The 72,089-nt window shown below is 36.0% G+C and overlaps 1 protein-coding gene across 1 annotated transcript; it reads left to right on the top strand.

Annotated features, from left to right (window-relative positions):
- The first annotated feature begins 40,680 nt into the window (after positions 1–40,680).
- TDRD15 (tudor domain containing 15) lies at positions 40,681–46,947 on the top strand. The gene has a single exon (XM_031467376.2). The coding sequence runs from the start codon at positions 40,681–40,683 to the stop codon at positions 46,945–46,947; it is 6,267 nt and encodes a 2,088-aa protein (XP_031323236.2).
- The last annotated feature ends 25,142 nt before the right edge of the window (positions 46,948–72,089 follow it).

Raw genomic sequence — 72,089 nt, 5'->3', positions numbered from 1 at the left:
ACTTGTGCCTGGGAGGGACGTTACGATCAAGAGTGCAGCTATGGGAGCCAGACCGCCTGGATCTGAAATTGGTTCTGCCACCAGCTATGTAAGTTACACGACCTTTCTATGCCTCATATATGAACGTGAAATGAAACCGTTTTATTTCATAGGAATAAATAAGTTAATACAAGTGGTGCACTTAAGACAGCATAGCAGGCGTTCAGTAAGTCTTCAGTAAGTTCAGTAAGTCAGTAAGTAGGTGTTAATGGGACACAAAAAAAGAAATATCCATTTGCTAAAGTCATGGTGTGTTTTGGTAGGTTTTTCCCCTCATTTTAATAAGGACCAGTGGTTTTAAGAATCTTGGAATGACATTCTAAGTGAAGTAAGCCAGAAAGAGAAACAAAAAATGCCATATTAAATTGCTTGTATGTGGAATCTAAAAAAAAAGGACACAAATGAGCTTTTCTACAAAACAGAAACAGACTCACAAACAGACTCACAGACACAGAGAACAAACTTATGGTTACCAGGGGGCAAAGAGGGTGGGAAGGCATAAATTGGGAACTTGACAATTGCACCGCTTGGGGAGTGATGGAATCAGCTATCTTGATTGCGGTGGTGGCTTCACGGGTGTATACGTCAATTAAAATTCATCAGATTGTACCTGTGAAATGTGTGTAGTTTACCATACAGGAACTGTCCCACAATAAAGGTGCTGAGAAAGAGAATCTTGGAATGACATATCTGAAAGGGACATTTTTTACACAAGTGTAAAAAGCTCAGATCATTGAGCTCTTCAAGGCTGCACAGTTAACCTAGTGGTACATTCAGGACTAGAAACCAGACTTCTTGACTCTAGACCATTATCCACATGACACACTTTTTCCCTGGAGGAGGATGCCCAGGACCAAGAAAGTTCTATCAGAGCAATAATAACAACCAGAATTGCAGTACCTCCCCCCAAGAGCTCCCTTGTCACTCCAAGACAGTATTAAACGGGTTCATTCATTCATTCATTCACTCATGCACCCATCACTGTTAGGCACCGAAGGTACTGAAAAGTAAGACACAGTCTCTGTCCCTAAAGGACTTCAACTGAAATTGGAGCACTAAGATAGGCAGAAATAAAATGATACAATAATACAAACACTTATATAATATGAAAAGTATTAGAGAGGTTAGTCATCTTTTGCTAAATAACCAATCAGAAGTCCAGTAAAAGAGTTTATGATAAGCTTAGTACATTTATGAATGACTAAAATAAATGAAGCCAAGCTTGTCTATGTGAGTTGGGCTGTGTTTAATGTTTGCTATAACTGTAGGTGCCAGAGGCTTCAAATTTCTCTAGTCGCCTTTATTTTTTGTCTCCCCTGCCATCCAGGGGATGCTCTGAGAAGTCCTCCTTAGAGTCTACATTTTGCAGCCCTTTCATAATCCACTGTTATATTAGAGCCCTGTTGGAGAGGTGGTAAGGTGTCTGGGAGGGAAAGCACTCTATACTTTCACGGTTAAATCTCAATGCTCTAGTCTCCTTGGCTCCCTGGTATGTGATCTTCGCAGTGTTTCCCAGATCTGTCCCAGTTAGGTAAAATAGCAAAGGCAATGGGGGGGTGGTGGCTGGAGGCAGGGCAGTGTACTTCTCTCAAGTGGGATAAGACTCTGGTAATATCTTTGCTCTGGAGAGCAGGTTTGGTTATGGAGGACACTCTGGATTTATTTCAAAGTAGGAACATTTCTCCACAACCTGTCAGAGCAATGAGGTTAACTTTCCTGGTTCTTCACTGTGAGAACCTGGTGGGTTTCCTGGAGATAAAGTCTACGGAAGTATGGGTGACCCCTAAGATCACAGACTCCAGGAGTCTCTCACTCTCATACTCATCCACACTCAGCTCCAGCAATTTATCAAAATTACTGCATTAAGTGTTCCTGTCAATGTCTGGCTCCAGTGACTTCCGCTCCAGGTAAGCAGATCTCTCTGGATTCTCCTATCAGTCCAGATTTTGGGGTGGCTGTTTGCCCTGCAGCCTCAGTTTCATGAGTCCAAGAAAAGTCATTGATTTTCAGTTTCTTTGTTTTTTTGTTTTTTTTTTTTTTCTTGTTAGAGTGAGTGCTTTACATGAAGGGCCAAAACCTAAAGATCCAACTTCATTTTATACATTTGGATATGCAGTTATGCCAGCACCATTTGCTGAAAAGACTGTTCTTTCCTCATTGAATCCTTTGGCATCCTCATCAAAAAACCACCTGACCATAAATGTGGGAGTTCATTTCTGGACTTTCAATTCCATTCTCAATTGATCCATACGTCTACTTTTATGCCAATATGGCACTCTCTTGTTTACAGTAGCTTTGTAGTAAGTTTTGAAATTGGGAAGTGTGAGTCCCCCAAATCCATTATTCTTTTTCAAGACTGTTTTGGTTATTCTGGTTCCCCTGCATTTCCATATGAATTTTAGGATCACCTTGTCATGATGTGCAAAGCAGCCAGCTGGGATTTTGAAAGGGATTGTATTGAATCTTTAGATTAATTTGAAAAGTTTTTCTATCTTAACAATATTAAGTCTTCCAATTCTTTTTTTTTTTTAATTGAAGTATAGTCAGTTACATACATGTGTCGATTTCTGGTGTCCAGCACAATGTCCCAGGCATGCATATACAGACATATATTTGTTTTCATATTCTTTTCCATTAAAGGTTATTACAAGATACTGAATATAATTCCCTGTGCTATAAAGAAGAAAAGTTTAAAAATCTATTTTTATCTATAGTGGCTAACATTTGCAAATCTCAAACTCCCAAACTTCCAATTCTTAAATATGGTATGTCTTTCCATTTATGCAGGTCTTCTTTAATTTCTTTCAATAATGTTTTGTAATTTTACGTGTACAAATATTACACATCGTTAAGTTTATTCCTGAATATTCTGCTCTTTTAATACTATTATAATTGGAATTTTTTTTCTAAAATTTTTTTGAGTGTTTATTGCTAGGACAAATATAAAGTATTTAATTTTTGTATGCTGACTTCATATCCTGCACCCTTGCTGACCTTGTTTATTAGTTATTATGATTTTGGAACGCTTCTTTTAGGATGGTCAGTTAAAACTTTTCTATGGTCTAGTGAAACTGGAATTAAAAAATGTCTACAAGATTTATCAATTAGAACCATTGTTATACTAAGAAAGCACACTCTTAGTAAGATGGTGATGATAAACAGGATCTAGAATGAGTCATGGGGTCAGACATGAGCATGTTTACAGGCTAAAGAGAAGGAACAATTAGGAAGAGTTTATTTGAAAAAAGAAGGAGATAAAGTGTCACAGCGGTCAGAAGCGGGTGGGTTAAGTGTAGGCCCAGGGTTTGAGATACCTCGAGGTTGACCTCGTTTTCTTAGACTTTGGGAAAGGAGTCAAAGGTACAGATATGAATGAGAATGTGGGCTGGAACATACATTAAAACTGCAGAATAAAAGCAAGACACTGATACAGAGAGTGCTTGATGATTTCAGTTTCTCTGTGACATAAGATCCCAGGTGATCTCCTGAGAGGAGGGATTTCGGGGAGGACAGTGAAGGTTCAGAAGATCGTTCAGGAGATTGAAAGCAACCTGACCAAGGGCAGATAAAACGGTTAACAGATATGGTTAAGCGACCAACTGAGGGCTGAATTACAGAAGTGGGTTGTCAGGTCTATTTGTAAGGTTTCTCTAGCTGCATTTAGTCACGTGTGCACAAGAATATGAACAGTCATCAGTAATGTTGTATTGTCTTGGGCCGGAGAGTTACGGTCCAGGTGCTGCTGTGGTATAGGTATGTTGACAATAAAGTGTCAAAGATACTGGTAAAACATAATTAAGACAACCAATCACGTTGTAACAGTCTAGGGTTGCAAGGCTTAGAGGTTCCTCACAGACTGGAAAAAATTATGGGGTAAAGAACTGGAGGTCCTTCAGAAGTTGAAAGTAGGCCCAGGGGGAGTGAAGGCACAAGAGACTGGGAAGGCTAAGATGCCGAGACTCGGTGGGATAACGGAGTTCAGCATTTCTGGTGTGATCTGTTTCTAGGTGATGACAGGATTCTAGGTGTGACTTGCCTAAGGTAGAGCAGAAGTGAAAGCCACTGCAATTATGAAAGTCTTAGTTTATGTTTTTGGATGGTCCATCCGCATGCCCTTGATATCACTCAGAATTACGACAGTAACTGGGGTAGAAAGAGGACCCAGGGCCTACAGTGTCAGTTACTGAGAAGGAGTCCCTGGGAAGCTGGTAGATGACAGTAATAAAGTGAGGCAGAGGCTGGTAAACCTGAATGATCCAATCTCCTGGAATCAAGAGCTTTTACCCACCGTTCCTGAGGGTTACAACACTCTCTTTAATCACAGTGGCTCCTCCTGGAATGGTTTTTAAGGTGGGGAGGCATCATAAGGGAATCTTTGGGTGAAGCAGGGAGCTAGGCCTTATCAGTATTAGAAAAAACTCAGCCTGGCTGTTCTGATATGACCATCAGGAGGTGTTCTTCCCCACCATTCTCATCCCAGTGAGAACTACTCTTTTAAGGATGGCTATAGAAATCCAGGCGAATTCCTAAGGGGAATATGGCTTCTATCCCGTCCATACACCTGCTTGCTACTGACAGTTATATACAGACACGAATCTAGATTTCTGACAGATCTTTCCAAGGAAAAACACATATATTTTCATAATTACGTATAATGTGATATGAAATAGTATAAATGCATATATTTATTTTTAAAACAGGTGCCATTTACAGTGAAATGAACACATCTTAAAGGCACAGTTTGCTGAGCTTTGACAAATGCATAAGCCCTCACCCTTATTAGGCTATAGATTACTTCCATTACTCCAGAAACTTCCCTGGTGGCCCTGCCCAGTCAATTTCCACCCTACCTGAGGCAACCAGAGTGCTGATTTCTATCACTGTAGACTAGTTTTGTCTATTTTAGAACCTCATAATAATGGGGACACAGTAGGGGCTCTTTTGCTTAGCACAGTAAGGTTCAAAGTTAGAATCTGGAGAGGAAAGCAAGTCATTCTCACAGAAAATTCTCATTACTACCAAGGTGACTGCATTCAGACCAGAATGAAGGCAGATGTGTAAGAGAATCGTGGTGTGTTTCCACCTCCTGGACAGTTTGCCAAGAAAGCCTAAGGCATATTTTAGTTACACGTTGCAGGAACTATCCTGCAGCCAAAGCTCACTTGGCTTTGTGCCCCCGTCCCCCCTCCCACTTCTTGAACTCTTTATTGTCTCTGATCTGAATCAGTGAGGAAAGGGTTCCTTTCCATACCTCTGACAGAAAACCTGCTATGTGCTTGGTAGGATAATCCTGTCCCTGCCTCAGGGCTTAAAAAGAAAACTCTGAAACAAATTCTCCAAGTTAAAAATGAAATTCCAGCTGAAAATGAAATCCTGGAATAGATTTCTTCGCATCTGTTTCAATAGAAACCAAAGTCTAGGTGTTTTCCCCTCTCTCTAAAGTATGCCTATACATGTGGAGGGTCTATGGACTGAAAGCTTGTGTCTCCAAATTTGTAAGTGAGAGCTCTAACACCCCCATTCAGTGGTATTTGGAGATGAGGACTTTTGGAGGTCACTAGGGTTAGATGAGATCATGAGGGTGGGGCCCCCATGATGGGGTTAGTGATCTAGAGACATCAGAGGACCCCTTCCCCCTCCCTCCCTGGACACACAAAGAAGAGGTCACATGAACACAAAGTAGGATGTTGGCTGCCTATAAGCTAGGAAAAGAGGCTTATAATGAAGTTATCTTGGTAGCACCTTGATCTGGGACTTCCAGGATCCAGAACTGTGAGAGAGAAGTTTGCTTAAGTTAAGGTATTTTGTCATGGCAGCCCAAGATGACTAAAACAGGAGGTGATATTTAAGTACTAACTAAATCCTAGGCACTGTGTTACACTTAATGTTTGAAACAAAACTAGGAGGAGGGTATTAGCATCCCCATTTTGCCAAGGAGGGGAACAAAGCTCAGCTTCACACAGCTACAAAGTGATGGCAGATATTATCAAATTGCCCCCTATACTCCTGCATCAATTTATTCTCTCACTAACAATCCTCATACACCTACCCACCTTGATAAATGACCACCAACCCTTTTCAAAACCCTTGATAGGTCTGTCTCACTATAAGGTCTTGGTCACATTACTTTCTTTTTTGAGCTAATGGTTGAAAATGGGGACAGCTTCTAAAACTGGTCAAACATGGGCTTTGCTGCTTCCTTATCAACATACACACATCTCCCCGAGGTCCTTGGGGAAATAGCAGGGTGCTGGGTACAGGCAGGCAATGGTGCCTTGGAATGTGAAGATGTCGAAAACAACGTTTAGGAGAGAGCTGAAGAGAGGAAGATTCTAGTTTTTCCCTCTTTGACTGCCCATATTATTCTAAGGGGGCTCTAAGCTAGAGGTGAGATCGGGGAGCTGAAATTTCTTTGGAATTGAGTTAAGTGTCCCTAACACAGTGTAAATTTTGACTGAAGTCTGCCTCCTGGGTGAGGAACTCAGTGTACTGAGAGCCCCACAAAATAGAGGCTTCAAAATACAAAACACATAAAAATACAACTGAAGGAAGGATGAAGCTAGGACCCGCTGCATCATCCTTTCCCAATTGCTTTCCCAGGGAGGACAGTAGCATCAGCCTGAGGCAGTCGGGTGACATCATAATGCTGAAGGCTGTCTTGGTTGGGCAGCCTGCAACTAAGAGGCTACACAGCTGGGAAGTGGCCAAGCCAGTTATTTGAATCTGGTCTTTTTTTTTTCCTCCTCCACTTTCTTGAGTTCTAATTGACAAACAGAATTGTAAGATAGTCAAAGTATACAACGTATACATTGTAAAACGATTCTTCCCATCTAGCTAATTAACACAACCATCACCTCACATATTTTTATGTTAAAAATAAATATATGGTGAGAATATTTAAATTCTACTCTCTTAGCAAATTTTAATTATACAAGACAGTGTTTTCAGCTACAGTCATCACATTGTACATTCGATTCTTCTTCATTTTATAGCTAAAAGTTTGCACCCTTGTATTAATATCTCCTTATCCCCCACCCACCTCCCCACGCCAAGTCCCTGGTAATCACTTCTTTTCTTTCTGTTTCTATTAATTTGACTTTTTAAAAATAAAGATTCTACTTGTGAATTATACCATGCAGTTTATCTTTCTCTCTCTAACTTATTCCACTTAGCATTATGTCCTCAAGTTCCATTCGTGTTGCTGCAAAAGGCAGGATTTCTTTCTTTTTCATGGCAGAATAATATTCCGACACACACACACACCCCACACACACCACATCACACCTTCTTTATCCATTCATCTGTTGATGAACCTTAGGTTGTTATATGTGCTATTGTGAACAATGCTGCAAAGAACATGGAGGTGCAGATATCTCTTTGATATCCTATTTTCATTTCCTTTGGCTATACACCCAATAGCAGGATTGCTGGATCATACGGCAGTTCTATTTTTAATTTTTTGAAGAACCTCCACACTGTTTTCCACAGCGGCTGCACCAATTTACATTCCCACCAACAGTGCGCAAGGGATTCCCTTTCTCCACATCCTTACCAACACTTAACCCTTACCTTTATGAGGACAGCCACTCTAACAAGTGTGAGATGATTTACCGTGGCTCTGATTTGCATTCCACTGATGGCTACAGATGTTGAGCAACTTTTCGTGTATCTGTTTGTCATTTGTAAACCTTCTTTGAAGAAATGCCTATTCAGATCCTCTGTCCATTTTAAAATCAGATTGTTTGTTTTTGCTTTTGAGTTGTGTGAGTTCTTTACATACTCTGGATATTAATCCTTTATCAGATATATGATTTGGAAATATTTTATGCTATTCCATAGGTTGCGTTTTCATTTCATTGACTGTTTCCTTTGCTGTGCAGAAGCTTTTTAGTTTGACGTAGTCCCACTTTCTAATTTTTTGCCTCTGTTGCTTGACTTTATCACTATTCAGGATAAATGTGCTTTGCTGACAAGTGACTCAAAAGTTTCATAACCTAATTATAAACTTTCTGGTGTCTGTGTGTGTGTGTGTGTGTGTGTGTTTGTGTGTGTGTGTGTGTGTCAGATAGTGGGCAACATTCCTCTGATGGAGCACACTCCTCAAAGACAACCAGAAAATTTCTCCTGTCTAGCCTACTAAGCATTGTTTAGTTAAAATCTTTGTTCGAAAGCATAAGCAATCAAGTTATGCTAGTTTAAGTTACAAAGAAAAACTTTCTGGAAGAATACAGGGCATTTCCAGGGCAAATTTAAACAATCCTTAGAAACTTTGGGATCTCAATGGCAAGAATGCACAGACATTCTGTTTAACCTTCCACCATTAACACAACTCAGCTACAAACTCCCAATCCCTGTGATTCTCAGGAGAGAACAGGACTGCACTAGCTTCGACGGGGCATATGGTCCGCACTGTGTCTCTAGTCCTGACCTTCCACTTACAGATGTTCATTTCAGTCACAGATGCCAGAGCCATCAGTGATCATCCAGTCCAACTCCATTTTTCAGGTGATGAAACATGAAGGAAGCAAAGCCACCGTCAGCAGCAGAGGCAAGGCTACTGTGGTATTTATACATCAAGAGACTCCAAGCCATGAGTCCCACTTCTGTTCCTTTCTCCCTCATTTCCTTGGACAGCACCCTTGTCCTGACCTCTATCATCTCAGATCCGACACATTACAAGAGACTCCTAAGTCTCTCTTAAGACTGGCCTTAAGCATCTTTAGCCTGATTGATACTGTATCACCACAAAAGATCTCCCCAAAACAATCATAATTGTGCTACTCTTCAAATTCAGCTCAAAATCTCCAGTGGTTAACCACTGTCTATAGGTCAGATTCCTCATTATGAAGGAATAGGAGGGGTTCCTAAGGAACTGGAGGGATTCTTGATACCTAACTCCTCTGAAAATAAGATTAACAAGTTAAATAAACACCAGATGATCTCTGAGGTTCCACCCAAGCTAAACTTCTTAAGACCCTGTACCACTTGGCTTCACATTATCTTCCAAGTCTCATCTTCTCTAACTCCTTGATATAATCTTATCTTTATTCTTTCATATGTTTATATAGTTCTACCATTAGAAATATATTTTTATATCACTTCAGAAAACATAAAGTTCAATATTTAAGAACTCTGGAGCAATGAAACATTTTTCCTCTCTTCAAACGAATTTATTAATTCATCTCTTCATGTTCCATAAAGTGTCACTGATCTGATAATTTGATGAAAACATTTATATACAAATATTCCAGTAAACGATAAAATCTACAGACACTAAGAAGTTTACTCAGCCACCTATGTAATCTTAGAATAAAATACTCTGAATACACACAAACGACTAAGACCTAAGCTAAAAAAGCACTTTTTTTAGCTTAGGAGGAGTTAGATTGTATATGCCCCTAGAGATAAAATTTCATTACAATCAACTTCTCTCTGTTGTCTCTTATTTCAAAGATCTTTTGTACAGCACATTGTTTTTATGTTTAAAAATTCAACTTTTTTAGATTCTTACTTTATTATTTTCTTTTTTCAAAAACGTATGAAATACTGTAATAAAACCAATCATTGCCAATCTTAAAAATAGATATCAAATTCTAAACTTCCCTAGACTTCTCTGAATGGTTTTACCCTAGAGCTGCTTTCTCTATAGTTATTCTTTTTTAACACCAACATTTTTATTCACTTTGTCATTTTAAAGAAAATTTTTGTATAACAAGGACATCCTCCTCAGTGAATAATGAACAGAACTCAGTATTTTCCTTATGATTAAGGGTTATCCTTAAACTTTTCCTTTACTTTCAGAATCATTTATTGATCAGACATTGAACAAACTGCTGGAGATGCTACCCAATGACTCTGAGCAGGACCTAAGTATGAGGAGACATGCTCAGGGCATATGTGGGATGGCGGGACACAAGTGGTTGCTGGCCTGGAGATGAAGAAGTGTTGTAAATGCATCATAACTGATGTGTCTTCATATTTTTTCATTTTTGTTCCACACATACCCTTCAAACTAATGCTAAATCTCCCACTTATGTCCCTCTTTATTCATTACCAGATGTTCATTCTCTTTTAATCCTCAAAAACAAATCTACACGATAAATGGGCTAATGGTATCCTTCCCATCTGGTGGGTGAGAAAAAAATCTAGGCCATAAGTCTAAGTGATTTCATGGACCTTGCAATATGTAGCTGGTTGAAGTGAGGATATATTTGTCTTCTAACTCCTAGCCTAACTCCTCAGCTTTTTTCATTATTTTGCCCAATCTTCCCACAAAATAGGAGAGGACTTGGTAGTTCTGAATAGGGATGGAAATATGGTGAAACAGAATACATCTACAATGAATCTTTGTGTTAGCTCAGTTTTGGCTTTTTCTAGTAAGCTGCACATAGCTGGATTCTTAAAAACCCATATTTTATGGAAAAAAAACTATCCAGTTAATATTTATTGTTATTTTTGGTATTTTTAGACCTATGCCTGCCATCTTTTTTGTGTTTTCAATTTACCACTCTCTCCCATGCTTGCATTTCTTTTTTCCAATCTTTTCATGGATTAGTGAAATTTTCTCTGTTCTTTACATTTACTGATTTGAAAATCACACATATTCTATTTTTATTCTTCTACAAAGTAGCTATATTTAACTTTTTTTGAAATTGTTGAATTTCCCCCATTGTTGGATTTTAGGTTGTTTTATTCTTTTTTAAAAAAAAAAAATTTGTTGCTGTTTTTGGTGGGGAGGTAATTAAGTTCATTTGTTTGTTTTATTTATTTCACTGGGGATTGAACCCAGGACTTTGTGTATGCTAAGCACACGCTCTACTACTGAGCTATACCCTCCCCCAATATTTAAGTTTTTATCATAAGTGGTTAAATTTAAATTTCTCTAACAGTGTCTGAAGTTAGTCACTATCCACTGATTCCTTCTGGTGAATCTTAAGATGCTTTTATTCTAAATTCTTCATCAGCACCCCTGCCTCCATCTTCCACATCCCATGTTGACATAATCTAAAATCTTGGCACACTATTTTAAAAAATAATTTTATAATCATATCTCATAGAAAAAATAGTTTTTATTATTTTTTGGCTGGCTACTGCAGTTCATTGTTAAGTTCTGGATTCACTTTTTTTTGCATATTCTCTAGTAGTTCTTTCAGCTTTCAGAGAGGATCTATTGGGTTATTAAAACTCTAAATTCCTGGATACTTAAAAAAATCATATTTCATCCTTACATTTCAGTGATATTATGGCTGAATATAGAAATTTAGATTTGAACTTCTTTTTATTCAGCAAACTAAAGATACTGTCCAATGTCTTTCTTCATCCAGTATTGTCAGGACACATCTAATGCCAAGCCTGACCAGACTGACTCTGAGCAGTCTTTTTCTTACCCTCTCTGGAGGCTTCAGCAGTTAGCCTTTATCCTTGTAGCTTTCAGCATATGACTGTATAATTAATGTTTTGAGCTTTTATTACGTTTGTAAACTGCCTTTTTAAAATTGTGTATTTATTTCTTTTTAATGATGCTCTATAGTTGGCAGACCATTTCAACCTGAGGATTTATATGTTTCTTCAACTATAAGAAATTCCATTCTACCATTTATTCAGATTTTACCTCCCTTCTGTTCTCATTTTTCTCTTTTAGGTAGATGCGGTGTCTTGCAGAACTCTCTTCCATGTCTCAAGTTTTCATCTCTCTCTTACCCTGTACTTCACTTCTAGGCTATCTTCTAGGTATGTAATTTCCATTTCAGCTGTGCCCATTCTTCTGTTTATATCAACTGAATTTTTGGTATCAATAATTACTTTTTTCTTATCCCCAAGGTTTATCTTTTTTTTAAATTTTATTTTATAAAAGACAGTTTCTGATACATTATTGTGACGTCATCCTATATCTGAAGACATAATTAAACTTGTTTTAAAGTCCTTTCTTTATCACTCTTAACTTTCGCATAGCTGTAATTCTGCTGTGTTGTTATCTAATTTTTACAGTAGCTGCATACCAGATGTTAGTGGTTTCTGACTGTGGGCTTGTTTTTGTAGTTTGGATTCCTTCCTGGACCCTTTATACTTCTAGTCCCACTGCAGGCCTTTGGGGAGGTGGAGAAGTAGATATTGAAATTTGAGCTCTGCACTATTTTCAATGAGAACGGGGAGAAGGTGGGATGCATGCTGGATGGGATACCTTAGAGGCTGGTGTTCTGGGCTTAGTCATTCTATCTGGGCTTTGCCAGGCCCTGCCTCTCCTACAGCATGGCTCCCGACAGATCTGAATGGGTGGAGAGGAGAGTGGGATGCACACAGCAAAGCCAGTGTAGGTACCACAACTCATTTCCCTGTCATATTCATTAAATTCCTCATCTCTACTCCTGGATTCTTCCACCTGGAGGCAGGAGGAACTCCTGGTGAAGGTCTCATGTTCTGTGGTAGTACTTTCCAAAGATCAGTCTCCCAAGGCAAAAAAAAAAAAAGCAAAAATAAACAAATGGGACCTAATCAAACTTACAAGCTTTTGCACAGCAAAGGAAACTATCAACAAAACAAAAAGACAACTCATGGAATGGGAGAAAATATTTACAAATGATGAGACCAGAAGGACTTAATTTCCAAAATATAAAAAGACCTCCTACAACTCAATAACAAAAAAAAACCCCAAACAGCCCAATGAAAAAATGGCCAGCCGACCTAAATAGACATTTCTCCAAAGAAGACATCCGATAGCCAATTGGCACATGAAAAGAAGCTCAACACAACACTAATTATTAGAGAAATGCAAATCAAAACTACAATAGGGTATCACCTGATACAGGTTAGAATAACCATCAACATATAATCTTTGTTCTTTTGTGTCTGGATTATTTCTCTTATAATGTCTTCACGTTTCTTTTATGTTGTAGTATGTGACAGAACTTAATTACTTTACAAGCCTGAATGACATTCCATTATATGCACATGCTGCATTTTGCTTGTCCATTCATCCAAGGGTGGGCACATGGGTTGTTTCCACCTTTTGGCTATTGTGAATAATGCTGCTATGAAGGTTGGTGTACAAATGTCTATTTGAATCTCTCTCAATTTTGGGGGGAGTATATGCCGAGTAGTGAGATTTTGGGGGTCATATGGTAATTCTGTGGGTTTTTTGAGGAACCACTGTACTATTTTCTACAGTACTGAACCATTTTTACATTTTCATTAGCAATGCACAATGGTTCCAATTTCTGTGCATCCTCCCAACATTTATTTTTACTATTGTTCTTCTGACTTAATCCTCATGGCAAGGGAGCAGTTTTTTCTCTATCTGACATCTGTATGGCACTTCACAGTTTTTTTTGCATAGATTACACTTTTTAGCCATTATAATACTCTTTAGTTTAAGTATTATATGTTTATTATGAAAGAAGATATTAAAGTTTAGGGGTGTTACATCACTTGCCTAAGATCACAGAGCTTATCAATGGAAAAGTCAAATACATAATTTTACTCCTGATTCTTTTCTCATTAGGAGAATTAAACAGTCTATGTTCTTCGAGATTGTTCCCTGCATGCTCTATTCACTCTGAATCACAGCATTGAGAAGAGTTTTCAGAAAAAGTACTTGCTGTTTTCCTACATCAACCAAAGTATCAAAGAAAATAAAAGGCTTCAATGAGTCACAGGCATGATTTAGGTTAGCTATTAACTGGGTGACTGATGTTGGTGAGACATTGGAAATGATTACCAAAGGATGCTCTGAGATAATTCAAGTCTTGAAAAGTGCTATGGATTGGATTCCATCCCAGGACGTGACTGAGGATGCAGAAAGTAATTCAGTGAATCCCTGTTAATTATTTGAAAGCAGAGGCTAAACTAGATGACCTCACAGTTTCTTGAAGTTCTCTGATTCTGCAACAAAGATTCTACCAAATGGATTTGTACTACTCAAGAAAATTGTCCTTTGGTGCCTGGGGATGGGTCTTGGTTTTCTTGACCCCTTCATCCCTGATCTCTGAGAATGCAGATCCCCTCACTCATTTCCATTTCATACCCTTAGAGTTAACAGATGCCTCAGGGGAGAGGTCAGAGATGACCTAACTCACCTGAGGCCTTGAGCCACTATTTGGGCTGTTACCTTTCTATACCACTGTTGCCCTGATTCCACTTTGCTCCCCAGGGAGATGTGAAGGCGTTGCAATTTTGGCCTGAGACTAAAGGGGACAGCTTCAGTGTCCGACCTATACGGGTTGTCAGTGCTATAGCATACAGAAGGGACAAGGTAGCTGGTTTAAGACAGTAAGCCCAAAGAAAGAAAACTAGTGGGGAGAACAGACAAGCCACAATCAGCTGCCTGCCTTACAGCAGCAGTCTGGAGGGTATTCAGACATCCCTGTGACTTGACTCGTGCTGGGAAGGCCCTTCCCTCTCCTACAAAACTGTAATTGTACACCTTTTAGTGACCCTGTAAACAAGACTAATTCTGCTCTCTTGATGTGTTTAATATCCATATGTTTTAGTTTCCTCATTATTTAAAAGGAAGAATCAAAACTTCCCACCTCATAGTTGTTAAATCTTTTTGAAAAGAAGCATGTATTCCAAGCACTTTAAAGACCTTTTCAGGAGAATGTTGAAATCAAGGAAAAACTACTCTAGAAGTGATATAAAAAAATGTTTGCTGGAAAATTAAGGTGATGTACTATGCAAACAAAAGTGTAATCAGTTAATAAACAATGTGTATCTGAAACTCAAAAAGATAAAAATAAGAAGAAAATTATTTTTTTAAAAAAGCGAAAGTAATGCCTCTCACCCACATCCTTTTTCTTTCCTTTTCTGTTCTTGAAGTCGCCCCTTTGTTGGGGGCTTACGTCTTACACTGTAATTGACAAGTGAAGGACTGGGTTTAGAGGGGCAATTACTGAAGCATTGCTTTAGCAAACAGTCCAGCTTTTCCAATAGGCCAGCACTGCTGACCTACAGTAGTGATCACACTGCTCCTGCCTGATGCAGTGCATTTAGTTTTTAGAACCACAGAGCAGAGAATGCAGAGCCAGGAAGGGTACTCAGTGACGATCCCCTCCAACCAACCCTGTCATTGTGCAGATAACAAAACTGAAGCCAGGACAGGTTCCTTTTTTTTTTTTTTTTTTTTACATTTCAGAGTTGGAAATTGGAGAATGCAATGAAAATCAAGGTGAAAAAGGCAAGGTGTACCCATTTAGCTCACATCCAGGGAGTGATTATTTACAAGCAGGCCTTTCTTCAGATGGCCCATTCAGTCTGCAGAGTTTACAGAACAACTAAAAATCACTCTAAACCAGATACCATCTCAATAAACACACGCAGTTGAGGCCAACAGAACTTGGCTTAGTGCTCAGGTGATCCTCATTCTTGGCATCACGGACCAACTCCCTTCTAAGCCCAGAGAACTCCATATAACATGAGACACTGCTCTCCAAAGATCTGCCTTTTTACCTCTTCAGGGCGGCTGGAGGCTTCTGTTGGCAGCCCTAATCAGCAGATCAACACAAATCCACAAACCTCAATCACTCTGCTTTCACCTACTCTAGACTGCTTTCTCTCAAATTTAATTGCCTGAAGTTTAGTGTCTGTGATAAGAACTCAGGGGTGATACCACACACCTCCGGAACCCCTCTGCTGATATGGGCTGTGCCCTGCAAGCGGTGATAGTAGGCTTTGGGCAATTAGGAGTGCGGGATTTTCTCCTCACTGCCAGGATCAGCACAGAGCATGTCCCGCTGTGCACACTCTGGTGGGGCTGGCTTGATTTCAGTTTTTCACACCCTATTGTAATATACCGCTTATCTCGAACAAGGTCCCTGTCCAAGTATGCTTTGATGTTTTATGTAATAAGTGACAAAATTCAGGATTTAAACATCAAAAGTAGAAATTCACATTTTTCTTTTTTTATTCTGTAAGACTTAACACGTCAAATTATATCTTTAATCACAAAAGAGCACAGTGAACAAAATGTGTTGTGGTGGGATTATGCAAATTTAAAAAATACTTTACAAATTTTCTACAATGAAAATTTATTATATTTTTAAATCAGATAAATGTTTTAAAGAATCCTGACAGGTGTTGTGAGGCCTGTTGGGCCTCTGAGATGCTCTGTGAAACTGGATTTTAGGGACTTCCTCACCTCTGTGGTGAAGGGAAACACTGTGACTTCCAGGCTCTTGGCTACATTGAGGTTTTATAATTCCATGAAAGCTTTAAACTCATCATCATTAAAAATAGGTCTCCAGGGCTGGGGGGATGATTCTGATATTAGTTTTATTGTTCTAAAACCCCAGATTTGGAGCTGGAATGCTCCAAGAAATCTCTACCTGAAAAGTCAGGTGGTCCTCCAGGAGGGGAAGGGGCTGGGGGTACATTATCAACACTCTTGTGATTTCTGCTTCTTTGGTGTTTTCCTCAGGGTGACTAACTAAAATGCTCTTTGTTCTTTGTTCCAGAGTCAGAGACGTCCCCGCCACGCGGCACACAGATTTATAACTCCGGGCAAAGGTTTTGACAAATACGATTTCTTCACTCCAAAGTCCACCTATGTGGATTCCCTGAAAATCCAGAATGGTGCACATTTGTCTGCTGGTTTCTAATCCTAGGAGCCTTGGCTGCAGAGGCAGGAGGAGTTCCTACAGCTCTGGAGATAAAGACTGGCACAGAGGCTGGTGCTGTGTGGGCGCACTCATGCACTTGATTTACTGCTCTCTCTTTTTGGACTGACATAGAGTCTGCACTGACACAGGCAGTCCAGAAAAAAAGGAACTGCGTCTATTGCAACACTTAAGTGATGTAAACAAAAAGATCAAAACCCAACGATCTGGTGGAAACACACTTATCCAGACAATCCACTGTAGTGTTCCAATTGAAGAGTTCTACTTAGAGAAAGAGAATGAATTCAAACCAAAGAACCAATCAGCCAATCAACCAGACAAGATCTGGGGTTAGGTTTGATGGTCTGATACATACAAGGAACATAATAAAATGACTGATTCTATATCTGGGTTCTAGGCACATGATCTGGGACATAAATCAGAATCTTCAATGGCTATATTACCTTGCCCTCCACTCACCCCTCCCATGAAGACAGGGAACAAGGAGGTGCTTGAATTCTTTCAGGCCCTATGAGTGTCACTGAGCAATTTGTTTCTCAAGCATCTCACATAAACATGGTTGAAATAACAGATAAAACTGATCTGGGTGCCCAACTCAGGGAGTGCAATTTTAACATCCAAAGCCCATATGACAAACGCCATCTAAAAAACATTTGACTTTAAGCGAACGCAATGACACTAAAACCACTCTAGTGAGCAATTTTGTAAAAGGCATCCATTTTGGAGTCCAGCCCAAATACGAGTGGAACTCATTATTATACTACAGTCTGACTTACCACAAGCTTTTGTGGCGGAGTCCTGGTATGATGTTAACCTTTGAATTGCCTAATCTGGGAAGGAGCCAATTAGCCTGCAGAACACGTGGAGATGAAACACTACCTACCAGAGATGGGAAAGTACATTTGCCTTAGAGACTCTGATAAGAGGCCCTTGAAAACTGAAAACCACACAAATATCAACGTTTTGGTTCTTGAGAAGTTCACTGTCTAGTGGGGAAAGCAGATAAAAAATAATGTGAGTGCAATACTAAGGGTACTGTGAGAACACAGAAGAGGGACACCACATCTAGCCAGATGCGGAGGGCCGGGGAAGGCTGTCATTGTATCCTTCAGAGTACAGTTGATACATTTTGTCTTGAAGATGACACTTGTCCTCCAAATAAATCAGACTCCCCAGAACCATTCCAAAGGACTTAGCTCTTCTGATAAAAGATATGTATTTATTCATGTGCATCCTCAGTGACTGGAAGAAAGGTCAGAAATGTGTCAATGCTTAGACAGTCCAGTGCCACTGCTTTATAACCTATGGCCCACTGCCTTGTCAACTGAATGAGTTATTAAATTAATATTCCTCCCTACATGCTTTTCTTTAAAAAGCCTCTTCTTTCACGTCTTCCAATCCGAGCCCCTACTTCTCTTTACACAGTTCTTAACAGATCTCTATTTAACTACTTAGACAAACTGCTTAACTTTGTGTGACATTATTTCTTCTAGAAGATGAAAGCATATGTTGCCTGAGATAAAATTTTTTTGGTTTACATTGTGCAAGATTTTACCTCACTTGATATTTGCTGTTTTCCCTTCCCCGTCTTCTGCATACTTCCAGGAGGTCTCCTGAATGGTCCGTGCTCAAGCAGCTAAGCCTGGGAGTTATCTGCAGTATCAGGTCTCTCTTCATAACTAAAAATCTAGAAATGTTTTCATTTCCTGTAAAGTTATCTGAGTTGGGTGAGCTGAAAAGTTGAGGATGGGCTGGGGTGCCTGGAGAGCTCAAGGCCCTCAAAGTGAACGTCATCTTCTAACTGCCTGACAAAGCTGTGTACCTTCCATGGCTCAGGACTTCATATCCAGGACAGGGTCTGACCAGCCTGAATCATGACAAAATCAGGCTGCACACTGGAAACTTCTTATCCTTTCCTCTTTTCTCATTGACAACGTTCATGTGTCCATGATTCCTCTGGACTAGAGGGGCCAAAGCTGCGCAGGAATGACAAGGATGGGCCCTTTCCAACCGCAGGCTGGGGTTATGTCAAGAGTATCTCCTAGATGCATTCACTGTCTCACGGTGGGTCTCTTAGAGAGGAAAGGTTTGTTATTAAGGACCACACTCAAGGATTTTCATCTTGAGTTTGGACACAATGCAGGGTCACTTTACTTATCTTGGAAACGAGAGGGGTGGTAGCCAGTGGAGAGATTATTTTGGAATATATAGTAACATTATCCAAAGCTACTTCCAGTTTGAAGATCAATATGCACCCAGTTGATATGATCATGCAGATTTTCTCATTAGATCTGCTAATGTAGTAAATCAAATGGATAGAGTTTTTAACGGCTCTGTTGAGATATAATTCACATACCATATAATTCACCCAATTAAAGTATATCATTCAATAACTTTTAGTATAATCACAGAACTGTGTAGCCATCACAATCTAATTTTAGAACATTTTCATCACACTAAAAAGAAACCCTGTGCCCATTAGCCATCCCCACCCAATGTCCCCATTTCACCCCCAGCCCTAGGCAAGCACTAATCTACTTTCTATCGCTATAGATTTGCCTATTATGACGTGTCATATAAATGGAATCATATAATACGTGCTCTTTTGTGACAGGTTTCTTTCATCTATCATAATGTTTGCAAGGTTCATCCTGTTGTGGCATTTATTACGGTTTCATTCTTTGCTATTGCCAAAACATATTCCATTATATGAATGTACCAATCTTTGTTTTATTCATTCATCAGCAGTTGGACATTTGGGTTGTTTCTACTTTTTGACTATTATGAATAATGTAGCTATGCAGCATTATTTACAATACCTAAGATGTGGAAACAATCTAAGTGTCCATCAATAGGTGAATAAAGTGGTATATGTATACAATGAAATATCATTCTGCCATAAAAAAGGAGGAAATCCTGCCACCTTGACAACATGGATGGACCTTGAGGGCATTAAGTTAAGCAAAATAAGTCAGATAGAGAAAGACAACTACTGTATGATCACACTTATATGTTGAATTTAAAAACAAGCCAACAAACTCATAGAAAAAGAGATCACATTTGTAGTTACTAGAAGTGAGGGGGAGGGGAAACTGGATACAGATGGTCAAAAGGTACAAACTTCCAGTTAAAGAAAAGTACTAGAGGTGTAATGTATATTATGATGACTAAAGTTAACATTGCTGTATTGTATTGTTGAGGGAGTAAATCCTAAGAGTTCTCATTACAAGGAAAAATAGAATTTTTTCTTTTTCTTTGTAGCTATATGAGATGATGGATGTTAACTAACAACTTATTGTGGTCATCATTTTACGATATACATAAGTCAAGTCATTATTCTGTTTTCAACTTATACAATGCTATATGTCAATTATTTCTCAAGAAAACTGGAAAAAAAGCAGCTCTGAACATTCACGATCAAGTGCTTGTATGGACAAGTTTTCATCTCTCTTGGGTATATGTCTAGGAGTAGAATTGCTGGGTCATACGGTAACTCTTTGTTTAACCCTGTTAGGAATTGAGAAAAACAGACAAAAACGGGAATTTTTCCTAGGAAAATGTTAAGGACTGAAAGGAAATCAATATTGGGACTGAAAGGGGCTGTCCCCAGCCAGACTGCTCTAAGTCTGAAAATCTGGATATCAAGGGTGGTAACCAATAACACTTTCTGGGCAACACAGAAAGCAAAAGTGCAAGTGGATTTCCCATTAGTGCTAACGTCCCAAGATTTTTTCTGTAAATTATTTCTACATGGTACGTCTTAGAAGTGCTTTAGGAGAAATTGTGAAGATTTCATTGCCTAGAGTCAGGTATGAATCTTGTAAAGCTGTGCTGTCCAATATGATGGCCATTAGTTATATGTGGCTTTTACAATTAAATCAATTAAAATAAAATGACATTTAAAATTCTATTCCTCAGTTGTACCAGCCACACTACAGGTGCTCAGTAGCCACTTGTGATTTGAGGCCACTGTACTGGGCATTTCTCTCACTGCAGAAAGTTCTACCAGACAGAGTTGTTGTCAAAAGGTGACAGTTGATACCTCCCCCTTCCCCTGAGAAACCTGGCAATGTCTGGAGACATTCTGCTTTTTGCGTCTTGGGGAAGGGAGGCTGCTGCTGGTATGCAGTGGGCAGAGGCCAGGGATGTTGCTAAATAGCCTTTAATGCACTGGGCAGCCTCCACACAACCAGTCATCCAAAAACGTCAACAGAGCCACGGTTGAGAAACGCTGAAGCTAAAGCTATCATGTCCAAACCTGAATAGCTTCTTATCAAAAAATCAAAAGCAACACCTGGTTAGCTTTTTAAAAATATATATACTTGAGTCCCATCCCTCAGATTCTGATTAAGGAAGTATGAAGAGAATCCAGGAGTCTGTTTTTCAGGAGTTTTCCAAGTGATTCTTATGACTGGCAAGATCCAAGAACTACTGTGTGAAAGTAGGTGGACTCTCGGCTTTTAATTCTGGAGAAAATCACCTGGTAAACATTAGCAGCACTCCCAGAACAGATTAACGGCTCCAAGGCCATTTACCTCTTCTGTTTAATTTCTCCAATTACTTATTTCTCAATTAATGGGGTCATTAAGCACTTAAGACTCGCATTAATGTCCCTCCTTATTTAAAAAAAAATTCATTCTGCATAAATCCAGTTTGCAAATGATTACATCTTATTAATTATTGTATACTTTCTGTTTACAAACAGAACAAGACTTAGAAAATGTTTGGCAGCTGTCTGTGTTGTCTGGCGTTTGATGGGAAACAGCTGAGCAAACAGGCGAACCAGCCCTGCAGGCAGCATGGCACAGCATATTAGTATCCATTCCTTTGCTACCAACTAAGTTAATACGTGGAGGTGGGATTCATTTTACGTGGTTTGAAGTTGCATACTTTAAGGTCAATATAATTCTTCTGAACTTAGAAAAGTGTAAAAAATGAATTAATTTTAACTTTAAGACATTATTTCTTTCCATTTTCCATCACTCTGTAACAAATTACAAAAAGGGAACAGCTCCTGCCCTTAAGAAACTTAAAAGGTCGTAGTGGAAAATGAGACATAAACACACGTATCTATAAGAAAAAACGATGTTAAACATTTTGAGAGGATACAAATTTGAGAGGAAGAGCTCCTTCTGGCTGGAGAGATCTGGGAAATTTTCAGCATCTTCACTCACTCAATAGATGTTTGCTGGTGCTACCTCGCACTGGTTCCACCACGTGAGGAACTGGGGCTAAGCAGGTGCAATCCTTCTATCATAGAATTTTATTTCCTGAAGACTAACCAGTCAGTCACCAGTTATTTATTGTGTGCCCACAGTGACCCAAGCATCCAGACAGACCCGCAATGATGATCCAAAGTGATTCGTGTTTAGATAGAAGAACACAGTGCAATTAATTACTGGCTGGATTTCTAATCACACTGAATCCTCCTTTCTAAGCACAGACATTTCTCTGACCTCATTTGCAAGGCCAGTCTCACAGGGCACCCACTCACCCTGAGCAATCATTTAATCATGACAGTGAGTTTAGCAGCAGCTATTTAGTACCATGTTGCAATCACCCAGTGGATCGCCTCTGGCATCCTCCCAGGAACCAGAATTGTAACTAAGAAACCACTGACATGATTCTTGGTTTGTTAATACCTTGGAGGAAATTTTGTGATAGAACTAATATAGAACTGATATGCATTGACTCTTGTCTGTAAAACTGGTAGCTATGTCATCTGTAAGATTATTCAGGAATATGATAACTATACAGCACTCTTTGTTGTGTGAAGTTTATAGCATGACTGGCTCTTTTTCAACATCAACATAATTTTAAGGTATAAAACATTTCAAACATATCAAAAGTACACAAAACAATATAACAGGCAGCTACATGTACTCCCTATAATGCCTAAAAGATAATATTTTTCTTTTTTTGCCATCAGTTCTGTCTCTGTCATTTTCTCTGGAACACAAATGAAACAAAATATTAAAGACATAGCTACAATGCCCTTTGTGCTCCCCCCTGCCCCCAATTCCTCAGGCTTCTTTCCTCCCAGAGGAAAACTAACATCTTGAAGTTGATAAATTAGCATTTTAATTCTTATGAGAGTTCTAATTCTAAATGAGAATTAAGAATTAACATTTTAATAGAAAAATGAAATTTAAATATTTTTCTATAAATGGATGTGGATATAAACAATACGTATTGTTCATTTAACATTTACACAGATGTACAGTATTGTACATATCCTTTTGAAACTTATTTTAATTCAGAGCTATATTTTCAAGATTTTTAGGTATATGTAGATTCAGTTCATTCATTTTCACTGCTGGACAGGAATACATTCATTCAACCTTAGCTGTAGCTCAGGTCTCTTTTTCCCATAATATTTTTTATTTGCCTTTCTCTTTCTTGATCAGTCCCGTAAGAGGTCTGTTTATCATATTCATTTTTTCAAACATAGGAATTTGTCTTTTATTTTTAGTTTCAGATAACATTATACTACACATAGAAAATCCTAAAGATGCCAACAGAAAACTACTAGAGCTCACCAATGCTTCTGGTAAAGTTGCAGGATACAAAATTAGTATACAGAAATCTATTGCATATCTATACACTAAGAATGAAGTATCAGAAAGAGAAGTTATGGAAACAATCTCTTTTACTAGCACATCAAAAAGAATATAATATCTAGGAATAAATCTACCTAAGGAAGTAAAAGACCTCTACTCTGAGAACTATTAAGACACTGATGAAAGAAACTGAAGACGATACAAGCAGATGGAAAGATATACCATGTTCTTGGATTGGAAGAATCAATGCTGTTAAAATTACCATACTAATGAAGGCCATCTACAGATTCAATGCACCTCTATCAAAATATCAATGGGATTTTTCACAGAACTAGAAAAATAAATTTAAAATTTGTATGGAAACACAAAAAAACCCAAATTGCCAAAACAATTTTGAGAAAGAAGAACTGAGCTAGAGGATTCATGCTCCCTGACTTTATACTACAAAGCTAATCAAAACAGTATGGTACTGGCACAAAAACAGACACATAGATCAATGGAACAGGTTGGAAAGCCCAGAAATAAATCTGCATACTTATATGGTCAATTAATCTATGACAAAGGGTGCAAGAATATATGATGGATTAAAGATAGTCTCTTCAGTAAGTGGTGCTGAGAAAACTGGACAGCTACAGGTAACAGCATGAAATTAGAACATTCTCTAATACTATATACAAAAGTAAATTTGAAGTGGATTAAAGTTCTAAACGTAAGACCAGATACTATAAAACTCCTAGAGGAAAGCATCTGCAGAACACTGTGACATGAATTGCAGCAATTTCTTTTTTACATCCATCTCCTTAAGCAAAGGAAATAAAAGCAAAATTAAACAAATGGGACCTAATAAAATGTAAAAGCTTTGGTACAAGGAAACCATTGACAAAACAAAAGGACAACCACTGTATGGGAGAAAATATTTGCAAACGATATGACTAACAAGGGACATATCCAACATATATAAACAGCTCACACAACTCAACATCAAAAATACAAAAACAAAAACAAGTAACTCAACTGAAAAATTGGCAGAAGAACTGAACAGACATTTTTCCAAAGACGAAATGCAGATGGCCAATAAGCATGTGAAAAGATAATCAATATTGTTAATCACTAAGGGAATGCAAATCAAAACCACAATATCATCTCACATCTGACATAATGGCTATCACCAAAAAACCCCCACAAATAACAAATGTTGGTGAGGATGTGGAGAAAAGGGAACCCTCCTATACTGTTGGTGGGAATATAAATTGGTGCAGCCACTTGGAAAGCAGTAAGGAAGTTTCTCAAAAACTAAAATAAAACTATTACATGACTCGGTAATTCCACTGCTGAGTACGTATGTGAAAAAAAACCCCATTAATTTGGAAAGATATATAGGGGTGGAAGTATAGCTCAGCAATAAAGCGTGTGCTTAGCATGCATGGGGTCCTGGGTTCATCCTCTAGTACCTCCATTAAAAAAAGATAAGAAAAGATATATGCACCCTGATGTTCATAGCAATAGTATTTACAATTGTCCAGATATGGAAGCAACCTAAGTGTTTATCAACAGATGAATGGATAAAGAAGATGTGATATATATATATAGATATATATGTAGATATCCATATATGCCATGGAATACTACTCAGCCATAAAAAGAATGAAATTTTGCCATTTGTAGCAACAGGGATAGAGGGCATTATACTAAGTGAAATAAGTCAGACAAAGATAAATACCATATGATAGCATTTATATGTGGAATCTAAAAATATAACCAACTAGTGAATATAACAAGAAAGAAGCGAACTCACAGATATAGACAACGAACTAGTGGTTACCAGTTGGGAGGGAGAGGAGAGGCAATATAGAGGTGGGAGGAATAGGAGGTCCAAACTATTGGGAATAAGATAGGCTCAAGGATGAATTGTACAACATGGAGAATATATCAATATTTTGTAGTAACTGTAAATGGAAAGTAACGTTTAAAATATATTTAAAAAATTAAAAATAAAATGAAATAAAATTGAAAAAAAGATAATTCTAACAGGTTTTAACTTCATCCTTATCCATGTCCTTCTTCTTCTATGTTATGTTGACATTGCCAACAGTTTTAATCCCACATAATCATTAAATTTGTTTAAATAGTTTTCACTTTTCTTTCGAGGAATCTTCAATTGCATATTATTTCACAGATGTATCAGCAATTATTTAAATTTATGCTAATTATTCAATTAGAAGAGATTAGTTTCCTTCTCATTTTAACTCTTCTGATATCAGGAATTCTGTTGGCTAAAGAGAATCAAATCACAAGACCAGCCCATATTTAAAGGAAGGGAAATAAACTCCTTCACTCAATTGTAAGATCTGCGGAGTCATTTTGCATTTTAACCTTTCTGGTACCCACCCATCTTCAGAAAAGGCTACTATGAAATAAATGGTGTGTCTTAAAATTGACAGTGTCTTAGATGGGAGTTTGCTACATATACAGTAATGCCAACTCAGCTCACCTCACACATTAATCCTTCATTAAAAAATACTGAGTACCTGTGTGTAAGACACTGTACTAGGTGCAGGAGATACCAGCAGTGAGTTAGGTAGATGTGATTCTGGTCCTTATCTAACTTACCTTAGGTCGACAGTCCATAGTCGCAGGGTTCTGTTAATTTGACGTTCTAAATAATCTTGAACGTGATCCACCTTCTCTCTGTTTCCTACTTGCACTCTGGCTCAGGCCCTTATCATGTCTTACATCTGTTACTGCAAAAACCTCTCTACAAATCCATTTTTCCTACAAAAGTCTGTGATTTTATTTCATTATCCCTTAAACTTTGTCGGCTCAACCAGTTCTAGGATGAAGTTCATACACTAGAAAACATAATGCTCTGTTCTCCGTAATCAGGTCCCACCTACTCTTAGGCTGCTTCTCAATTTTCCCTTGTGCACTGCTGCCCTGATTTTAGTTCTCAGTGCATTTCCTGCTGTTTTTCTCTTCTTTGCCTTGGTCTGTATGACCCTGACATGCCTCCATGTCCTCTGTCTATACTTGGTTGACTCCTCCTCGTCCTTAAAGGCTTAATTCAGTGTCACCTTTTAGAGCTTAGGAGGAAAAGCAGAGTGGAAGGTTTCAGGAAACATTATGAGAAGGGACTTGAAAGCAATGAGGATGGAGGTGGCTACCAGACTGAAGGACGGGCTGTGCTGGCAAATGGGAAAGAGCTGGGTGGAAAGGAAAGGGAGCGGGGGCTGTGATGGCAGGATGAAGCCTGGGCCTTGGAGAAGGAACAGGACAGGAGCTCCCAAAGAGGACGAGGAAGAGAAGAGTGTGGGCTCGTGTGGGAAGTCTTAGCCTTTCAGCTGTTCAGGACGAGGTGACCCTGAACCAGGGATGTTTCTGGGACCTAGGAGAAGACATAGGGAAATGGAAACAAATGATGCCCTTCTCTGTACTACTTAAAAATGTATAGTGTAACATAGCTCGAGATATATATACCACATTTTGGAAAAACATTTCAACAATATCATTTTTAACAGCCACAAAGTAATCCATTGTGTGATCTGAATTCCTTATTGTTCAATCTTTACTTCGTTTCTAGTTCATGTTATCATAACAAAGCTCTATGGAATGCCCCTATAGCTAGATTTTTGCTCATAGCCACAATAATTTCTTTAAGAGAAATGATTGGGGGTTGGAGAGTAGTTGTGGGAAAGGGGAATGCCAGGGCAAAGGATATAAACAATTTTAAGGCTTTTAATATGTAGTTTTAAAATTGCTCCAATTAATACTTCTACCACAAGTATATGACAGTATCTGCTCCCCCATGTTCTCAAACACTGTGTATTGGGGGGAAAAAAAGGTCATGTTTAATTGTATCTTTAGTAGAAAAAACATCTTACCTTAGAAAGTGACGGAATGACTTCAGATGAACAGACATCTAGTGTGAGATCATCACTAACCAAGTTTGTGCTGCCTCCTGGTGGCACCTAACAAACCAACAACACAGAAAACCCAGACTTTTTTTTTTAAAGTTGAAATTCAGTCAGTTACAATGTGTCAATTTCTAGTGTACATCATGTTTCAGTCATATCTATACATACATATATTCGTTTTCATATTCTTTTTCATTATAGGTTACTACAGGATATTGAATACATTCCCTGGGCTATACAGAAAAAAATTGATTTTTATCTGTTTTATATACAGTAGTTAATATTTTTGAACAAGTCCTCAGTGTTAACTTATTTAATACTGAAGTTCTAGAAAGCAGGTGGCAGAAATAGAAAAAACGGACCTGACTTTAGGATATTGGAAGATATGGGAACTAGAGGAAAAATATTCTTATCCATAGTATAGCACATGGCCTGATATGCATGATGCACTGAGAGATGATTTATTAAACTGAATGATAATCAAAGAAAATTAATGTTTCAATGGCGTGTTCTGAGGAGGGACCACATGCAGCTTCCATGAAAGGGTGATGGAAATGACTATATTTTATGTATTTAATAACTGCTTTTCCAACAAGATGGTGAACACAATGAGGCATAAAAAGATTAGGAGACTTTCCCAGTGTCACATTCTTCTAGGGTAACTGTTTCACTGAAAAGAACACTCTTAATAGTAGCCATACACTCTGGATCTTAGACTGGTTTGGTGAAACAGGGTTATTTTTACTTTTCTATTGTTCCTGTGTGCAAAACAGTGTTCCCTACTACGGACAAAAGAAGAAAAGATAATGTGAAGAGGTGTAAAGACAAATGACAGCTGTGGCCCTAAAAGAGCTAATCTACTGCTCTTTTCCAAGGTCCCACCCTCTGTTCTGCTTTGCTCACGTGTTCCAGGGGAATCTCAGATACTCCCAGAACTCCAAATACCATCTGCACAGTAATGGATTTCTTCATTCAATCTTTCACTCAAAGAGTCAAGGAGGAAAAATAATTTGTTCACTATTATTTCTGTTCAGTCTTGATGTTGTAGGAGAAATAGACATCAGATAGTCACAGAAATAAGTATACATTTACATATTATAAGGGAAAAGGTTCAGGTTGCTATAAGAAAAATATAATTTAGTAGTACAGTAGTTCTTAAGCTTTTTTGCTTTCATACACCTTACAGCTTCCCTATCTCTAATGACTAAATGATTCATTGAGGACTTGACTACGTTCTTCAATCTTTGTTTTTCTTTTTTGCGCTACCATTAGCAACTACCTGACTTGAATCATCTTTCCTAGTTTATGGGAAGTTTCACAAGAAGGCCTTATCAAAAATAACCAAACTACACATATTATTCTTTCACTTAGATGTGACTTCCTTAGCAGATATACTCAGAAAATATATTGTTAATTTCTACTCTTTCTCAAATCTTTTTTCTTTTTTCATTGAGATATAACACATCAAGTGCAGTCATCTTAAGTGTACAGACCAATGAACTTTTAACATAAAGACACTGGTAGCAACGAGATCTTTAATAACATTTATACTTTATAATGTGTTAGTTTCAACAAAATCGTGGAGTTGAAGATTTGGTGAATTCAATTTTCAAAAAGTCTGGCATGTAATCTAATTGCCAAAGTGAATTCTCATTTTCAAATCATTTAGCCAAGTTTATTTTCTTTCAGATCAATTCTGCTTCTTTCATTTCAAATCAACATTTTAGTTAAGCATGTCTATGACAATCATCTTATTTCTGAATTCTAATTCTAAGATTGCTAAATAAGGAAAGGGCACTTGCTATGCATTTTAGTTTCGATGAAATAAAGTACTTCTTTAAAATGTCTTACCTACATTTTGGGGTTTGTTCTAATAGAACTCTCTTGGGAACACTGCATTTAACAAAAATGTCAAAGAGATGTAAGGAAAAAAATGAAATTTATTCACAACTTTGCTAGAGTTGCCAATTAAAATACAGAATACCCAGTTAAATTTGAATTTCGGAAATGAATAATTTTTCAGTGTTTTTGTATATCTGGGACATTTTTATATTGAAACTTTTTTTGATATCTAAAATTAAAAGTTTAACTGGGTTTCTCTATTTTTACTTGCTAAATGTGCCAACTCTACTCATTTGACTCTACATTATGTCTAATTATTAATAACCCAATATGTACCAGAATACTCCATTTTTAATGCTTTGCCTTTCAGAGACATATGGATAATATAGGGACAGACACAAAGAGAAGTTTCACTGATGCTAATACTTTGAACTTCTGCCTATCTCGTCTTTGAAGGAAATTTACACTCCAGGGAAAAGCATAATAACAAATAGAGGTAACAGAGACACACCTTTATTTCATAAAGTGGGACCAGAGCAGTAGTGAAAAGGAAGGAGAAAAGGAGAACCAGCCATCTGCGCTGGGCGTGTGGGTGGCTTGGTTCTCAGGCAGATCAACATCAGGAAAGATGTAAAAGGTCACCTCACGTAAAAGGTGAGGCTGTGGAAATTAACTCCTTTAATACTATTACGCCTGTGCCCCCCTTGGAAAGTCTTTGGGCATTTCTAAGTATATTGTAATCCAGTTTGATCACTGCTAACTCACAGTCTATGGAAATCTTCTCAGAGGAAGTGGCGTTTAAGCTAAGAAATGAAGGATGAGTAGGAGGAAGTTAAGTGCAGTGGGCAGATGGTCCATCAGATGTTCATAGAAACTTCTCCCAGCAGATCTCAGGAAAAATCATGCAAGTTAGAAAGTGGAAGGCAATAAATGAAGTTAAAGTGTCCCAAAGTCCTTGTATTATTTAAGAGGAGGGAAAAGATAATTAACTTCAGAATTTGTTCAGTGAAATAGGTGTTACAAATTTCAGGGTGGCCACCAGAAGATGGTACCAGAGTGAACCACTTTCCAAGTGGTAGAGAAAAAAATGGCATGTGGAGGCAGGGGTTGGACAAGGAAGGATAGATTAAATAAAAATTCAATCCACTGCAAAGAAAGCGTTAATGAAGAAACCTAGAAGTAACAAAAACGTTAACACTTAAAATGGTAGGAATAAATTACAAAGCAGCGGAAATCACGATAAATGAACGTCATTGGACCAAAGGTAAAAAGAAGCTTCTAAAGCTGAGCGAACAAACATTGAATAAACAAGCAAAAATGAGTAAACAAACATTGAGCTACATGTTATTTACACTGGACACACTTAAAACATGAGGATACAAAAGATTTGTAAGGAAAAGGATAGAAAAAGCTAAACCAAGGCAAATATCAAATAAATGAAAGTTGTCACAGCTAAATTAGTATCAGGCAAAACAGATTCTACCGTAAAAATTTTCTGGATGTGAAGTTTACCACAAATTGATAAAATGTTACATTTATCAAGAAAAATTTTAAACCTTTATGTACTTTATAAAATAGATTCAAAATATAGAAAGGGAAAATTGTCAGCCCTACAAGAAGCTGACAAAAATCACTTTCTGTATCTGATACAGCTGACAGAAACATCAGTAAGCATATGGAACACTCCAACACAATCAACAACTTGATCTAATGGATATGTGTATATATTTCTAAAATGATCAGATATGAGGCCATGAAGCAAGTCTTAAGAAATTTTAAGTAACTAGTATCATAGTGACCAGACTCTATGACCACAACCCAATTAAATGCATGTAAGACATAAATGAATATCAAAAAGCTAACAATTCACTTCCACATATCTGGAAATTAAGAAAAATTGTCTTTGACCCAGATTACAAAAGAAATCTCAGTAGGAATTAGAATAATTTAAAACTGAACGGTAAAGAAATTATGCCATAAAAACTTAAGGAATACAACTAAAGCCATACAAGAAAATTCATAGCTTAATTACACGCTTTTAGGAAACGAGAGGTTAAAAATAAAGACAGTAAACATTCAATGAAAGATACTGAAATAAGTAACAGAACTCAAAGAAACTTTAAAAAAGGAAATAATACAGATAGGAAATAAGGAAATAAATATGAAATAGAGAACAATTAGAACAAGAAAAACCAATAGAGACGATTAATAGTATTTGTCAAGAAAAAAAATGAGAAGACATAAATAAACAAAATACAGAACAATATTTGTCAAGAAAAAAATGAGAAGACATAAACAAAATACAGAATAAAGGATGAAATGGTCACAGACACAGATTTTAAAATAATATGCTTGTATTATTAAAACTATATTTTAATAAACTTGAAAACCTAGGGGAAATGGATAAACTGATAGAAAAAATGACAAAATTCAGGCAAGAAATAAAAATCTTCACTAGACCCATGAGTATGAAAGAATTTCATGATAGTCGAAGATTTTTGTCTTCTCTAAAACCTAGATGACTTTGTAGCTGTTTTTATTTTTTCCAAGGAACTGTTAATTACTTTGTAATATAAATTGCTACAGAATATAGAAAAATAGTGTGGCATAGCTCATTTTATGAAGCTAGTGTAATTTTTTATTTAAAAACATTTTTTACCATAAATTTTTAAAAATTAATTTTTAAACATTTTTAAATTGAGTTATAGTCATTTTACAATGTTGTGTCAAATTCCAGTGTAGAGCACAATTTTTCAGTTATACATGAACATATATATATTCATTATCACATTTTCTTTCGCTATGAGCTACCACAAGATCTTGTATACGTTTCCCTGTGCTATACAGTATAATCTTGTTTACCTATTCTACATTTTGAAATCCCAGTCTGTCCCTTCTCACCCCCCTTGGCAACCACAAGTTTGTATTCTATGTCTATGAGTCTGTTTCTGTTTTGTATTTATGTTCTTTTTTTTTTTTAGATTCCACATATAAGTGATCTCATATGATATTTTTCTCTCTCTTTCTGGCTTACTTCACTTAGAATGACATTCTCCAGGGACATCCATGTTGCTGCAAATGGCCTTATGTTGCCGGTTTTTATGGCTGAACAGTATTCCATTGTATAAATATACCACATCTACTTTAACCAGTCATCTGTTGATGGACATTTAGGCTGTTTCCGTGTCTTGGCTATTGTAAATAGTGCTGCTATGAACACTGACTAGTGTAATTTTTTAAACTTAACTTTTTTTTTTCTTTTTCCTTTGAAATAACTTACTGGAAAGATACAAGAGTATAAAGAACATGACCCTCCCCCAAACCCCAAAATCTTGAGAGCAAACTACTGATGTCATACCCAATTACTCCGAATGCTTCAATATCTATGTCCTACAAGCAAGAACTTTTTCCTACATAACTTCCTGATCCCTGGTGTTTTGGGGTTAACATCATAAATGACTACTATCTATTGCGCAGGTCCAATTCAAATTTCTACAAAACAGAAACAGAATTAAACGCAATAGCATATATAAATACCTGATTAACAGGTGCTCAATAGACACCGTTACTTTGACTAGTCTGTAAATTCCCTGGAGGCTCGGATGTTTCTCTCTTGGGAGTCACGGCGGGGCTGTGTCTGTGTGCCCTGCAATCCTCGCACCACCAGGGAAGTGGGGTGACCCCACCCCAAGGTGCCACATCCACCCAGCAAGCTACAACCTTTGCACCATCCTAGCCTCACCCAGAGACCTCCCACAAGGCTCCAATCCAGGCCTTGGCCTGTTTCTGAGAGACAAGCCCGGGGGCTTTCCCAGCTGGAGCTCACCGCGGGGCCTGAGCACCGCGCTTCCCGCGCCCACGCAGCCGGCGGCGTCCGGGGGCGGGGAGAACTGCGTACAGCTGCCCGCCTCCCGCTCTGCCCGCGGCCGCCAGGCCCTGCGCATGCGCCCTGGGGCCTGCAAGCGGTAAGAAGAGGCTTCAAGTTTGCCGCCATCTTGGACCGTTGCTGCCTTCCTAGAGCTTCGGCAGGAACCGCCTGACGTGCGCTGGGAGAGTCTCTGTAAGTCCGCACTTTACTTATGGCCAGCCTTCTCCAGGCAGTATCGTTTCCGATGGTGTTCCCCCCCTGCAGCCCCTCTTTGTCCCTTGAACCGTGGTCGCTTTGGCCTCAGAGGAGCGGGCGCCGGCCCTCAGCCCTCCATCCGTGGCGGGATCCCTTCAGCTCCACGGCCTCCCTGCCTCCTAACGGCGTCCGCTGCTCGGCCTCGCCGTGGGTGCCGGGTGTCTCTCGCTTAAAAATGCCCTTTTCAGAGAGGAAATATCCCCCAGGGTCGCTTCCATGGTGGCTGATAATATTGTCGGGGTGTTTTTACTTGCGGAGGTCAAAAGACATCAAGTCAGAATGTGGTGGTGCGCTTCTGAAGAAACTGATTTTTACGGAGTCACTCTGATACATATTTGAAAATAACTTTTTACCTTTTGGAATTAAAAAAAAGAAAGAAAGAAAGAAATTCAAGTCCCTTGCAGCATATCAGCTAAACGGAAGGTAAAGTTCATCCCCTGTCTGTTCTGCGAGTTCCATCACCTAATTTATCCTTCGTCCCTTCATCTGTTTGTAGACAGACACATAGCATATCATTTTTTATTCTATGTACATTACTCTGAGCACTCCCCTCCCCCAACTTAGGATCCCTAAAACCTATTCATCAGAGCCAATAAAAATAGATTTAACTTACTAGTTTTTAGTAGTAACAAAGAATAGAGGAGATGTTCTGTATCTTCCTCTTCCAGTGTTAATAAACTTTAGGTTGTGTGTGGGGTGTGTGTGTGTTTCACAGCTTTACTGAAGGGTAATTGAGGTATAACAAACTGCAGGTGAAGCGTATAATTTGATGACACTTGACACAAGCGAATGCTCATGAAACTGTTAATCAAGATAAACGTATCCATCACCCCTAAAAGTTTCTTCTGGCCCCTGCTACCCAACACTGATCTGCTGTCACTGTAGATTAGTTTGCATTTTCTAGAGTTTTATGTAAATGGAATACAGTGTGTATTCTCTCTCAGCTTGCACTCAGAATATTTTGAGATCCGTTTATATTGTGGTGTGTATTAATAACTTTGTTACTTCTTATTGCTGATTAATTTCCATTGTGTGGTTCCATTTTTCAAGAACAAAGTATGGTCATTCAGATTTGGGTATTTTGTGGACATTTTCTTGAAAATGAGTAAAGTGAGCTTGACACTTTAAGGAAGACAACTGATAGCATCCGCCAATGATAAAATTCAGGCTTTAAAGTCAAAATTGAAAATTTGGAAAACTTGTGTCTATCACTGCAAGCTTGATGGCTTTCCAATATTTGAGTTTTCTAATGAGGTTGGTTTTGATATGTTGGGTAATGTATTATGTCAGTATATGGAAGTCCTGCTTAACTCTAAACCAATATTTTCAAAGGAATCAATGTAATTTGTTTAAAATCATTCATGTTTAAAAATTCCATTCAAAATGCATTATAGACCCAGAGATTTTAAGGTAACAGAGTAAAAAAAGTTCACTTATAAAGTTTAATACTCCATATTGTAAATAATATCTAAGAAATGACCACTCCTAGGGTTTTTGTGAATATCAAAGAAGAATATCAGTTATATGAAAAAGCTATTAAAATGCTCCTCATTTCTTTAACTACGTTATCTGTATGTGGCCAGATTTTATTCACAGACTTTATCCAAAACAACTTATTGCAACGTATTGAATGCAGAAGCAGCTATGAGAATACAGCTATTTTCTTGACATTGAGATTTGCAAAATTGTAAAACTGTATCAGTCTCACTAAATTTTTGGTTCTGAAAAATAATCTTTCATTAAAATATTAGCATTTGATGGGTTTATTATTTTAAAACATTTCTGTTCTTATTTCCAGTATGGTAAATGTTGGCAGAAGCCACATGAACACTCTTTGGGGGTCTGTCTTACAAAATACCTTAAATGAAGTGACCTATTAACAACTGAAATCTATTTCTCACAGTTACTCAGTCTGGGAAGTTCAAGATCCACTTGGTAGCAAATCTGGTGCCTGCTTCCTGGTTTATAGATGCCTGTGTTTTCATTGTATCCTCATATAGCAGAGAGCAGAGAGAAACTAGCTCTCTTGTCCCTTGTACCACTAATCACTAATTAGTGAAGGGCATTGATCACATTCAAGAGGGCTCAATCTTCATGACATCATCTTATCCTAATCGCGTCCCAAAGGCCCCGCCTTCTGATACCATCACATTGGGAGGTTGAGTTTCAATATGTGAATTTGCGGGAGAGGACACAAAATTCAGTCCATAACAGGATTTTTAGGTGTATAAAAGGGTCCTGAGGCCAAATACTTGTGAACCACTGGTTTAATAGAATTTTTTTTTTTGGTTCTAAATAAAGGGGGTGGGGGTGGGGGCTAGTGACTACTGAATTAAGAGGAAGGTTGCAGTTTTAAATAGAGTGGTCAGGAATGCTTCACCTAGAAGGAAACTTTTCTGACCAGAAACTTAAAGATGAGGGAGCAAGCTGTGCTCTGGGAATAGTAAGCTCAAAACTTAGAGCACTGTAGTTGCAGTGTAATCAGTGTAATGGGAATGAGGTAAGAGAAAACGGGGGTCCTGGTGGCAGTGGTAGTGATTAGATCTTGTAAGGAAAGAATTCCATAAACCATAGTGGTGACTTTAGTTTTCAGACAGTGAAGTTAGGAGCTACTGAATTTTTTGAGCATAGTTGAGCAGGTTGTGTCATATTTTAAAAAAGATCATTCTTGTTATAATACTGAGAATAGTCACAAATAGGGTTAGGGTAGGGTTAAAGATGGAAGCAGGAAGACAAGTCAGAAACCTAGTATTACAGATGACAGGAAGGTAGTTTGGACCAGGGTAGTAGCCGCAGAGATGGAAGAAAGTGTCAGGGTTTTTATATTGTCTGAAGATGAAGCCAGTAGGATTTCCTGATGAATTGTGTCATAGGATATAAAAAGTTGGAGTTAAGGATGATTGAAGATTTTTGGCCCGAGAAAATCTTTTATGTGGCAGATTATATTGATTTTATTGACTTTAACTTTGTTATAACTTCATTTCTTCCCATGAGTTTAAAAGTTTAATTTTTTTTTGCTAGTCTCTAGGTTTTGTCTCCTGAAGAAAGCTTTAACATAGATTAGAAAAAAAATTATTTTCCTGAATTCTTTATATGGTTTTTTAAAAAATTAGCTCTTTTATTTGCCTAGGATCTGTTTTTTCTTTCAGTAAAGCAGTTTCTCACCCTCCGTACTATTGACATTTTGGGTTAGATAATGGTTTTTTGTGGGAGGCTTTTCTGTGCATAGTAGGATATTTAGCAGTATCTCTGGCGTATACCTACTAGATGCCAGTGCAGTCTTCCACTCCCAACCTGGCCCAGTTATGACAAGCAAATATATCTCTAGACACTGTCAAATGTTCCCTATGGGACAGCATTGCTCCTTATGGAGGGACTACTTCAATAAAGAATGTTAAAAAATTGGAACCCTGATTTTGAAATATGCAAAAAGTACTCTATGCTGTTTTATTTCTATAGCAACAATATTCTTAAAGACTTGAATCTAGAAACCATTCTGAATATATGGAGACACTAGGAGGAGGAAAAACCAGGGCACAGATGCTTAACTTGAATCAGTCGTTTGGGAACATGGTAACCTAGCCAGAGTACTAGTCAGAGTTTAACCAGAATTATCTTAAATTTTGAAAAAGGAATAATAAGCTGATTCTATCCCAGAATGGTGCTTTACCTGTTTTTGTTTGTTTGTGTTTTTGGTTTTGGATTTGTATCTTTCACTTTTATTTTAGTTCGTGTCCATGATTACCTGAGTTAGTTGAAAGCAATGTGGAACAGTGGGAGTAATGTATATAGAGAACTAGACTGAATCAAAAAAGATAAATTCAGGCTCCTAAATTTCCTTTATCTTCATTTTTTTATTCTGAAAAATGAAAATATTATTGCCAAGATCAGTTAAACTAATGTACTGAAAACCTTTTTAAAAATGTACAGCATTATAAGGAGCTCTTAATTAAGGAAAGAAGTCCAAATTTCTTTTAGAAATTTACAAGTCAAAAATTTAAATTTCAAAATATGGCTCAACTTTTTTCCTGTTGGACCCCTGCACTGGTCTAGACTTATTAGATGGGAAGTCATAGAAGACAGATTCCAAAACAGTAAGAGTGACATCATATATAATATATATTCTATAGCATAAGGGAATTTTAGTATAGGTAGGGCTTTTTATATCAATTTTAATAGCATTTATATATTGTATTTTCACAAACCTTAGGGGAGCTGTGATCCTGTCAGTTTTTTACTTAAATTTAGTAGAGGAGTTTGTGAACTTTGAATTTATTTTTAAAATATATAGTCTTAAAAAATAAAACATTTAAATATGATATACTAAATTTAAAAGTAGTGATGAGCACTAATTTGTGCCATCAGATTAATTTATTGGTTATTTAAGTTGTGGCTCTGCTGTATCTTTATTTGAACCTATCTGTATCTGATCATGTAAAATAGTGGCACTATTACATTTGTCTGAGCCTGGTTTTTCCCTATACTGTGCTATCAAACACAGTAAGGCAAATTATATGATGGAGCTGCTGTAAGACTATGTTCAGCAGAATGGTTTTATTCTCATATACTGGCTTTATAATTACATTGTATAAGTTTATGAAGTTATTAGAATACCATTTAGGAGTCTAATTTACAGATGTTTTATGTTTTCTATTTACTTCAAAAAAAAAAAGTTTGAAAACCTGAATTGAATTCAACCCTCTCATTTTACAGATTTAGAATCTGATTCTAAGAAAAAAGTTCCCCAAATTTCACACTATTAATTGAGTCTCAAGTAAAACTCAAGTTTCCTGATGGCCTAATCTTGTGTACACAGAGTAAGTACTTTCTGTGAATATAGTAATGTTTTTAGGAATATAATACTAAGTAGAGTTTGGATTTAGAATATCTTGATTTAAATTATATCTTTAAATAACATAATTGTACATTGTATAAAATAATTGGTTTGATTTTAAATTTCCTGTTAAATGTTTTTCCTTAATTTTCTCAATTATTACAGTTTGATTTTCAGATACACAAGAGCTTTATCCATAATCCAGGGAACCGTCTTCATGATCCTATTGAGCAAGCATTGGAGAGGCAGGTGAAGGAGGCTGACTGACATTCACAGAATAGGCTTTTCTGTCTGCCTGGTTAAGAATCTTTTCCATGGTGAGCCCTTTGGTGTGCATCACATGGGACCTACAGATTTTCTTTTTATGTGTCAATTTTGAGAAGCTCATCCACCATGCTTCTTCAGACTTCTTTTGTAACAAATCCTTCAGTCTTGCTCTCCTTCAAACTTAGTAATCATCCTATAGAAAGTATCAGATTTTGCCTGCTAATGTGCATAGATTCTTAACTGAAGCAGTTTCTTCTTCAGGCAAAGTAGATATACTGGTATTTCTGTCAACTGTGAATATTTCCATTTGTTTCTCAGGCAAGTCCTCCCCTGGGTTGGGATGAGTGCTTCCACAGTCTGTTCCTGGAAGTTATTGGCATTAGGTGAGCGCATATACAAACCAGGTTCAGATTTTTCCCCCTTCCTCTGTGAAACTCCCTATGAGGCCATTTGTACTGTATGAGGGCGGGATAGCAGTGTGGAGGAATAGGCTTCTGGTAGTTTGAGTAACCTTATATTGCAACTTCCTTATGCCTTGGGGCTTTCTTTGGCTTATTTTGTATATACTATGTTCATTTAATAAAAGAGTCCTTTTGGCTTCTGCTTTTTATACCTAAGGAGTGTGTGGTTCCTGAAAGATTTATGAATTTTTTTCCTTTTCCTATTTACTCAGGTGAATAGTCACATGACCCTTTGGGTAAATGCCATGAAGAATGTTCTTGATATGGTCCAGCACAAGATCCTTTCTTAATAGTACCTGGTCTTCCCTTTATGTAAGGAATTACAGGTTTATAAACTGACTGAATCTGGGAATCGGGTAAAGGCCTGCATCTTTAAATAATAGCAGCTTAAGAAAGCCTTTTTTGTTTTGAAGTGTTTTGGTTTATTCTGATGAGAATCTTCTTTGTGTTGCTCATTTATTCTTAAAAGACTCTAGGATCAAGTAAGCATAGCTTGGATGTATATAGATCAAATCATGCTGATGATCACACCATGTTGATTATCTTGGAAGAAATAAAAACCATATTCAGTACCCAGATGACCCTAAATCTTAGCTGTCTCTAGCTTTCCGGTGGCCTATTTAACTTGTGGACTTGGGTCTTAAGTTTTAGAGCTTCTGTTCTTTTATCTCTGAGGTAACAGCATTTATACTTTGATACGGTTTTATACTCTTGTCCTTTGTGCTTATCTTTCATCTTTTTATCCTTTTCTTCTGAGTTTTTGGATATTGTCTCAAAATTTTCTTCTATTCCATTTATCTTTATTTTGCATTGAAATTCCCCATTGCAGTTTAAAATCTTAGGTGTGTGTAGTTATTTCTAATCTCAGTTGTTGCATCTTCATGACTACTTAGTCATATAAAAATGCATTATTCTCTTTTGGCCTTTTAAAAACAGAAATCAGATTTTTGGAAAACAACTTTTTGCTGTTTTCCTTCAATATGTTTATTCCTGAGGGGAGAATTTTCTTGGTTTCTTTTAAGTGATTCCCTCATTTTTTTTTTTTTAGCTCCAGTGTTTTTCTCTTTCTCATCCTCATAGAAAAAATTGATACTTGTCAACTGTTGTTAGAGTCAGGTAGGAGTTGAGCTGTGTCCTGTCAAAATGATGTTGATTCTTACCTCAATTTGGGGGCTAATTTATACTTTTTGAATATTTACCTTACAGTTGTTAGAATCTCAACAATCTAGAGAAAATTAGCTGGAGTCATAGTTATAGTAGAGTGCTTTGCCTCTATGCTAAAGATTTCTTTTCTTCTCCCCCTCCTTCCACACTTTTTGTGGGCAGCCATGCCAGTGAAGACCTGGATGTGCTTAACCTGCCTCAGGGTCTTTCCATGCCTTGCTTTCCTTACTGATGCCCAGGACTCAGCCTGTTGCCCTCAATCAAAAAAGGATCCTGGAGTTGTATAATGATGCTGATAGGGTCCAGATATTGCTAATTGACACAGTGGGAAGTGTAAATAGTGTTTCCCCTGTTGGTTCATCATCTACCCTTGCTTCTAGCACTCACCTCTGTCAGTTACGGGTTGTTGGAAGAAGTCTGCAAGAGGGAAAGTAGTTTTCTTATAGGAGGGGGAGGTGTTCTCCAGTAGGCTTTATTTGGCTTCCTTCTGTTACACCATTCCAATCAAATATTGAGTAGAAATTTGTTAGTCTGAAAAATAAAGATGGCTTCTTTTCTGTTTTCCAGTTATTATATATATTCTTCCTATTCTTTTTACATTCTCTTGTTGATTTCAATAGAATTTTTTGACAGTGTGGGAGGCAGTGAATAGTTAGATGCATTTTATTAATCCCTTCATCGTCTTGTCCATATTTTATCTCTTCATCATATTGTCCAGTGAATATAATTTTTACCAACATGTTCAGTTGATAAATACAGTCATAGAAGTATTTTTAAGGTTTACATTTACAGACACCTAAGGCTAATTTCATTTAATTTTGAAAGCTATCTGTCCAGAAGCTAATTAGTACTTATTATTTGCTTTTTAGAAAATGGATTCTACATCTTTGTTACCAACATTTTTACATGTGGATCTGACCATATCACGTGTAGAATGTCTTCCCAAAGACATTCTGGTGAAATTTCAAGGCAGAAATAATATTGAATGTGAGTTTGACTACCACATATTGCAGAGGGAAATACAGCATATTCCAAAAGTAAAAAATAATGTGGATATTGGTGACTTTTGTTTGGTAGAAGAAAGAGTATCTGGAGAATGGCAGAGAGGAAGAGTTGTGGAAAAGAAAAATGAACTCTATACTGTGCTCCTCATAGATTGTGGAGAAGAACTAAGGGTTGACAGCACGCAGGTTGCTTCAGCCTGTGGCAACTTATTTGAGCTATCACCACGGATGATATTTGGCATTTTTGCCAACCTACTACCAATTGGGGAAAAATGGTCTCCTAAGGCTTTGAATTATTTCAAGTCATTAGTAGGGCTAAAAGTGAGAGGTTGTGTACAAGCTGTTTTGCCTCTTCAAATGATCCTTCTTGAAGTGCCAAAAATTATATCCCAAGTTCTTGAGTTAAAATTAGGGAGACTTACTGATGGGGACTCATTTCGTCTTATTGTGGAAATGTTAAAAGAATTCCCCAAACAAATGTCAGATTCATTGCAACATAAAAAACCTGAATTATCATTAAGTAGTGATACTTTACTTGATATGCAACATGTGCTGGATAATTTGCAACCATTTTTGCCAATAGGCAGTATTGAAAGTGTAAAAGTATCTTCTGCATTGAGCCCAAGTAAATTTTATTGCCAATTAATTAAATGGATTCCAGAGTTAGAAAACTTGACAGTGTGTATGACTTTGCATTATGATACTATCAGTCAAGAAAGTAGTTCCACATGTGACAATTTTGGACTACTTTGTGTTGCCAAAAGGAGAAATGGACAGTGGCATAGAGGAATTCTTCAGCAGCTCTTGCCCAATAATCAAGTAAAAATTTGGTTTATGGATTATGGTAGCAGTGAGGCTGTACCCTCAATTTATGTGAAGAAACTTAAAGAGGATTTTATTTTAGTTCCATTATTTTCATTTCCATGTTCTCTGACTTACTTACACAGTCCAGACAGAGATGCAAGAAAATCTCAACTGAGTGTATTTAAACAAGCCTTGTTAGGACAAATAGTATATGCACATCTTGATTGGTTCAGTAAGGACGAGCATTTATATTATGTAACGTTACAAACTCAAGAGTCTACAGTTAATTCTAAGTGTCTGCTGAAAACTCTGGGCACACAAGTACTTTGTTCATTGTCTGATTCAAAAATCTCTAATATGTTGAGGGAGACTAGTGCTTCTGATGTAAACAACTCTGCAGTTCAGAGTTTTATCGGAAATATTGAACAGTCGATAGACTCTTTAAATAAAAAAGACACTTTGAAAGTAGGTTTTCCTATTAAAACTGTAGAAATGGAGATAGAGGCTGTCTACATAGTTTTTGTAGTGTATGTATTAAACCCGTCAAATTTCTGGGTACGTACTAATGAACATCAGAATGAATTTCAAGATATAATGAAAAATATAAACAAATTTTATGATTTGTGTGAAAATGATGAACTGATTCTAAGAAATCCAGAACCTGGATTATTTTGTTGTGCTAGATACAGCAAGGACAGGTGTTTTTATAGAGCTGTCATCACTGATATTAATGGTTATAACATTAACGTTTATTTTTTGGATTATGGAAATACTGATTCCATACCATTTTTTGATGTAAAAATTTTGCTTCCAGAGTTTTGTGAGTTGCCTGCCTTAGCCATGTGCTGTTCACTTGCACATATATTTCCTGTTGAAGATTTATGGGTAAAGGCAGCAATTGATTATTTTAAAAAAATTGTCTTGAAAAAAGCAATTTTGCTTCAAGTTATAGCAAAAAAAGATGACAGGTATACTGTAAATATTCAGAATATTGAAGCCTCAGAAAATATTGATGTTGTCTCTCTTATGTTACAATCTGGATATGCAGAATATTGGGAAGTAGAGCCAGAATGTTGTCCAAAATCTGTAAGTGAAAATGCAGTGTTAAATTTAAAATCTAAACACAAAGTTAATTTTAAGAAAGTCAGATCTGCCCTTCTTGGAAGGACTGAACCTAAAAAGTACCATTTAAGTAAGTTAAAAGAAAATAACTTGTCTTTGTTAAACTCCCCAGCTGTTAATTTCTCAGATTTAAAAAATCCTTTCAGCTTGTCTGTGGGACCTGAGTCACCACAACTTTATAAAGAATATATGTTTAAACCAGGAACAGTCCTTGAAGTTAAGTGTTCCTATTATTATGGCCCAGGTAACTTCTCATGCCAGCTCCAATGTAAGTTAGAAGACTTAAAATTACTAATGGAACAAATTCAGAATTATTATACTACTCATTCTGATCCTTATCAGATTGGGCAGGTTGCTTGTGTTGCTAAGTATTCTAAAGATGGAAAGTGGTATAGAGCTGCTGTTTTGACTCAAGTGTCAAAAAAAGAATTTGACGTAATATTTGTTGATTATGGTTACCAGGGAAGAGTTTTAATTAAAGATCTTTGTGCTATTAACCCACATTTTCTTTTTTTAGAACGCCAGGCCTTCAGATGTAGTCTTAACCATTTAGTTGAACCCATTAGTTGTAAATCCTTCAGTTGGACAAGAGAAGCATGCAGAGACTTTGGGAATTTTATTTCTTCATCTAGAGGGTTATTGACTTGTGTCATCTATGCTTTAGTTCTTATACATCCAAACTATTTGTGTAACTTAGTGGATTTACAATCTCGATTTACTAGTGCAAAAGAATTTCTTATTAGTCATGGCTCTGCACAGTATAGTACATTATCAAGGCCATTCCCATCTTCAGTTAGTCTTTACAGTTACTGTTATTCTTCCTTCAATATTGAAATTGGAAGTGAGGAAGAAATATATGTATGTCACATATATAGTCCCGAAAATTTTTATTGCCAACTTAGTAGAAATAATAAAAACCTAGAGATGATAGAAACAAAAATCACAGAGATTTGTAACCTCAATGATTTCCCCAAATACGATTTTACTAAAATGAGATTGTGCATATCTAAGTATGTAGAGAATGGTCTCTTCTATAGAGCTTTAGCAATGCCGACAGATTCATTATCTGACTTTCTGGTGTATTTTGTGGACTTTGGAAATAAGCAATTAGTAGAAGAAAGTTTGTTGAGGCCTATTTCAGATGGATTTCCAGAGTTGCTGTTTACACCTATGCAAGCTATTAAATGTTATTTGTCAGGTCTTAGAGATGTAGATATTCCAGCAGAAATCAATAGCTGGTTTGAAGCTAATTTTTTGGGAAAACCATTAAGGGCAATAATACTGTCGAGGGAGCCAGATGGCCAGCTTGGTGTAGAGCTGTATGATGGGTATCAACATATAAATCAGCAAATTAAAATGTTGCTTCATGCTTATGGGAAAAAAAATTGTGACCAAGCACACAGTGTGGAAAAGGGTCCTAAAATAAATGAGAATAAGAGACTTGCTATTTCCTTGAAAGGCAAAGTAGGAAACAACCATCACCATGCTTTGATAAATAAAACTAGTCTAGTAACATACTCTGAAAACAAAATAGATCAATTAATGAACCCCAAAAGTATATACGCCAGACTTCTGAAGCCATCAGTTTGTTATAAAATTGAACCTATGTCAAAAAAGATGGTGAAGAAGTCTTTGAAAGATGGACTTAAAAATAAAGGTGTAAAAATTGTCCCTGGATTTGAACATATTCTTGATAAAAGTGATGTGGGCCAGAAATCAGTAAGGATTGTATTACAGCCTTTTACCAGAGAATTAAATCAAGCAGCCTCACAAAACTCATATAATCTTTCTAGACCACAGATCAAAGATCTTCCTCAACTCCAAATTTACTTGAATACCAAAGTTAAAGGATATGTTTCTAATATCAGTAATCCAGCAAGTTTCCATATTCAACTTGCCAAGAATGAAAATGTAATCATCAGACTTGGCAGTGCTCTAAATGAGAGAAGCACTAATATGGTGAAAGAGAGAAACTCAGTTAAACTGATGGTGGAGGATCTGGTAGTTGCAGAATACTCTGGTGACAATGCCATTTACAGAGCAGTTATTAAGAAAATTTTGCCAGGGAATTCTTTTGAAGTGGAATTTATTGACTATGGTAACATTGCAGTAGTAAACTCATCTAAAATTTATGAAATTAAGAAGGAATTCTTAACTATTCCTCAGCTAGGAGTCCATTGTTTCCTCAGTGGAGTAAAGTGGAATGAGCCTGATGAAATATGGGACAGCAAAACTGTGGATTATTTTACTTCAACACTAAGTAACAAAACGGTTTCTTGTGAGTTTTTGAAAAAGCATGAGCAGAAATGGGAAGTAAATATAATTTGTGATGAAAAATGTGTCCTTAATGAACTACTGAAATGGACAGCATGTTCAAATCTGCAGAAAACAGTATTGCAAATGCCTCAGGTTGTCTCTCAAAAGGTGAGCCCTGTTGATAATGAAATGAAGAAAGGACGATCAAATGAATATGAAGGTTCTGTGATCCTTCAGCCATCCTACCAACAGTTGGTTAATATTCCTTTTGAAGAGTTAAAACCTGGACAACTTGAAAGGGCTGAAATACTGTATGTTTCAAAAAGTGGGACATTTTATGTGACATTATCTAAAAATAAAAAGATTTTGTTAGATTTAACAGGATTAATTACTGAAGAAGTAAAAAAGCCCTCTTTTTTATCAATGGAAAATATTGAAAAAGGCTTAGAATGCTTGGCAAAATCTAAAAAAACTTCGAAGTGGTATCGATCAAAAGTAGAAAAAAAGTGTGTTGATGAGAAAGTGCTTGTTTTTTTAGTAGACTGTGGTAGGTATGAAATAGTGCCTTTATGTAATACCAAGGTGCTTAGTAAGGAAATAAGAAATATTCCGAGACAAGCTGTGCCTTGTAAATGGATTTGGTTTGAAAATTTTAGGAACATGACATTTGAGTCCATTGTGTGTTTATTTGTTCATTTGGAAATAGACATTCTTTTTCTGAAACATTTAGACTTTGCCTGGGAAGTGGAAATTTTGATAGATGGCCTATTACTTTTGGAACATTTAAATTTAAATACAGTTCATTTAGAAGAGAACAAACTTAGATCTTCAGAAATTATTTTCAGCGTTGAATCTATGACTCCTGTGTCATCATGTACAATAAGATCATTTACTTGGGCACAACTGCAAAATGGTAGGCAATATTCTGGTATTGCCACTGCTATTTCTGATCCATCAGACTTCTGTGTTCAGTTAGAAGATTTCTTTGACGCAATGAAATCTGTCTATATGTTGCTCTCTGATCTACCAGAAAACTTACAAACAGTGCCTCAGGAGCACATAATTCCTGGTTCTAGTTGTTTGTTCAAATATGAATTGGAAGATCAGTGGAATAGAGTAGAAATTTCTGAAGTCTCTGATCAGTCTTTACTTCTTGTATTGATTGACTATGGATTTTCTGTTTATATATCTTATTCAGATATAAAATATCTTAAAGTTGTTCCTGAGGAACTTTTGAATTTGCCAAGGCTAAGTTACCCTTGTATCTTACATGGTATCTTACCTGCGAAAGGGAAACATTGGAACGAAGAAGCCAGAATTTTTTTTCAAGATCTCCTGAGTAAACCAGGCTTAGTTTTTCAGTTTAGGGAATGCAATTTTGAAGCAAAACTGAAGGTAGATGTCATTCATGAGAAAAACAATTTGGCAGATATGTTAGTTGCATATGGTCTTGCAATATATTCTAAAGATTCAGATGATCTTGATGCAGTTACTGCTACTGGATCTACTAAAATCCAATATAAATTAAAGAGTAAACCTATTTGCCCATTGTTACATCAAAATTATTACAAAAGAGAAACTATAAATTGTGTATGCACTGAGAAGCAAAAACTAAAAAATCAGAAAACTATGAAGAGGAAAGATGTCTATAAGAACCTCTTAAGGAAAAGCCATATTAGTAAAAGATTACATTCTAGAAATTTAACACTGAGGAAGAAGATTGAAGGTGGAAAACATAATTCTCAAAGTACCATTACATCTGATACATGTGCAGAAGCTTCATTTTTGGAAGTACTTAATTGTTTGAAGAATAACTTCAATTGCATTGAAAACATTTTTGGAAAACTACTAACTGAAGGAATACAGGAAAATAACACAGTGGACTCGAGTACAGCAGAAAAAGCATCGCATGCTAATGAAAAAATTATATTAGAAGACATAAAAGGTAAGTAGCCATTTTTTAAAAGTTTTGTTTTTGTAGATTCTATTCTTGATTCTTTAAAAGTTTGTTATTTACTGAAATTATTTAAGTTGAGAATATCCTGCAAGATTTTACTAGAAAATCTGAATAAACGGGTAACTGAAAGTGATCACTTGAATTATAAAATGATGCTTCACTATATTTACCTTTTTTGAGAGTGACTTTTGAAAATGTAATGAAAGTAAAGGATTTGAAACATGTGTGCATGCATGACATTTTACAAATAATTTCAAGGGTTTCACAAAACTCCTAAAGGCGCATAGATCTCAGGTTGATCTTGCTACTATTAGAGAGCTTCCTGGGCTCATTTTGAAGAATTAATTTTCTATTATATATTATGGTTCTTATCAGATCAAATATATCTTTAGGTTTTTTGAGTGTGCTTCTAGCACATTGTTAATGCAGTTAAACTTACAGAATGAACTGATTCCAGCATATTTTATCTTAAAACCTTTAGACATCAAAATGACTCTAAAATATTTTTTAAATTTAACATTTTATGTGCTAGACTATTGTCTGATTTTGCTTATTCACATGATAATTCATTTTTGATATGGATTAGTTACTGAGGATTTTATAGACTGTGAAGAATGTTCCCTGCTTAATGACTGTTTGTTCTGACTATTTGTATATTATTCCATATTGTAACTAGTATCATACCAGGTTATATTCTTTCAGTGAATGGAGGTGTCTTGTTTTCATTGATTGTATTTTAGAAAGAGTATTTCATTTGAATTCATATTAGATGTTTTATAGTGAATTGATAAATGCTTTAAAATCGGCCTTTTCCCTTATCTTTTCTTGTAGTAGCAATTATGGTAGAGTGCTTACCAAGTTCCAGGTACTGTGCAGAGTTTTATATGTATTATCTCACTTACAGCTTACCAGAACTCTATAAAGTAGGTTGGTATTAAGGTTTTAAATGGAGCCTGGTAACTAGTATCCTACTTCTTTGTCTGAATTCTGAACTGCTTTAAAGACAAGGAGAGAGACTGTTGATGAGCAACACACCTCATTTATCTAAAACAAAAACAAAAACATTAGTGATGAATGTGTCTTATATCCTTGGGCAAGTAGTTTTACCAATACAGAATCAATAATTTAGACTTGCCCAAACAGGAAGTACATTTTGGCACATAAATCTTTTATTATTCCTTTACCTGTGTATATTCTACCTTTGTTTTTCCCATCAAATTCTTTAAGATCCCACTTTTGGTCCCCACCTCTAGCCCACCTCCTGCATTTCTTAGCACACAGTGAATCAATAAGTGAATTAAAGTGAAAATCGCAGTTACAAAAGGAGTTAGAGAACCAAACATGAAATTATACTTCTAAAAAAAAATGTGAAGTCCTGTTTAAGAAAAAATCGTAACTTTGGTGAGACAAATAAAAGAAAACGTGGTTTCATGGACTTAGCCTGATAAACTTGCTATAATCATTGTTTTAAAACAAAACAAAATAAGAAAACAACATAAAAAAACTGGTTTAATTGCTTTCAGTACCATTCAAGCTCCTTCCACCTGTATTACTTGTCCAAGGGCAGTGGTGACCACTTCTGTTTGCTGCTATTATTGCCTGCAGGTGCTCTGAGTTTAGAGCAAAATACTTTTAGTAGTTTTTGTTTGAAGATATCAGTAATTGAAACTCTCTTGCCTATGAAAAATGTTAGCAGAGGGGCTCTAACATCAGTGCTTTTCAACCTAGGCTTTGCATTAGCATTAAGAAAGGAAGTTTAAAAAAAAATTCTGATACCTGGGTCTTACTTTTGGAGCTTGTTTTAATTGGTCAGGTAGTTGCCTCGCCATTAGGGTTTTAAAACTTCCCAGTTGATTCTAATGTACAGCCAAGAACCACTATTCTAGAGAGTATTGTGGATGGCTTTCTAAATTTGTGACAGAAAAAATAATTCTGGATTTCATGTGTGAAAAATCTGTCCTGAATTTGGAGTCCAGGATATGTATAACGAGTCCCAGTAATCCTGTGCTTAACTTAATTCAGAGTAAAAGACATTGTGTTAAAACTTGCCTAGACATATAACACATTTCTTTCCCAGGTATTGTTTTAGTTGTAGAAGTTGCTGCCTCTTATATTTAGAAAACTGGCTTAACTTTCTCATAGATTCAGCCTACTAACATATCAGTAAATAAATTTTAAGTTATTTTTTTTTTATTTGCAGACTGTTTTCTCTGAGATAAAAATGACTAGTCTTTTTTCCAGGTTTTTTTATTGTTGCAATTGATTGATTACTTGCTTATTTATTCTTGAATAGATCACGTGGGAACTAGAGATGCAACAATCCTTTAAAAAAGCAAAAAATATCTAGTTACTCTGGTAATGAGGAAGTGCTTGATGTTTATGTGCTACCTTGTACAGTTTATTTAACTGGAAGGTACCTTTGAAATAAGTCTGGAATGGCAGTCCAATTTTAGACAAAAGTTTTGCCTGATATTTAAAAATTTGAGACAATGTCTAGACATCCAGAGGGGAGTGGCTGACAGGCATACAAATTGTAGGCCTGAACTTTGAAAATACTGTAGTGATACTTATTAGATCTAGCATGGTAGTTTAAAGTATGAGCACTGAGGCTCTACTCCCTGAGTTTGAATTCCTGCTTTCTTCTTTATTAACTGAAACTGTTGGTAAGCTTTTTAGGTGATCTCTTCCTCAGTTTCTTCATCTGTAAAATGGAGATCATCATAATAACTACTCCATTGTGAGGATTAAGTAAAACATGTAAAGCATTTTCACTAGTACCTGGTGCATAGTAAATGCTCCCTTTTAGAAAAGCCAGTAATCATCATAATAAAGCTACTATATTTTGAAAATACTGCAAAATAGAAACTTAATTTCTGATGCAGCTGTGTAAGAAACAAATATTTAGAACAACGTATACATATGCACACACCATGTTTGCAGTGTAATGGTAGATTAATGGTTAAATTTCTATTTTGAAGATAGGATTTATGTTCTAAATAAATACTAGAATAAGCTGTATGTGTTTTTTCCACAGTGATTATATATATTGTTTAAGAAAAGCTATTTTAAATTGTTATGTATGTATAATTTTATATATATATATATGTTATATGTATAATTTGTACTGTATTTTTTTCTTTTACTTTTTATATTGGGGCTTTTAGGACTTGTTAAATAAAAATTCTGTTTATAGTAGGAATTTTTCAAAATCTTGAATAACTATTACTAAAACTCACAATGATCTGAAAATTATATTCCAACATACTTAATTTTTGCTTTTCTTTCAGTAGAGAGAGATGAAAGTTCAGGTTGTTTATGCATCAGTTTGGCAACAAATGATACATAGGATACACAGTAATGACTGTTTTTAGATGCTCCAGATATATTACAAAAGTGGTAAGCATAGAACAACTTCTAATATTAAAGCATGTTAAAATAATCTAGAGTGTTCAAATTATTTTCCCAGGAGACAGTGATTAGAATGTTAGAGAAATTATGTGACCAAGAATTGTGTGATTATTTGATTTCAAAAAGATTAATTAGGAAATGTGATTCACCCCTAAATTATCTTAAACATTTTATTTGATAAATAATTCTTTGCATGTGCTTTCAGTCATTAGATTATACCATTTTACCTTTACCTTCAGTGTTTTTCAGCTGTCTTTTCTGACTAAAGCCTTTGTTTCAGTTGCTACTTTGTAGGGTTATAATTGCAGTCAGTGGATAATACATAGAGTTAATGTTACATAACCATAGTCCTTGGAAAATACAGGTAGGTGCTTTTATGACTAACATTTATCAAAAGGATATAGAAGAGAGGTCAGACTTAATCTCATCTTTACATCTCTTTAGTTCATACTATGGTGTTTTTCTTTCTTTCATTTTATTTTATAGTTCTTTTTTTTCCCCCTCTTTAATGGAGACACTGGGGATTGAACCCAGGACCCCATGCATATGAAGTATGTGCTCTACTTCTGAGCTTTACCACACACTCCTCTAGACATGTCTGTTTTTAATTTGGTTTTGTATTTTTGGTTTATTACTTAGTTGTGGACATTTGTGACATTAAGGAACATTACTATATAGTGGTTGGGGGATAGATATTGTCAGAGCATTTACCTGTGAATTGGAATTCATTTTGCAAGTAAAAGTAAACATTGAGCAAATTCAGAGTATTATTTTGGTGCAAAGATAGAACCATAAGATTATCTAAGTGTACTTAGGGGTCAGTTTTAGTCAAATAGTTTTGAAAACTAGTGATTTAAATAATTTGGGGGAAGATTTAAATTTCCTAAGCTGACTAGGGACAATAAAGTTAATCATTTGTACATGTATATTGAGTCTGTGTTGATACTGTTATTTTTTGAGGCTGGGAAATAATTTCCAGAAACACTGTTTATGAATGTATTTGAGTTTAAATTTGATATCCTGAAAGTTAGTTTATCCAAGGCAGGGAAACATCATGTATATTTTTATATTATGAGTTAATACCTAATTTTTGGTTACTTTAGCACAGGAAATTTAACATTTACTTCTTGTAATCTAATTTCCTTGAATAGTTTTGTGTCATCTTCCCCAAAACCTCACCAGATTTTGAAGAGTATTTTCTACAATTGCTTCATTTGGAAAAGTAATTCACTTACACAACTACTATGACTGCTGTATCACTGAGTTGCTTTTGTTGTTTTGTTTTGGTACTGTAAGATATGGCAAAGTTAATGATTTGGTTAGTTTAAAAAATAAATCTGAATATGAAAGTAAGATAAAGTAATAATGATTTTTTTTTTTTGGTACCAGTTTAATCAGGAAGGGCTACATACCCCTTTAGTTTTTCAGAGTTCTTTTAACTTACGTCTTCATGTATAATATTTTATGTTTGGAAATGACTAGAAATAGATTAACTCCACAAATTTATTTATGATATTTAAATTAATAAAAACTACAGAAAATGATGTTTTTTCAAGTCTACATTTCAGTTAATTCTTAATTGATTCACAAAGTACTTGTGTGCCCAGAGTTTTCAGCAGACATTTAGAAGGCCACTACAGTAGCTGAAAAGATGATTAAAATTAGGTGTCCTTCTGTTAAGATAAATAATTCGTTTTTTTCCTGAAAGTACATCATTTTTGCCCTATATTAAGGTATTTTATTATACTGCAAAATTACAACATGGAGGATTTATAGTAATAGTTTTATTCAGAGTACTTTTGAATAAAAACAAAAGCATATTTATCTTAGGATTTGTATTTTCATAGGATAAAGTTTCATATTATGCAGCTAGTAATAGTCAATAGTAGAATGCTTTTTTCTGCCCTAAAACACTTGTATTTAAGTTAGTAGAATCTATTATTTCATAAATGTTGGCAACAGACTATTGGTGAAAAATTTGGAGAGCAGTAGAACATTTTAATTTCTTAGAATAAAATATTCAAAGTTAAGGATTATTTAATTTTACTTATTTTTATTTCCAGTGTTGCTTTATTCATATAAATTAAAGAGATTTTTCAAACTTATGTGAAAGTGGTTTTATAAAAATGGTTTGATTCATTATAAAAATAATTATGATTACTGATACTTGTTTTTTAAGAATAGTCACATCATGCATTTTCAAGGGTATATATCAATACAAAATAAAAACTCTCAGATCAGTAACTGTTATATGAAGACAAATTATTTAGCCATTTGTATTTTCCTGGCATGATCACTTTGATTCTAAGTTCTTCTGTATGAAATGCCGAGTTGGTTAAATTTCAGTGTCTGTTTTTAAATGTTTCCTTTTTCATCTGTGTTTATTAACTAACCTAAGTTTTTCTGATTTTACTAAGAGTGTTGAACTCTAATATCACTTAGAAAACGTTCTTAAATATTGTTGCTGAATTTTATTTGTGTACACCCAAAGGAAATTATTTTTGAGTTAAATTTTTTCACAATGAAATAATTTTAAGTGTTACTTCCCTAAATTAAACAGTATATGTGCATGTGTGTGTTTTAACAATAACACGCCATGTGCATATTGTGACTGCTGATGGGTATAGAGCTTCTCTTTTGGGTGATGAAAAATGTTCTTAAGTTAATTCGTGATTAGTGATCGCACAACTCTGAATATACTGAAACCCACTGAGTTGTATACTTTAAAAGGTGACTTTTATGACAAGTGAAATCTCAGGCTGTTTGAAAATTACATATGTGAAGGTTATGTATAACTTATGAATTCAGTAAGTTATCTGTTGAGACTATTAAAAGAAGAAAAGAGAAATGTGATAATTCTGGTGTCTATTGCAGGGATTTCAAAATTAAAATTAATGGAAATGAAATATCAAACATCAACGTTAAAGAAAAACCTAGAAAGGGGAAAATAGCAACCTTAGCCTAGAGCATTCTATGCACGTCATCATTAGCTATTGGTGCAATGCATTTTTAAACCTTTATTATTTTTGTATGTAGCATAAAAAAGTATGGACTACAAAAGGGTACAGCTGGAGGGTTTGTTTCTGATTGAACACCCATGTAACCACTACACAGTTCAGTAATAGAATATTGCCAACTACTGGTTGGGAGAAGTTCAAGATGGTGGAATAGAAGGATCCAGAGCTCACTCTCTCCCACAGATATGTAAAAATTACGTCTACATGTGAAGTAGTTCTCACAGAATGAATACCTTCTGAACTCTGGTGGAAGATCTTGTATGATGGAGCTACAAGAAAAATCTTCACAGAACTGTGTAAGACCAAAAAAGGATGGGGCTTGTGCCCTGGATAGGGAATGACGAAGGAGGGAAAGTGCCCTCGCCCTGGGAAGCCCCTTCACCAGTAGGGAGATCAGCCAGGACAGAGGGGAGCAGGAGAGGCTCAGAGGAGAGCCCAGAAACAACTTGGCAGCAGACAGACAGAAGAGAAGCCAGCGAGGGGGCCTGCGCAGTCCCAGCCGGAGCAGCGAGCTGCTGATGCGTGCCAGCGCTGGGAGCTGAAGCTCAGGCTTCAGAGGACAGACCTGGGGAGGGTACTGAGATTTGCTTTGAGGATACAGCTTGAGGTGGCTGGCTGGAGTGAGGTAAGGGCTGAGGCTGGCAGTGTGTGCAAAGGAGCCCAGGTTTGCCATGAAAAACCCCATTGGCATGTGTACTAAGGGAGGGTTAGGACCTTGCCATAGTAGCCGCCTCCTCAGTGCTTATGGAGGGGTGGCCTTGCCATGAAAGCCCCATTAACCCACACTAGTGAAAGGAGAAATAGGACTCTGTCATGGAGTCTCCTCGGCTTGCTCTGGAAGGGTGCAGTCGCTGACAGGTTGCTTCTGAATAGAGGTGGGGCCACACAGCTTCAGAAATGGGACTGAAATTTGAGTTGTTCCAGGTGGCTTTGGTGGATATATGCCACCATTAACGTTTGTAAACTCCACACATGCAGGACATACAAGCAGGATATTTGTGTGCAGCTGGGGCAGGTCCAGTGTTAACAGTGGGTGTGTGGAGGCAGGGCTGGGGTCTGGGCTGACCCTGTAGCCCAGGGTGGATCCAGGTTTGGTTTGTGGCTGTGTGTGACTGCAGCAGGTCCTGGCACCTGACTTCAACAGGTCTGCCCTGGTGCTTTGTGAGCACAGTGCCTGAGGAACACCAGAGCAGGCCACCTGCATTCCCGTGGCTGAGGGCAGCACTAGTGACAGTGTACTTTGTGAGCATGCACAGCTGGTGACAGGTGACACCACAGAGGGCACATCCAGGTGGACATCTACAGAGGAATACTCAGTGGCTTTTCACCTAGCAGAAGCACTCCAGTCCTGCCACCCTCACACAGAAACGGATCTGGGAGCTTCTACTCCAACAACTGGGAAGCAGACCCAGCCTCTGACAGGGCTGTGACAACCACAGAGCAAACAAGAGGTCCCACTCAACACCCAGTGTAGGTTCTGGTCACGTCAACACTAATCGCACCCCCTATCAAGGGGATAACAGGCAGCACACAAAGAGGAAAGATGCGGCAGCCATCCATGATAAAAACAGCCTTGCAAGGGAAATACTAGACACACGCTGGCTACACAAGGATGCTCCCACATAAAACAGTCTTTCAAGACTGCAATGGACAGTTGTTACTCCTAACTTTATAGTCAGAGAAATACAAGTAAAATGAAGAAGCAGAGGAACCACTTGAAATTAAGAGAACGAGAGAAATCCCCTTGAAGAAGAAAAAATGAAATAAATCTCTACAGTATACCAGAATCCGAGTTCAGAACGGAGATGATAAAAATATAAAAAACACGAGGAATTAAGAGAGTTTATTGATAGAAATACAAATTACTGTAAAAAGGAACTAGAAACTATAAAGGGGAGCCAATTAAAATCAGAAAACTCATTTGCCCAGATGAAAACCTAGCTAAATGCAATAAATAGACTAAATATGCAGACAGATGATTATATTTTTTAAGGAATTTTGTTAATGAGGAATATTGGTCTGTAGGTTTTCTTGTGATGTCTAGTCCATATTTGTCATTAGGGTAACCTAATGGGAAATGTCTCCTCTATTGTGCAAAAAATTTTATATAGGGTTGGTAGTATTTCTTGCTTTAAAATTTGACAGAATTCACCAGTAAAGCTGGATGGCTGGATGGGCATGGACTTTCCTTTGTGAGAAAATTGTCATTTACTACTACTACATTGTTTTTTTTTTTTTTTTTTTTTTTTGCTTGTTTGTGATAGAGGTTTTCTGAAGTCAGTTTTGGTTATTTATGTCATTCTAGGAATATGTTTATTTCTATGTATTTGGTAGGTCTGTTATGTTTCCCAGTCTTGGAGAAGTAGTCTTATGTAGCAGATGTCCTGTGGGGCCCAGCAGCATGCTCTGCTCTGGTCACCAGAGCTATATGTTCTAAGGGTGCTCCCTGTGTGTCCTGCATGGGCCCTTCTATTTTGGCAGGGCCAACTACTGTTGGTGTTGTGGTAGTGGTATCGGCCCCTCTTGTTTGACTGCAAGGCTATGCATCATGTGGCTGTGAGCCTGCTAGAGTATGGAGTAGGCTTCCTACATAGTTGGCTCTGTGGCCTGAAGGAGCTTAGGGTTGGAGCTGGTCCACAAGATAATAGGGTCACGTTTCTACACTGTATATGTGGCCTGGGACAGTTTGGGGCTGGTGCACACCTGCTGGAGGTCAGGGCTTGGTCCTTACAGAGCTTTCTGTATTGCCTGGGGGGTTTGGGGCTGGTGCGTGCTTGCTGGTAGCTGGGGCTGGATCCTGGAGTGTTCTGGCTGTGGCGGGGTGTGGGAGCTCCGGTTTTGTGCAGCCTGCTGATGAGCAGGTAAGCGCCCAGCACTAATAGGCTAGAGGGAAGAACCAAAATGGTGCTTGCCCACACCAGAGTCCTGTGGTGCAGGAGGTGCTCCAAACCTGCTGTGTCCCCAGGGGAAGTCCCTGTTGCCTCCTGTCTCTGGAGGCTCTCCAAGATAGACAAATGAGTCCTTTCAGATCACTGCCTCTGTGCTGGGACTCAGTGTGTAAGAATTTGCATGTGCCTTTTAAGCATCAAATCTCTGTTTCCTATAGCTCTCTGGCTCTCCTGAACAAAAACCCTGCTGGTCATCAAAGTCATTCTGGGGTCTCATTTTCCCTGTGCAAGACCCTTGTGCCAGGGAGCCCAGTATGGGCTCGGACACCTCACTCCTTGGGTAAGACCTCTACAATTGTAATACTCCTCTTGTTTTGGGTTGTTAACCTGGGGCTGTGGATCCTGACTATACCATGTTTCCACTCCTCCTACCTGTATCATTATGTTTCTATTTAAATGTCTTTTATTGTTGAAAATATTTTCTGCTAGTTTTCAGGTTGCTGTCATAGATAGTTGCTCCTGTAAATAGGTATAATTATGGTGTGTCTATCGGAGGAGGTTAATTCAATGTCTTCCTACCCTGACATCTTGGCTACCTCTCCTCAACAAATTCCCATCATTCTTAATGATTATAATGAGTCCGTAATAAAGGCAGCATATTTCACTTTCATTCCTGGCATGCTGATAATAGTCACTACAGAACCTTTACCCCAGTGTATTTCTTAAGTCAGTTGTGAAGAGAATGTTCTTTGAATGCTCCTTGGGGCCTGGGGAATCAGTGAACAGATCATGTAATAAATACAGTCACATTATTATATCCCCGTAACTTTCAATTTCTTCTATATTGAGGGTTTCCAAACTTTTACATGTATCGTATCTCCTGGAGGATTTGTTAAAACACAGATTTCTGGGTCCCACTGCCAGAGTTTCTGATTTAGTAGCTCTGGAGGAGGCCTGAGAATTTTACTTCTAAACAATCTCTGAGTAACGCTGGTGCTGCTTATCTGGGGACCACCCTTTGAGAACCATTGTCCTGTGTTATACAAATAAAGTTCTGGGCATCTCAGTTTTAATGTAGGATACCACTGAGTCCACATTTTACTCAACCAGTTGAGCAACCTGTTAGAGCTACTCTCAGCTACTTGACCTAACACATTGCAGTAATTACACAGGGTCAGATAATTGAAAGTATTCACAAGACTCTTACATACTCATGAACTAAGGTTAAAGATACAGTATGGCAGGAGAAAAAGAGTAAAGGCAAACATACGAAAAGCTTTTCTCTCAGTCACCTGGGACATGCTTCATACTTAGATTGTGAGCCATCAGAATACATGTGAGATCCTTTTAGGGGAGCCACATACTCATCTGAGAAAGGATCTTTCATATCTTTGTGGTTATTTTTTATAGACATATTTTATTTCAATGATGCAAAGTTATTTTTTCTTAAGTTTTGTTTTACTCTTTGCACTGATGGTTTTGTTCTCTAAGATTTTCCTCAAACACTTTTTTGTCCACTTACGTTGATTAGTGAGAGGACTAAAGCAATGACTGGAACTTCTCCGTTCATGAGCTGAGGGATATCTCAGGAGCAAAGCATTTCGTTATGTTGGTTTCTCTCTGATCTGTTTTCCCTGCTAATAATCCTCTCATCTACTGCTTGGTAAATATAAGCCAGACTGTCAGTCTGGGAGCTAAATTAGGAAACAGGTCAAAACTCTTATTATTCGGTTCTAAGTAGAATTCTAGTCTATGTATAGAATTTCACTTTGTCTCCAAAATTTGAGCACAGTATGTTACCCGTGCCTTCTGTTGTCCCTGGCATTACCAAATTAGGAACCTCTCTTATTTCTGGTATAGTTTCTCTAGAGTGTGGATCACAAACTTTTGTTCTCAAGTTCCCTTTATAATCTTAGAAATTATTGAGGATCCCAAAAAGCTTTTGTTTATGTGGATTATATCTATCAAAATACACTATGTTAAAAAACAGAAGATTTAAAAACAGTAAATTCATTATGAAATAAAAATCTAATTATATTTTAATTTTATATTGTAATTTTAAGATTAGCATAATCCTATGAAAATATTTCTAAAACAAAAAAATTTAATGAGAATAATGGCATTATTTTAAATTTCTGTAAGTTTCTTTAATGTCTGTCTGAGTAGAAGATAGTTGTATTCTCATATTTGCTTCTGCATTCAGCCTGATTCTGTATCATGTCATGTAGTTTTTGGGAAGCTCCATTCTATACTCATGAGAGAATGAGAATGGAAAAGGCAAACCACATCTTTGTTATTATGAAAATAGTTCTTACCTTACTGACTGGTAAAGTAGTACCCACACCACAGTTTGAGAACTGCTCTTTAGAGTATAAATGTATCTTCTATTGAGTAGTGGAGAGGAATTACCGAGGCATTTGGGGTTGGGCAGGGAGTCATTAGTTTAATTTCTTCTATATAGAATCTCAGTAAATCCTGTTTCGTTTTGTTTTGTTTTTTTGAGCCTCATCCACTCACTTCTTTCATAAAAATAAAACCTCACTGTAAGGAATGTCCTTGGAGATGTTATTTCAGATAGTAGATGATTGACTCTCATCCTGTACCAGGATTCTGTTTTCAGAGCAGTTTGGCTAGTTATTACCTTCCTAGGAGAGGAAAGAGAGGGAAATTTGAGTGGGGATGGCAGGCAAACGTTCGAGGAATAGGATAGAGTGTGTCTTCTCTCCACAGTCATTTCGCAGCAAAATCTGCCCAGCTGAGTAGGTATCAACTAATTTTCTGTTTCCATTACTGATATATTTTTGTCCTTTTGGATTTATCTTTTTATTTTTATTTTTCCCTGTTATTGTAGTAGGATTTTGAGAAGCAGCAAAGATATGTGTGGCAGCTGTTAATTCTTACTCTTATCATTATGCATGATTGACATTATTACTTTGGTCTTCTTCACCATTTATTTCTTGATAAATTGCTGTAGATGATTTTATTTTCCAAAAATGGCCACAGTGTTATCTCCTGTCCCGTTCTCTTCTTCACAGAATGAGAGGAGTGATAACTGTGTGATATCTGAGGCTTGGCCATACATGGCTGTGCACCTCTAGCTTGTTCACTGGAATACTTGTACTTAGTGCTGAGCTGTCATGTAAGAAATCCAGTTACCTGAGGTTGCCTTGCTGTGAGGAAACCCAAGCCACATGGAGAAGAAATGTTTAGGTACTTTTTTGATAGTTCCAGCCTGTGACCATTTGAATATCTCTATATAAAGCCCAGACGTTTGAAGCACAGAGAGGCTAGCTCTGCTCTGTACTGTCTAAATTTCTATCTCTCAGAATCTGTGAACATCATAATAATACCATTATTTTTTATCTCTAGGCTTTGGAATAAGCTGAAATAATAACTGGAATGGGTTTTAGTACTGGAAGTGAGAGGCTGCCATATCTTTTGGACTGAGCAGTGGGCAGAACCTGGAAGGCCTCTAGGAGGCTATCAGTGGGGACTTTGAGGAAGCTGAGGAAAATGTTGGAAGCTGGAGGAAGGGAGACTGAAGATCTTTGGAAACCTATCAAAATTGTTACTGCCATAATTTGGAAAACTGAAAATATACCTAATGAACTTGAGGAATCTAGCTAGGCTAAAGTGATTTCCAAACAATTACTGTATGCCTCCTGGTTCTCCTTCTGTTGATGAGCGTGCCTACAGAAGTTATTCTATGCTCATCCCACAGTTTTATGTTAAAATGTGTGGGGTAACGTGGCACTTTGTTTCATAGGTCTTCAGATCAAGAGGATCTGTACTTGAGGAACCACTTCTTGGGAGCCTAATCTGTACTTGGACTTGACTTAGATAATGAGGTCCAAAAGTCCTGATGACATAATGGATCGAAACTTTGAAGGGTGTAATGTATTCTGCAAATGAGAATGATGTGAATTGTAGCCAGAGTGAAGGCTATGTTACATTGTTTATCCAAAGATTGTCACAGTAGTATTTCCCATCTCACATGCTTTTATCCAGTGTGACCTTGCCATTCTTCACCATTTGGATCTTGGCAGGCTTGCGAATGCTTTGATAAAAGCATAGGGTATTGTAGAACATAAGAAAAAAATTTCATGCTAACTTGATCATTAAATATTAAGTATATGTAAATTTTAAAGCACACTGGAAAATTAAAACTCTTAACCTTGCAAAATCTTTGTATCTGTTATCTTGAAATATGAAATGACCGTCTTAACAAAATCTAATGATTGTATCCTTTCAAATAAACAACGTTAAAAATGTAATTTTAATGTCGGATAAACACAGATTAAAAAGAAAAAAAGAAAGCATAGGGTAGAAGTGATGCCATGTGATCTTTCAAGGCTGGGCTATAAACAGTGATGCAGCTTTCACCTTATTTCCTGAAACATTTGTACCTGGTGCCCTGGACCGTCATGCAAGAAATCCAGCCACAGCATCCAGGTTGGGAGGAAACCCAAGTCGTATGGGCAAGCCATATATAATGATTCCTATCAACAGTTCAAGACCCCAGCCATTTGATTGTCCCTGCTGAGGCCATCAGCATTGGACAGAGACAAGCCAACTCCATTACGTCCAAATTTGTAAGCTGCAGGATGCCCGAACTTGATAAAATATTTGTTTGATATATTAAGTTCTGAGGTAATAACAAGAACAACTGGACAGCTTAAATACATTATAAGAATCATTAGATCTTTGGGTGTATAGATGTAGTAAAGCTGCTTAGTAATGTGTAAGGTATGAGTTTCAGTGAAAATGTTTATGACACATTTTAGCTGCCTAATGGCTTATTTATTCATTTATTTGGTTTTGGGATTCTAAGTCATATGACTTTATCTGAGTTCTAGGTAGTTGATGTGCCACTGTACACTAGTTTGTTACCAGTTTATTTGTAAACATTCTATTTAATTTACATTTTGTTTGCCTACTTGATTAAAGGTTCAATAAATAAAATTCTTTCAGTTTGCCTTCATATTTTGTACATAATAGATACGAGATAAATGCATATTGATTAAATATTAAATGTCATCTTTTCAGAGGGCATAATTCATGAGTTTTAAAAAATGTGAAAATGTTACAGATGACTTAGGAAATAGGGGAATTATATATATCAATATTAATCCCTTTATTAATAAAGGTTTCAACCTGTTTTTTAAGGAACTTCATTCCTGGTAATCTATACACCTAATATTTTTTTATGAGGTAAAACTTGTAGGTAAAAGAGCAAGTTTTTCTAGCAGTTACAAAAAAAAAAACAGTTTCTATAATTTTTTGGAGGGTTTTACTGACATCTAGTGGCATTCAGTCTTATATGGTTTAAATTCCTTTTAGCTTTATTTCTGCTCATCTTTCCATGATTATCTTCTCCTAATTGTTAAGCTTTTTTTTTTTCCTTTTTAAGGAAAAAGATATTTCAGGTACCTAAAAGTGAGGGTAGCATTTTTTGAGGATGTGCGATATTATGCATGTACCTTATGTAATAATGTAACATAAATGAATAAATATGATTTTGTCATTAACTTTAAAGTATAGTTATTTCCTGCACTTTTTCTTTTCCTTCATTTGCTTGGATTCCCCTCCTTTTCTCCTTTTTCTATTTTAATTTGACAATTAATGTAAGTTCTGTTTATATAATTCCTCCATCCCTGCCCTAAGGTCTTTACAGCGTAAATTTTCTCCATGTGCATATAATTCAGTGCATGAGTGAATTTAATGATGTTAGCATGTACATACAATGTACACATTTTTGTTCTGTTTTTGGAAAATCATATAATTTCCTGCATTTTGCTTTTCTCACTAGCATTTCTCTTAGAAATCTAAGATAAGTAATGTAGTTCTTTTACTTTTTAAAATGTATTCATAATTTTAAAATATATGGATATATTTTTATTCTGTTTTTAGCAACTTCTTTATTGATAAACATTTATCTCTAGTTTTTGCCACCTTAAATATAGCTGCAATACGCATCTGTGAGTGTATATCCTTACATAGGGGTAACTTTTTAGCAGTGAGATCCCTAAGTTAAAAAGGAATTTTTAATTTTAACAGATGTTACCATATTGCTTTCAAAAACAGCTGAAATATCAATGAATGATTTTTGAGAATACCTTTTCCCTGTATCACCATTAGTAGATTTTATAGCATTTTAAACATTTTTGCCTGTATGAGGGGTATAAAGTGATTTATTATTTTAATTTGAATTTCCTTATTACTAGAGAATCTTAACTTTTTATGTGTTTGAGTCTAAATTTATTCTATGAATTTTCTAATTCTAACTTTTGTAGTTTTTATATTGTAAGATGTTAATACCTTACTTATCATCCAATTTGCAAATATTTTGTGTGGAAAAGATATAACAGAGTTTTAACTCTTTATACAATTAAACATATTTGTCTTTTGTTTTTGAAACTGAGTTTCCCAGATGTAAAGTCTCCCTAACACGTGGATTGTATTCTTCCAGTTTCCTTCCCCCCTTTTTATTTTGCAAAAGTTTTATTGTCTAAGTGTTACATTTAAGCCTTATTCTGTGTGGAATTTAATTATTTCAATAAACTTTTAAAAATTGAAAGCATATTCACAGTCAGTATTAATTATCACAAAGTGAACAGACCCATTAAATCACCAACCAGCCATTCAGAACAATTCCTGTCCCTTAATTACTAAGCCTGCATTATCATATCGCTATCCTGATACCTATGATAATCATCTTCCTGCTGCTTTTTGTATTCCTACCTCCTAACCTGGGTCCCTAAACATTATAGTTCAATTAGTTGGTCATTGACCTTAATACAAATACATTCATATAATACATTTTTTATATCCAATATCTCTTGCTTAACATTTTGTTTGTGAGTTTTATCTGAGTTATGTACAGCAGTTCATTTATTCTTGCTGTATGGTATTTCACTGTGTGAATATGGGATTCCTTATCTATTCTGCTGATGGATATTTGAATTGTTTTAGTTTATGGCTATATGGAATAATGCTGCTATGAACATTTTTTTTTTTATGCCAGGGATTAGTTACTAGGTTTATCTTTTCCACTTAGTAGCTTGCTTTTTTACTCTTTCTGTGGTAGTTTTTTTTTTTCAATTAACAGAAACTCTAATTAGTTGTTTATACATTTATTTTCCTTTTTGTTTAGTACATTTTATATCCTATTGAATAAATCTTTACATACTCCAAGTTCATGAAAAATGTTTTCTAGAATAATTTATTTGCTTTCAAGTTCAATCTATAATTCAGTTAAAATTAATTTTTATATAAGGTATGAGAAATGAGTCAGTATTCTTTTTTTTTTTTTTTTTTTACACATAGATACCCAGTTAGCCCAGTAGCATTTATAGAAAAGGCCCATACTTGCCCCACTGCACTGACATATCCTGTTGGCCATAAAAGTATGTATATATGCTTGGGTATTCTGGACTTTCTGTTTCTTTCATTGACAGTACCATACAACGAGTCAGTATCATACTCTTAATTACAAATAGCTTTACGCTGTCTCTATCTGCCAGTAAAAATCTACTAGCCTTTTTGCTGTTTTTTAAGATGGTCTTAGCTCTTCTATGCTTTTGCATGAACATTTTAAAGTTAGCTTTTTAATATTCTACAAAAATGTGCTTTTGTAACTTTCACTGGGATTTCATTGAATCTGTAGATCATTTATAGATTTATAGATTTAAAATTTGAGTCTTCCTGACCATGAATATAGTGTGTTCTTAACATTTACTGAGGCTCTTTGGAATTCTTTTAAAACACTTCATTATTTTCAATATAGCAATCTTTAATCATAGTCCTAGGTATTTGATACAATTTAAAAATTATTGTTGATATAATTTTTAAAAATTATTGATACAATTTTAAAATACTATTTTTAGTTCATTTTGCTTTTGTATATTGATCTTGTATCTAGTGATCTTGCCAAGTTCATTTATTAATTTCTATTAATTGCTTCTGAAAAATGAGTTTATTTTCTTTTTTACTGTTACATCTTAATTTTTTTTTGCTCAATATACTTGATTTCTGTATAATGTGTAATAGAAGTAGTGATTGTGAGCAACCTGTGTCATTCCCAATCTTGGGAAAAACTTTGATAATTCACGATTAAGTATAATGAATGCAAAAGTGGCCTTTATATAGTCTTCAATAGAGCAAGTAAGTTTCTTTTTATTTCTAGTTTGCAACACTTTTTAGTATGAATGGGTATAGAATTCCATCAGATTGCTTCTATTGATATGATCATGTAATTTTTTTTCCTACTTTTGTGATTTATTTCATTGTTTCACTTTAAAATAGTAAATCAGCCTTACATTCCTGGAATAAGTTCTACTCATTAATAATGATGGGCTATCATTTTTGTATTTCTTCTGCATTTAATTTTCTAAGTTTTGGATTTTTGTCTCTATAATCATTGGAGAGATTTGCCTAAACCTTTTCTCTCTTCTAATAACTTTAGAAGTTTTGATGAAAAGGGTAAATTATTCTCCTAAATTGAATTAGATAGTATATTTTATTTCTATCCTCTGAAAGATTTTATTAAAATTTTGTTACACTTTTTTACGTATTTGAAAGAATTCATCTGTGAAGCCATTTGGCCTGAAGATTTCTTTGTAGGAAAATTTAAAAATGGAGACTCTGTTCTAAAAAACATGATCATCTAGATTTTCTGTTTCCTTGTGTAAGATTTGATAAATATTTTTGCCCATTTTTTGCAGATTTTCAAATTTGTTGGCATAAATTTGTTTATAATCTCTTACGATTTTTTAAATAATTGCAGGTTCTATGGTGATATCTTTTTTTATATTTTCTGATATTGGCTATTTCTCATAGGGAATATGAGTGGTAGGAAGACTACTGAGGTAAGTTGTTATTCTCACATTATATCAAAGGTACATGCTGTTAACATGAAGAGACTAATTATGTGAATCTCGTTCACTTTACTTGAGGTAGTGTTGAGCAGATTTCTTCTGTGTAGTTCCCTTTTTCATGCTGTACTTTTTAGAAGGAAGTTGCTATGCATGTCTCATGCTTTAAATGGGTGAAAAGTTACACACTGTCTCTGTAGAGGGAGTAGCTACATAAATTAGTTGAGATTCTTCTGTACCAGATATTTGTCTACTCTCTCCCATTGAATTTTTTAATCATTTATATCACTATGGACTCATGTGTATTTATGTCACACTTTAGATTGTAATCCAAGCCTGTGTTCTTTATTGCTCAAATGGTTCCAGCTTTGGCCACTGGGGGCTCTTTCAGTTGACTTCTCTGTTTCCTATTACTTAACCTCATTGTTTTGTTTTTGAACACATTTTGCTTTTTGGCACTAAATGATGCTCCAGATACATCTTACATATCCCCTGCACAAGCCCTAGAATCAGCCGTTTCTCCAAAGTGCTCTGGTTTCTTTTATTTGAGAATGTTTTATTAGACACCAGGATTTGGGTGCTGGATGAGGATATTTATTTTTATTTTGTTAAATTCTGTTTTTTATTCCTTAGTTTTAATTTCTTTGGATTTAATTTGCTATCTTTTTTAACTTCTTGAGATAGTTATATTTTCAATATTAATTCAGCTTAAAATGTTTTCCAATTTCCATCTCTTTTTTGAACAGTGAAGTACTTAGAAGTTACTGATTTCCAAACATTTGGGTACTTTCAAGTTATTTTAAAAATTTCTTTCTAACTTAATTTTATGGTGTTCAGAGAACATACTTGAATAATTTAGTCTTTCAAACCACATGTAACCAATTGTGTTAATCTTATATGTGCATTTGTAAATACTATGCACTAAATGATGGTTGGGTGCAATGTTCCAAATGTGTCGTTTAGGTCATTTTTGTTAATTGTGCTATTTGAGTGTTTTTTATCCTTACCAATTTTCTTCAGATTTTTATTTTAGTTGGTGAGAGTGATATAGTCTCTCACTTTAATAGTGGATTTGTCTTTCTCTTTTTAGTTACTGTTAGGATTTATATATTTTGAAGATACGTGATTAGGTGCATACACATTTGAACTGTTACACCTACCTGGTGGTTCGGCCTTTAGTCATTATAAAAGACTTCTTTCTACCTCGAGCAGTGTTTCTTGCCTTAATGCCGTCTTTGCCTCATATTATGCCAGTTTTTGGCTTTTATTGGGTTAGCGTTTGGTTGATTTTTCATGTTACAGTTTTTAACACCTTTTACTTTCAAACTTACTTTGTCTTTCTACTTAAGGTATGTATGTCATACACCATTTATTTCCCTCCAGTCTATTTTTCTTTCAAATGGAATATTTATTCCATTGATATTTATGTAGTTAGAGATATGTTTGGTTTGTATATACTGTCTTACAACTTGTTTTCTATTTCTCCTGTTTTTTCTTGTTTTCTTTTGAATTAAAAAATCCGTTTAATTTTTATCACATGTTTCTGTTAGTTATATATTACTTCACAATTCCTTTAATGGTTGATTACCCAGAGGTTATTACATGCATCCTTGATTTAGTAGAGTCTAAATTATTTTTCCTATTTCCTAAACAATGATAGCGTCTTAGAATACCTTAACTCCATTTACCACTTTTCTTTTTGTGTTATTGCTGTCATACATTTTAATATCATGAAATATTATTTTGATAGTTTTATTATTTGATAGATTTAAATAATTATATTTACCCATATGTCTACCATTTAACTTGGTCTTCTGTTTTTTCTGTATTTTCATGTTTCCTTCTGGTGTCTTTTTACTTCTTTCTGAAGAACTTGCTTAATATTTCCTTTAACACATGCCTTATGATGAGGAATTGTCTCATTTTTGCCTGTAAATATATCTTGCCTTCAGTTTTGAGAGGAGTTTTCTTTGGATATAGAATTTTAGAATAGTTTTTTTCTAACTATAATATTTTAATTTTAATATAATTTTAGAATTCTGGAAGTTACTTTCTTTTAGACTTTTAAAGATACCTTTCCATTATCTTAAGACTTTGATCTTTTTTGTTAAGTCAGTTCTAAGTGGTTTTCCCTTGGCAGATTTAAGTTTTTTTTTCTTTTTTTTTTTTTTTAAATAAGGTTTTCTGTGATGTGCCTGGAACACTTTTGTTTGTAGCTTGTTATTACCTGTTTGGGGTTGGTATTTTTGAATTTTTAAGCTAGAATTTTTTAGTTTTAATAAATTCTCATATATATATCTCATCATTAAATATTTCTTTTGCCCATTATCTCTCTTCTTACCTTATGGGATTCCAAGTACACTTATGTTAGAGAGTTTCACTTTGTCACATACTCTGATGGCATTTTCTTTTTTTTTTTTTTTAATTGAAGTGTAGTCGATTTGCATTTCAGGTATACAGCAAAGTGATTCAGTTATACACACATCTATATATCTATCTTTTCTGTTATAGGTTATTACAGGGTATTGAATCTAGCTCCCTGTGCTATACAATAGGTCCTTGTTGTTTGCCTATTTTATGTATAATAATACATATCAGTTAATCCCAAATTCCTAATTTATCCCTCCCCCCACATGCCCGGTTGGTAACCATAAGTTTGTTTTCTGTATCTTTGAGTCTGTTTCTGATTTATAAATAAGTTCATTTGTATCATTTTTTTGGATTCAACATATAAGTGATACCATATGATATTTATCTTTCTCTGACTTTACTGAGTATGGTAATCTCTAGGTCCATCCATGTTGCTGCAGGTGGCAATATTTCATTCTTTTATATGGCTGAGTAATATTCCATTGTATATATGTATTTGCATGTATGTGTATATGTATATGTGTGTGTGTGTGTGTGTGTGAATACACCACAACTTCTTTATCCATTCATCTGTCAGTAGACATTTAGGTTGCTTCCATGTCTTTGCTGTTGTAAATTGTGCTGCTATGAACATTGGGGTGCATATATCTTTTTGAATTAGAATTTTTGTCTTTTTGGGATATATGCCGAGGAGTGAGATTACTGAATTATATGGTAACTCTATTTTTAGTTTTTTAAGGAACCTCCATACAGTTTTCTGTATTGGCTGCACCAATCTATATTCCCACTAACAGTGTAGGAGGGTTCCCTTTTCTGCACACTCTCGCCAGCATTTATTGTGTGTAGACTTTTTGATGATCATTCTGACTGGTGTGAGGTAATACCTCATTGTAGTTTTGATTTGCATTTCTCTAGTAATTAGCATTGTTGACAATCATTCATGGCATTTTCTTTATTTTCTACTTTGTGAGCTTCGGTCTATATATTTTATACTGACGTATCTTCTGTTTCACTAATCCTTTGTTTAGCTTTCTGGGGCCCTGCCCTCATGGAAGACACTGAACTTCAGGGTTTCCCAGCTTCATGAAATTGCCAAAAGCTTTGCTCAGCTTTGTAGAGTCTCAGTCATAGCTTTTGGCAGCTGACTGTCCCTTCTGGATAAAGTTGTCTCAAGTGCCAGGTTTCTTTTCTCTCTTTTCTGCTTTCTTGGACTTTGGCTTTGGAAATTTTATTGGCTCTGATTGTTCTCTGATAATGTCAAACAAATATATCTTGCATTTTGTTCAAGCTTTCTAGATTTTCTTAGCCTGACACTTGGTTCAAATCATCTTGGAATGCTGCTGCCGGCTGTCATTTTTTTTTTTTTAACCTGAGGTGTAAAAAAGGGATGCAATTTTACTTTTTCTAAAAGATCAGTGGCAAATTTTGTCATGAAAGTTTATTAAACCAATCTTTTCCTATAGAATTCAACTACAACCATTGTAGTATATTAAATCTTACATGTTCTGGAATCTGATTTTGGATTTTCTCTTCTGTTCCACTAATCTGTTGCTATAAAATGCTGTTTCTTTTTCATATTTTTATAATGTGTTCTGATTTCCAGTAAGGCAAGTCTCCTGCCCCCATATTATTATTTCTTATTCTTCTACTCAGTATTTATTCTTTCAGGTAAAGTTTAAGATCATTTTGTCAACTTTTAGGGAAGAAAAACTTTTGGTATTTTAATAAAAATTACATTGAATACATACCATATTTTGTAAGTGGATATTTTTGTGCATTGAATTATTTCTTCTTTGAAAATTGAAGCTTTTTAAGCCTTTTTAGAGGATCCAAAGCAGGCTAGACTGCTACTCTTTTTTCTTTTTGTCAGATCTTGAACTATGTCTTTAAATAAGATTTCAATCTCATTTATGTAGGTCCTATACATTTCTTGTTAAATTTATTTTAACTATTGAAATGCAGTCTTTTTTTATTTCTACTTACTGGTGCTTTTTTTTTGGATTAAAGAGAATCTGTTGGATTTTTATATATTTTGTGTTTTGTCAGTGTATCAAATTATTTCTAGTTTTTTACTTCCTAGTTATAAAATAATGTCATCAGTAAAAGACATATTTTAACATATCTTTACATTTATTTCATTTACTTTTCTGATAACATATGCTAAAATTTCCCAAAAAATGATGAATAATATTGACTGTGAACACCATTCTAATTGCTGACTTAAATTGAAAAGGATTTAGTATTAACGTCATAAAACAATATTGTTTGGCATTTAAATATTTACTAATTTGGATATAAAATGAATCTCATTATAGTTTTAAAAACTTTATTTTGAAATAATTTTTAAAAAAGGGGAACCCTCTTACACTGTTGGTGGGAATGTAGTTTGGTGCAGCCATTTTGGAAAACAGTATGGAGATTCCTTAAAATACAGAAAATAGACTTACTGTATGATCCAACAATCCCACTCCTGGGCATATATCCAGAGGAAACTCTAACTGGAAAAGATACATGCACTGCAATGTTCATAGCAGCACTATTTACAATAGCTAAGACATGGAAGCAACCTAGATGTCCACTGACAGATGACTGATGAAGAAATTGTGGTGTATTTATACAAAGGAATACTACTTAGCCATAAAAAATAAAATAATGCCATTTGCAGCTACATTGATGGACCCAGAGATTGTCATACTAAGTGAAGTAAGCCAGAAAGAGAAAGAAAAATACCATATGATATCACTTATATGTGAAATTTGAAAAAAAAAAAAAAAGGATACAAATGAGCTTATTTACAAAACAGAAAAAGACTCACAGACACAGAAAACAAACTTATGGTTACCAAGCGTAAAGAGGGTGCAGAGGGATAAATTGTGAGTTCAGAATTTGTAGATACTAACTACCATGTATAAAAGAGATAAACAACAAAGTCCTGTATAGCATGGGGAGCTATATTCAATACCTTGTAATGACCTATAATGAAAAGTAATATGAAAAGGAATATATATATATGTATAACAATCACTATGCTGTACACCAGAAATTTAACAACATTGTAAATCAACTATAATAAAAAATAATTTTTTGTAATATAAGTTAAAAGAGAATGTTTTAAAGTACTTATTTTAATATTAATAAACCCATTACATGTTAACATAAAAGTTACAAGAATAAAATTATTCCTCTTAAACTTCACTCAGATTTCCCAGTTAACCATATTTTCCCTATTCTCTTTCTGAGTTTTTATGTATTTTTGTGTATATATATATATGCATGTATATTTACAGTAGGCCCCCATTATCTATGTGGGTTATTCTAAGACCTCCAGTGGGGCCTGAAACCTTGGATAATACTGAAACCTGTATAGACTATGTTTTTTCTTACACTAATGGGTGGGTAGTATAGATAGCATGGATACACTGGAGAAAGTGATGATTCACATCCTAGGCTAGATGGAGCAGACAGCTTGAGATTTCATCATACTACTCAGAATGCTGTGCAAATGAATTGTTTCTTTCTGTAGTTTTTCATTTAATACTTTTGGATTGGGGTTGACCATGGATAACTGAAACACAGAAATGAAATTTCCTTAGCCATTTGAGAATAATTGCATATGTTATACCTAAAACATTCCAGTGTAAATTTCCTGTAAACAAGGATACTTCTTGCATATAATCAGGAAATAGACATACAGTTCTACCATCCAGTGCCTAGACCCCCATTTTGCTGATTATCCTAGCAGTGTCCTTTATAATTCCTTGTTCTTTCTGATCTTGGATTCAGTGTAAGTGATACGTTGCCTTTAGTAGTCATGTCTCTTAGACTCCTTAAATCTGGATCAGTTTCTTAATTTTCTTGACCTTCATGACTTTGATATTTTTTAAGAACACAAGCCAATTAATGTAGAATTACTCTCAATTTGGGTTTAATGTTTTTTGTGATTAAATTCTGTTTGTGTACTTCGGTATGAATTCCATAGGAATGATGCTCTGTTCTCTACTTGTATCAGCTGATACAGTGTCACTTTGTACTATTACTGTTGATACTGACTTATGTCATTTTCTTAGGTTAGTGTCTTCCGGATTTATCTTAGTAAATTTTATGCTTAATGCTTGACTAAAAACTGTTTTGTGAGGCTGCATAAATAGCCTCTTATTCATCTAACGTTCACCTACTAGTTCTGGTGTCCTCGATGATTCTTGTCTAATCAAATATTACTGCAGTGGTTGCCAGAAGATTTCTAATTCCATCATTCTTTCTGCCTGTACAATTTTATTTATTCATTTATTCATATATTAGTAATGGCTCATAGATTTCTATTTTATTTCATAGATTATAATCCATTGCTACCAGCATGCATTTTGATCTCTATGTTGTCACAGGATTGGTCATGTGAACCCCTTGAAGCTGATTTCTCTTTTTGATATGTCCTAGTAATTCTTTGAGCTCTTCCTTTACTTTAGGGTATCCTAGCCTTGGAATGAGGCATTTCTCCAAGGAGCCCTGCTATCTGTTAGTGAAAAATGATAATTACAAACTGAGATCTGGGCCTTGGTGTGCTTTTTTATAGTGTTTGTCTTGA

The sequence above is a fragment of the Camelus dromedarius genome, chromosome 15 (genome assembly GCF_036321535.1).
Source record: "Camelus dromedarius isolate mCamDro1 chromosome 15, mCamDro1.pat, whole genome shotgun sequence".
Taxonomy (NCBI): Eukaryota; Metazoa; Chordata; class Mammalia; order Artiodactyla; family Camelidae; genus Camelus; species Camelus dromedarius.
The sequence above is the reverse complement of the archived record's forward strand: the minus strand, read 5'-3'. Positions and strand labels throughout refer to the sequence as shown.

Bases quoted from the DNA above. Each gene is read 5' to 3' on its own strand.
- TDRD15 (XM_031467376.2), top strand. From the start codon at position 40,681: ATGGATTCTACATCTTTGTTACCAACATTTTTACATGTGGATCTGACC.